Genomic DNA, 70454 nt, shown 5'->3' with positions numbered 1-70454 from the left:
TAATGTAAAAGTCGTAAAAAAGAATTAAATGAAATTACCCCAAGTATGAAGTTTGGCCTCCTCCGTCGTCCCAGTGTTGGGTATTAGCTCATCATAGTAAAAATGCTCTCAAAGTATTTAATTATGGCTCAATAAAGGTGTACAAATGATGAAATGGAGAAAATAATGAAAATCCGGTGTTTGCGACGTTTATAATTGTTGCAAACACCGTTACAAAGAACGATAAAACTGAAGTGATGTAGTCGCGTTTTAAGACCCACAGCCGTTGTAACTACGACTGTTCATAAACTACGGTTCTTGCTAGTCTGTTCTTCGTGTTCTTCATCTTCATCAGCAGCAGAAACAGAGTTTGATCAACTCTTGATTTCTGCTTCTGTGGCTCTCCTCTCTTCTCCCAACTCTCGACACTCATTCTAGTAGACCCAAAGATCATATTTATACTCAAAGACACGCTGAAATCCCTCGCCATAACTCCAAATAATTCGTCTTTACTCGGCAGTGAATAACATTATTTTTGAATATTTTCTTACCAGATTTGGAATTTCACACGTAAACTTCCTCCCAGCACGCTCCAAATCGATTTATCACGACCCAAAGTGTTGCTCGAGCCATCAAACATGAGCAGAACACTTCCAGAACTCTCCATAATGCGTGATTATCTTATCCCTGTGTGTATGTGTCTGTTTTGAGCTCGTGAATTGTCTAGAAAATTGTAGCCAATTCTGGGATAAACGAACACTCACACTAGCTTACTTATGTCATATCACAACTTCCCACCAAATTTCAGCGATTGAATCGCACTAGAACACCTTCGTTTTCTCGATCACAAATCTGCCAGTTTTGAATATATTTTTCCCGCCAAAAAGATGCTTTTGAATTTAAAGAGAAGACGGATGCCCCTTAACTAGAGCTTGGGTGCGAATAGCAATTCGGGTGGAAATAGTAATTTTTGGGTGGAAATAGTAATTTTTATGGGTTCCTCCGGGACATTTCTGGGACGCTTCTGGTGCATTTCTGGTGTGCCATTAGTAATTTTCTCCTGGGTGTAAAACGCTACTTTTCGAGCCCATTTCGCCGCAAGGGATTATTTCTCTAAAAATTCCTACAAAGACATAAAATAACGAAATTAGTACAAAATCGAGTGCCAACAATATATAGTATTGAGATCAAATTAGACACAAAAATGTGTCTATCACTACCCAACACCATCGTGATCTTGAAGTCTACGAAACTTGGGTTAAGAAAGATCGTAGTGCACGCCACACTATGTTGAGTAGCATGCACAATGATCTTATTGGAGAATATGAGGATTTCCTACTTCCAAGCAAATGTGGGACCAGCTAAAATTTGACTTTTGTGGTACGTCCACCACTAGACTTTGCAGCTTAGTGTTGAAATTTGAGGTCTACCGAAAGGATTCCAAGCATTCAATGACAGAACATCTAAGAAGGATGTCGTCAATCATTCGTGAGTTGAAATCTGCTGGGAATGTTCTAAGTGATGAACACCAAGTTTTAGCTGTGATAAGGTCATTACATGATTCTTGGGTACATATGAAGCAAATTCTGACTCATAATGAAAGCATCAAGAATTTCTCTAACATCTCTCGACACGTTGAGCTTGAAGCTGAGCGCCAAGAGGCGACACGTGTGGCTACCTTTTATGCTCAAGGTGAGTGCAAACCACAAGGGAAGCGCAAGAAAAATAGCCAAAGGGATGATGAAAAGGCAGAAAAACCAGCTAAGCGTCGTTGTGGCAAGCGTGCTGGAAAAAGAGACAAATCTAAGACGAAATGCTATAACTGTGGAAACAAAGGAAACTTTGGCCGTGAGTGCACTGAGCCGAAAAAGGTACTTTGTTCATTTAACTCTGTTTACACATCTGTGTGTTCACATGTAATGGTTGCTCATTCTCTCCCTGAATGGATTGAAGATACGAGAGCAACAAAACATGTGGCTCGAGATCGAGCGGGGTTCGTAGATTATCGACGTATTTCACGTGGTACATATAGAGTTTATATGGGCAGTGGCACATGTGAGGATGCTATGAGAATTGGCACATATCAGCTCTCTATGCGCTCTGGACGCATTTTAACACTTCACGATGTGTTATACGTACCAGGAATTCATCATAATATACTTTCAGTTATTTCTGTTCTTAGTTTAGGGTACTCTTTTAAAATAGAAGACGGTAGGTTGGACATATTCTTTTATGGTACTTTGTTTGGACATGGTTATCTATGTAATAATTTCTTTAAATTAGACTTGTTTAATTCTGATTTTAGTGTCTGACGCTAGTAGTAGTAGTGTTATTGACTGTGTAACTTGGCATGCTAGACTAGGACATATCGGGGAAGATAGGATGACTCGGTTAGCTCGAGAAGGCCATCTTGGCTCACTCGCTAAAGTTTCCTTACCCGTATGTGAACCTTGTCTAGAAGGAAAAGCTTGTACAAAACCTTTTGAGATGGTACATTCTGATATTTGTGGACCTATGAATGTTAAAGCTAGACATGGTTATTCTTATTTTCTCACATTTATTGATGATTATACGCGATTTGGTTATGTATATTTGATTGCTCACCCCTACGAAGCCTTGGATTGTTTCAAGCGCTTTTTTGCACAAGTTGAGAATCAAACTGGGAAGAGTTTGAAGACTCTTCGTACTGACCGTGGACGCGAATATTTATCCTATATGTTCAGGTAATTTTGTGAGAGTAAGGGAATAACTAGACAGCTTACTATTCCAAATACTCCGCAACAAAATGGTGTTGCACAGAGAAGGAATATGACATTATTAGATATGGTTAGATCAATGATAACGCAATCCAACCTCCCAATATCTTTCAGGGTGGGATGCTATTATTACTGCGGCCTACATTTTGAACTGTGTCCCAACTCAATCGGTTCCTTCTACGCCATATGAACTTTGGAAAAGCGGAAAACCTAATTTAGGTAATTTGTACCCATGGGGTTCAGCTGGTTATATGTTCACAATGCTTCTCATGTGTATGGAAAGATACGTCCTAGAGCAAGAAAGCTTGTCTTTATAAGATATTTTGATTGCTCAAAACGATATTTGATGTATGGTGAACATCCAAGTGGAGGGATGACTGAGATAGATTCAAGAGATATTTTTTTCATTGAAAATGATTTTCCTTGAATCAGTGACATTAACAAAAACTTGGAACTCTTTGAAATAGAAGAGAGTGAAGATATCTTACCATCTTCGAGCGAAGGTATATAATTAGTTTCTCAACCTATAATCGCTGAAGATAGTGGGAGTGGTCTACATCCTAGTGGGAGTGAATCGCTAGAGACACGAGTTTTTGTTACCGGTCCAGGAGTCATCGTAACCATCCATTTTGTTCTTTTGTTAATAAGCTTTTGTTACCGATCCATGAGGTCCTTGATATTTTAATCTGTCATAATATCTCAAAATTTGTCTTGTTACGTATACATGGTATTGGGATCCCAGCGGCACCTTCGTCCTTTGGTCTTTGTTGTTTGAGGAACTTCAGGAAAAAGGTTGTTGCACTTGCAAGTTACTTATGGATGACCACTACGGCTGCATGATTGAGGAATTCTTTGATCCAAGTGCAATGTTGTGCGATAGAGATGATGATGTTGTACTTGGTGAGTTTATCAAGTGGCCCAAGACCTATATGACTACTGTAGGAGAGCGATTAAGTTAGAGTTTTAGTGACAACAGATTGATTACTTTTCTAATTTTCAGGATGTAACTTGGAGTTGGAGTTGTTAGGATATGTCCTCCGATTTATGTTTGAATATTTTATTTTGTTTTAGAAAATAATTATAAATTTAATTAATAAAGTCAATTTGTTTAAGTCAATTTTCTTTTTTAATTTGGGTGAGTTTCTGATACACCGAATATAATTGAACGTATTTCATGTTTCCTATTGAATTTCGGGTTCCCAAAATCTAAATGCAAAAATCCGAAAAAAATGACGGAACTGGCTCGTTAGAATTGGCAATTTTTATAAATGAAAATACCTCGAACTATAATGGGTACGAACCATTATTTTATCTAACATATAACAACCGTAATTTTTAATGGCATGCATTAACCGTTATTATTTTTCAAAAATAATTTGTGATTCAAAAATAATAACCGTAAATCTGTGATTCAAAAATAATAACCATGATTCTTTTATGACAAAAATCAACTGTTATTTTATGTTACATACAATAACCGTGATACTTAATAACAACTTTTGGACGTGATTTTAAATCACAAATTTTATACTTCATACTTAATAACGTTACTTGTTTGTCATTTATAAAGAGTCACACCAAATAAATAACGGTTCGAATAACAGATGAAAACCGTGATAAACCATGTTTTATAACATACTTCATTAGTCATTTATAGCCCCTTCTGGACTAGTGAAAAGTTGTAAATTGTTAGTACTTTCTGATACAAATTCAGGTTTAAATGTGCTATCAATTTAATTTTTTGATTAATATACGGTTTTAAAGCAAATATTAATTTATATGTGATTCAGCTTTTATTTTTTCTAGATTCAGCTGAATCAGCTTTCGATTCGGCTAAATTAATTTCGTATTTTTTTTATATAATATGTTCAACATAAAGGTCTGCTTTTATCAGTAATAGTGAATAGACTATCTGAGGAAGACGTTTCTGAAAAGATTCAATGGCTCCCAGCCGCAGTCGTTTCCAGAAAAAAGTCTACAGATTTGGGGCTCCCAGAAGCAGTCCTTTTTAGTGATTATAAGGCTTTTTCTGGCAGACTTTTTATTTTGATTTTCCACTAGTGTTTGTTGATTATGGATGAATTCAATGTTCTACGCGTGAAGCTTTATTCATAATACAAATCTATTGAGAGTTTTTATCATCATCGTTTGTCTTTACCATATCTAGGGTTTAGGAGTAATTATTAGATTGATTTGGGATGCATACTAGATTAGTCTATTGATTGTTCTATCGCTAGTAGAAGTTATGTGATAAGTAATCGTCGATTAACTCTCTACACAAGTAGAAATCGCGAGACCTTCCAGATGGATTCTGTGGAGAAATCGTGTGTGAAGACAACACCAGCAAGTAAACCTTGATCTAAGAGTTTAACTACTGGGATCAACCTAAATTCACAAAGCTTAAGGTATTCGATTGGATTACACATTGAGTGATCTACTACTTGGTGGTTCGTCAGATAGAATCTGGTAGCCGAGAACTTCCGTATCCAGTGATTGAAGGAGTTTTGCGGATAACACTAATTTAGATGTTGTTCTACGGTTGGTGATGCATGATTCTAGCGAAAGATAGATAAGTATTATAATCCTATTAACGCTTGGTAACGGCAAAGGATTCCTTATTCATCCCTTTCTTCTTTATTGCCTTTTTATCTATCTCACAACCAAACCCCTTTTGTTATTTACTTTATTTTGATATTTCAAATAACCTATCAATTACACAGCTCTCTGTGGGAACGATCTCTTACTACCGCTATATTACCAGTTAATTAGTGGGAAATATCTTTATTAATTTGTTGTGCCTACGACATCCCATCATTATGTCGATGTCTTATATACGAAGTTCAAAAGATAGGCGTTATACTTCATATTGTATTTCTTAATACTATGTCTAACTAGAGTATAATCATTCACAGCTTCGCAATTATGTTTTCAATATGCACGACTTGAAAGATACGTTAGGGAATGAAACTGTTCAAGTCAAATATTACTAACCTCAAGAGGAAGGATGATGTCGTCGTTGTAGCTCCTTACTTCTTCGCTTCTTCAATTCTTCACGTAATACTTGTATTGTCTCATATCCTAATACTTTCAAGCTAACCTATACGAAGTTGACTCTAGTACATAGTCAAGCGACCCTTTAAATGAGTTTTGATTCACTAAAATATGACAACCAAACTTGAAATAACAATGATGGTGATTTTCACAGTGGTTGTAGAAGTGGTGTGCATCCATGACCCGTCAAGAAGAGCTAACAACATATGGGATCTGGGTATACAGTTCCAACAGGTTGCAAACATACTACTTTCTAGCATACATGGATCATATGCTAGGACCTACTAGAAATGTTAATATTAGTAAGGGTAATAATGTAATTCCACCACTTCGGTTACGAATATGTTATCTTGGTTGGGTCAACGTTTGACTTGACCGGTTAATGTACACCCTTGATATTTCATAACCGACTATCACTGAGTATATATCTATATCTTACAAAAAAAAATGTTTAGATACATCGTGTTTTTAATACATGAGACTCATTTTATCATTAAATTAATATTAACACACAACTTAAATACATTAGAATATTACGAATATGTTAACATTTAATTACTGGATCACCTTATAGTTCAAGATATCCAAACAAACGTTAAAATGAAATCGCAATATTATATATGCATTAACTGGACTTGGAGGTGGCAAGGTAAATCTTATGAGAAGTGAGATTTTTTTTTGTGTGTGGAGCATAACTGAGATATATATATACAGTTATACACGCATGATACTACTTAAATGATTGGGCGTTGGCTTTTGGATGATGTATATAGCTAAATTTTACAATGTATGCATGAACATTATTTTGGCTTGAAACAAAACAGAATACGATTTCCCATTGAACAAGATTGAAAAGTAGAAAAAAGATTTACATCAATCATATATCAATTAAAATAGTGTCGTTATGGAACGATTTATTTATAGTACACTATCATGAAATAATCATGGTAAAATCTGCGTTAATCTGTGGGTTATTTCTAATACACTATTATAAAATAATCATGGCAATTCATATTGTTATTATTTTTTTATTAAAAGAAAACCCAGGGAGGGGTATTCATTGATCAAATAAAAAATAGAATACACAAAGAGGGACATAAGACCTTCAATCCAAAAGAAAGAATAAAAGAAAAGAAAAATGAACAAAATAGAAAAAGTTACATACATTGATAGGTAAGAAGCTCATCCATGTCTCTTCTTTAAGTTATTTCTTTGTATATTCAGCTGGAAAGAAATCGACCAGGCATAGAAAATTTCTCTGTTACGATTTCTATATGATTACAAATAATCGAACCTTGAACGAAGTAAGCGATTTCTAATATTTTCATTTAGGAAAACATCCAAACCCCATATTTTTTCTTCTACATCTTGACTGATCCACAAATGAGCCTCTTATAACTTGTTGATGTTTTTTTCATAATTATAATATTCTTTATAAGATCATCATGAAGAAATAATAGTGGATGGTAAAGCAGCCATTTAATCCACCGGTATGTACGGGACATGAATTCAAACTCGCACAATTGAATGAGAAGAAAGATCACCTGGATAACTATTATGAAGAATGCATCCCTGGTGATAAGGCTTGGTTTTGGGAACGTGAATACAATATCCACGTAGAAGGTTATAACTCTATGGCTTGGTTTTGGGAACGTGAATACAATATCCACGTAGAAGGTTATAACTCTATGTTGAACGTTATTAGCATGTATAACCCTTCAATATTAATCGTGAATCAAGCATCCATGTACTCGACCTTATATGCGATCGTATGTAAACGTTTTGTAACGATGTGCATATATGACCAAGCAAGAGGAGATTAAAACTCTCGGAGTTTTCTCTTCAGTTTAAACGGATTGCCAAACCAGTTCCAGTGGATATGTATCTTATGCGTAGACCTGGAGGAAGATGCCCAATTGGTTCTGGAATATTTCTTCCCCTTGGATAGGATTCTGTTTAAAATATGGTTTCATGTATGATACCGAGTTTAATATTTTTTTAATCACTTTTTATTGATCACTATATTCTTCAAATAAGTTATTCAGTGGTTTTGATGAAGTTCATTTTCTTTTTGAAAGCATGTTGTTAACGCTGTAAGACATGATGTGGCAGCACTGCGTCGCACTTAGCCTCCAACATGGTTCAGTTTTCTACCGCCTACACATAACATAACTTTCTCCAGAAAAATGTTGTTTTTGTTATATTTGGCCATTACATGACATCTTTAACATCCTTGATTCCTGAACTGATCGGCGCAATTGAAATTACATTACAGTACATGATGGGAGATCAGGATTAAGATAAGCTTCAAAAAGTCACTAGTACTACAAATCCAATTAGAAAGACCGTAATCGTGAACGTACGTTTTAAAGTGTCCCATTTCAACCAGTAGCTGACAGAATGTTCCAACATCACATGACAGCGATCCACATTTCGTTGCACCTCTTTAAACAGAAGTATTGCGACTTCCATGAATTTTTACAGTAAAATGGAAGAACTTCGTATTTCTCTCCGCATTTTCATTCTGTTGAATGCAAGATTTATCTTTCTAAAATAAATCATTTACGTCAATAAGTTTTTCACTTTTTAGCATAAGATTTTTCCAAAGAGATGACTTGTGAAGTAGTACCTTTACATAATGTTTTTGTTTGATCAGAATTCGAAGATTGACACTTGTTTCGGAAATAATAGAAACGCTTCTATTCTGTTTTCCAAACACCGGATCACTCTTAAAAAATTAATCTTAGGTATACGTGGTAACCAATGCAATGGAAAATTTGTAAGGGACCATATATTAATTTTTTAACTCCGTAATTACGAGCTCGTCGATGACTTTACTAAAATTAAACTACTTTGAAATACAATCGAAGATCCTTGGCGAATATTTATTTTGGAGTTTAGAAAGGGGAAGTCTTTCGATCAAAGATCCTTGTGTGATCTCCAGTCCAACCTCACTTACAGGGTGTTTGAGTTCACCATGAGAGGTTAATTTTCAACTTAAATAATTGGAAAAGTCATACGTTAGTTAGGTGACGCAGTTTCAGGAGTGACTTCTAACAACAAAAGAGTTAGAAACTTTTGAGATTTTGATATTTTTCTAGATATGGGTCCTGGAACTAATATGAGAACGATGATGCATATTTTGAATTATGAAATAATTGTTTCAAGTTGAGGTTGGATCACAATGTAAATTTAACCGACAATGTAAATTTGGGATGCAAAGACTAATTTTGGATCCCTAACACACGTGACAATTTATTATCTGCAAGGTAGATTTTTGGTCATACAACATATTTGAGTGACATAATGTAAATCATCCGTTGAAGATTTTTGGCTTGTATTGCAGATTTTTTTTTTTTGATAAAAAAATCCTAGGATTAACTCAGTTAAAATTCCTAGGATTATCTTGTTTTAAAGTCCATATAATGTTTGGTATTACCCGCAGAATCTTAAATTTACATATGTATGCGATTTAAAGTTAAAAAAAAAGTGGATCCATAAATCCCTTGATAAGTTTCCCAACAAATCTTAGGGAGGAGTGGTCGGATTCCATATGAAGGATTTGCTAGAAAACTGGTTTTTGTGGGAAATGTGATTCCAGGGATTTGAGCAATTAAACATAGCGAAAGAAATGTAATTCAACCAAATTCCACAAACCCATAAATTTCATCCTTAAAATTATACATCCAAACACACCATTAAGTAATTGGAAAAATAATATGTTAGTTTGGCGACACGGTGGTTCCAGGAGTGACTTCTAACAAAAAGAGTTAAAAACTTTTGTGAGCTATTTACATTTTCTAAATGTGGAAGCTAATAGCAATGATGTAGATTCTGGATCACGAAATAACGATTTCTGGTTGATTGGTTAATTTTGGATCACGACGTAGATTTTAACCCACAATGTAAATTACGGGCTGCAAAGACTAATTTTGGATCACTAGCACACGTGACAATTTATTACCAGCAATGTGAAAAATAAATAAAAATAACTCTTTCCTCTCTAATAACCGTATTTTCCCAAAAATTATCCAGAAACGTCCTTCTTCACCATCGCCATCTTTCTAATCTAGATTTGCTCGGTTCAACCGGGTTGATCTAGGGAATCTTAGTAAGTATATATTTTAATAGTATGTAATTACTATCAATAAAACCAATCCCTGTTTAGGTGATTATTATGTTTCTTTTATGTCTTATTTAATTTTATATCTGATTGTCTGTACTAGACAATTGGATTTCGTATTATATATTGCAATTTCATGCAGCCTTCTAGGCGTTTCCAATAATTCTTATAATCGTTTCAAACACATATTTGAGGGCGATCTACATCGACTTGACGAAAATCTACATGTGGATCCTTGGCGACAAGATTTGATCACGATTTTGATCAATTGTGCTGATTACTCCCCTTTAGGAGCATCTTGTCTTATTGAAGACAATAATTTCTCAATTAAGAAGAATATTAAAGAAATTTTCAAATGGTGGATTATGAATTCTCAGACCATCTCTCAATCGAATTCTTCAATGAAATACATGAATATAATGCTTTTGTATTTTAGTATTTGTTTCATGTATTTCAATTTGTATGTTGTGTATCTCTTTGATGTTAATTGAATGTATTCATGGCTTCCATTTGGTCATAGTAACCCTTCTAACCTCATTAAATGAGGCATTTAAAATAAAAGTTCGGGGCAGTAACCCCCGATTCTTTCAAAAGAAAGAAAAAAAGATTACCAGCAAGGTGGATTTTTGGTCGTATAACATATTTAAGTGACATAATGTCAATTATCCGCTGAAGATTTTTGGGTTGTATTGCAGATTTTTCTGACTGTAGGACGCATCCCTTCGACCAAAAAAGGTCCTGGTAAAATTTTGGCCTCGTCTTTACTCCAAAATCTTTCCATTTTTCTCTCTACTTTTTCAGTCTCAGTATCAGCCTCGCCACCACTAGTACTCTGTCCTCTCCTCACTCTCTCTCTCTACGAACCCCAATTCTCTCGTTGTCGTCTAGAGAGAGATAGAGGCGGAGATTACAAAGTCTAGGGTTCTTCAAATCTCAAGTTTGTCAAGGTAAAATCTGTGCTTTCATGAAAATTTCTATCAATTTTTTTCCTTTTTCTACATTGTTTCTTCTTGTTTTGCATTTAGGGTTTTTAACGATTTCAAGACCTAGAAATGGGTTTTCTCATTTGATAAAACTCTGGGTTTTTTCTGCAGTTTCACTAAAATTCATCCCATGCACCCTTGAACTGTTTGTAAAAAGACCTCAGAGAGGTGCCTTTGGACTTGATTTCATGGGTTTTAGTTTAGTTTGCAAAAGCTTATTTTTTTAAAAGTTACACTGAAATCCGGGGTTTGGTTAGATGTGTATGCATGGCTTTGATTGTGTGAAACTTTTCTTCAATTCTAAGTTTTTGAATGCAATGGAGTGGTGCAGAAATTTCAACTGAGCAAATCTTTTAGTTGTAGAAGAGGGTTGCAGTGTGATGAATGTAGTATCGGATATGGGTGAACAAGGCTCTATTGAAGAGGGTTTGATAGAAGTGTAGTAGTACTGAATATGGGATTAGATAGATGTATGGCTCTATACAATGTCGATCGCCTAGTGTATGTCTGTATATTAAGTTGAAAGTAAATAGAAGGACCAAATTTTATAATGTCAATTGCTTGTTTATGCAGTTACACTAATATTCGGATTCTTTTTGTTCTATGCAACAGGTACATTGTATCGACAAGGAGGGGAATTAGTGAATTACATTCGCCTTTAAAATGGTGGGTGAAATTTGGTGTTTGGGTGTTTCTCTTTTTTCTCTATTCTTTCATTGTTATGTTGATTGTTACATCCTCATTGTATTTTTGTTTGTTTAGGATAATGGAAACTCGAGTGATAGCTGGAGTTTTGAGGATGAAGATGACGAACCTCAGTCATCGACCTACGCCTGTTCAAATGGTACTCTTCCTCACGGTGGAGCTAGTTCTTCAAACCCAGGACGGTCCAAGACAATATCTTACTTTACTTCAATGGGTTTCGCAGAAGAATTAGTGCTGAAAGTAATTGCTGAAAATGGTTTGTACATACCCTCCTCATACAATGATTCTAATAGTTTCTGGATTAAGTGGCTAATTTTATAAAATTTCTCTCAAGAACTTCATCTTTGTACATGCAGGAGAAGGGAACGAAGGAAGGATACTGGAAACTCTCCTTTCATATAAAGTGAGTCGGATATTTGGTTAAACCAGTATGTTGAAGCTGAAATTTCTTTGATATTCAATTTGTTTGATACATTTAGTTGAACCTTTTATGGTAGTATTCGAGGAATTAAACTTGATTATAGAATGAGTCCCTTTCTGCAGTAATTTTGTATTGAATGAGTCCCTTTATGCAGTAATTTTATATTAAACTTGATTATACATTTCCTGTATTCAATGAGTCCCTTTCTGCAGTAATTTTGTAGTTACTTTCTTAAATCAACCTATCTTGCGCCCATTACTTTTGCAGGAGATTGAAGAGTCTTCGCCACATCTTTCCGAAAAGGATAGGAAGATGTTGGAGTTAGTGGAGATGGGCTTCCACATTGACGAAGTCTCGTCAGCTATTAATGCATGTGGTACATATTCCAGCCATTAAGTTTTCGGTGGTGTTATGATCTTTAACTTGTACTCAAGAATCCTGTGATGAGTCATCCTTTGTAGCTTCCTTGTGTCATTTCTGCATCTCCATGATTCATACCTCACTAAGATTAATCCAAGTATTCTTAATAGCTAACTGGGCTGTTCTATAAGGGACTCGCAACCATGCATTGTCTTCTAGTTCTGATCAGCAAGAGTAGGTTGAGCTACGTTACGCCAACTTAGATTTGACTCTTGTATTCACAGATGTCAAGAAACTACAGAGTAGGTTGAGCTGCAATGACACTCTGTGTGTGCTGCTCAACACTTTGCTGAACCCATTTCAGACCCAGATGGAGGATTTTCTGTGATAGTCCAGTGACTGATCATTCCTAATTGTCAATCTGGCGAGACTGAATCTAGCCAAGTTTTGTCTGGTTTTGTTCACCAGTCCCTTTAGAGTGAATTAGGGACTACAGACTTTCTCTAAGGCCACTACAATCCCTTTTCCTCGTATCCGCCTCTTCAGACCACACAAAGATCTTGATTGCTATCGCAAATTACTTTATGACACTCACACGCCACCTGTAAACTGACATATTTGTGAATTTGTTGCCATTGCAGATCCAGACACTTCAACCCATGAGCTTGTGGATCACATTTCTGCTGCCCAGATTGCAAAGGCCACTTCTCTTGAGATTCCAACGGTCGACAGTCCTCTGAATAGCAGGAAGAAGAAGTTGTTTGAACAGGAAGGTCAATGGGAAAGAGGCATTGGTTCTTGTAGAAGTAGTGGAAGGCCAGAAACGGAAAAGAGGATAAAACTATCCCGGGAAGCTGAAGATCCTCTGAAGCCAGCATTAAGTATGAGGCTTCCGGTTGCAGCTACTGGTGCTCCATACTTTTTTTTCGAAACTGGTGCGTCTTCCTACTTACACAACTTCAAACCTGAGTTTGTGGACTCGAAATCCTTCAGTGCAGTTTCAAACAGAAGAGCGTATGTTCATAACTTACCAACAGAAAACAGATTTCGCTTACTTCCTACTCCTCCACTTACAATTTTTAAAGCTTTACCACATACTGCTGATTGGTGGCCATGGTGGGATACAAGAGTTCAGTTTGGTTCTCTGGATACATGTAATGGTAGTTGTAAACCTACAGAGGTAATTAGAAGATCAATTGCAAACTGCAATGGGGCGCCAACTCCAAATGTTCAAAAGAGTATTGTTAATGAGTGTCAAAGATTCAACTTAGTATGGACTGGGAGAAACACGGTGTCGCCGCTTGAGCCGGAAGAATTAGAAAGGCTGTTGGGATATCCGGAGCACCATACTAGAGGTGGCGGAACCAGAACTGATAGGTATAAAGCTTTAGGCAATGCGCTTCAGGTTAGTAATCTTCCAATATTTATCTATTTGCTACTTTGTTTATCTTTCTTTTCTTTTCAATTTTGCTAAAAGAAACAGATAATGGATAAAAAATTCAGTGGTAACCACATAACAGCTGGTACAGATCTTCTTCTAGAACGATATGCGAACCTGAATTTGTCTTCCCTCATAGATTCATATAGAAGAAGCTGTCCAGAAGTTTAAATTTCTTAAGAACCTAGTACATAGAAGTCTTTAGCTGTGAATAGTATCTACATTGTCTACCAAAGCCCTGTAGAATGGTTTATCCTAAGTTATTTAACCTTGCTGTTGTGGATTAGTCAAGCCTTCAATAAAGAGGACTTGGCGATGAAAGTTTCAGTGCACTTTTAACTTCTGAGGCCGGAAAAACAGGTCAGATCCTTACATGTTCTCATTGGCAGTAAAAATAATTTTGTCTTTGCCCATGATTACCTAGTAGTTGATGAAGATCTTTGCTGGGGTTAAAGAATATGTGCAAGAGCCTGATTCAGTTAACCATATCTCAGATTTTGCCATCTAAACCTATAACTTCCTTGCATTGCATGTGATTGTGACCCAATTTGTGAATCAAGTGTTCAGGGCCTTTAAGTTTCTTATCGAAATTTTGAAGCTAGTTTTTTTCATCCATGATTTTGCTTGTCTTTAAGTTCAGAGTGTTCATGGTGCATTTGAAAATTCATGCCTGTCTTCTTACTTCTGTTATAACAAGGTAGCATGTTGAGTTAGATAAAGATTATCAGGAATCTGACCGTGATAATACTACTGCTCTCATGGATGTCACTATCTGATCCTTTTACTACTATAACCACTGCAACCTTCATACAAATTGGAAATACCTACTTGCTTTGTGTTTAAGGAACGAGACAACAGTGCTTCGTATAGATTTGCTATGCTATGTAACTTTCGTTTTTAGGCAAGGTTATTTGAATGTCTAACAACATTGTGGACTGAAGCTAGTCATTTTCAAAGTTTTCTTATTATTTTTGAATAACGAATTCTCGCTACTTTTGCAGGTAGACACAATAGCATACCATCTGTCCACACTGAAAGAAATTTTTCCAAATGGAATTTCTGTGCTTTCAATCTTACCTGGTATTGGAGGTGCTGAAATTGCCCTTACTCGTCTCGGCATTCAGTTGAACCTGGTTGTTACTGTTGAAAACTCCAAAGTGAATAGAGAAATATTTCGAAGTTGGTGGGAAAGCAATGACCAGAAAGGTAAACTTGTTGATTCCATTACAGATCTCCATACACTTACATCTCAGAAGCTAAAAGAATTAGTCAGTTCCTATGGGGGATTCGATCTAATTGTTGGAGGAACTAGGTGCAATGACAAGACAGGAAGCAGCCAGAGGGCCAGAGACTATCTAGAAGGGAACAACTCATGTGTTCTCGACGAGTATACCCGTATATTAGAAGAAGTTAAGCGTCTTATGGAGGCAAACTGACAGATTTTTCTTTATTGGGAGAAGTCGAATTTTTTGGAAGGCTTCTTAATCAATTGGCATTGAAATACAAATTTTCATTTGACAGAGTAGAATTTTGACTACAGAAAAGGGTACTAAACTTACTGTACAGGGTCAGAAAGAAATTTTAAGCAGCACAGGTACAATTTTATGGATAGAAGAGAAAACCTCGGTGTACAAACCTCGTTAAGCACATTCTTCCTTGATTATAACTTCTGTCCGGGTTTTGCAGATAAATCGTAGAATCTGCAAAACTCTCTTAATTTTTTTGTTTAATACTATTCGCACTTTCTTGTTCTTGACGATCTATTATGTTCTCCAAAAGTTTAAGTTTTAATGTTCAAAGGAGTGTCTCTGGCTCTGTAATTTACTGGATGTCTTGATCAGATTGAAACAGGGAACCTATTCTTGATTACTTTGGATAAAGGGAAAGTGATGCATCTTCTGTTTGTAGCTTCAGATAGTTGCTGAAGATGTTCAACAACAGCAACCTGGAGCAGGAGGAGATGCAATGTGTAGGAGTTTATCGCTATAGACTCTAGGACTGGCCATGTTCAAGAACAATGCTCCTCAGTTCAATTTTGTTTGCTGAAAGAGTGCAGTTCTGAGCATTACAACAACTAAAATTACCCTCCACTTCAAAATTATCAGAATGTAATTGAAAATAAAATAAAAATAAAAAAGTTAAAACAGAAATATTTTTACTGTCATGTCAGGCAGGTATAACAAAAGTAAAAGAAAAATACACAAGTAAAAAGAGAATTGGCCAGGGCCCAGGATAATGTTTTTTTTCCTGGCTTGCAGACAAGTCAAATTCAATCTTTTCCCGGCCAAGATTGACCTACATCAGGCGTCCTCGACATGTTTTGGCAGCACAGCGGCATTTCATCTTCTTTATAACGCCATTTACCTCAACACTGTCTATCTTGTAATTGTAATCATATGTGAGCTCCTGCATTAAACTCAAGGCACGATTTATTTAGTAAATGATAAAATGAGATGACAAATATGAAAAGAAAAAGAATATTTACCTCCATTGGAAGTATATCCCTATTTGTATCGGCGAATAACACTATTCTTGCTAAACTGACGTCACGGTGATCGCTCAAAACACTTTGGACGAATAAATTTGGTTTGCAGCTGTGATTGATGAAGCGAACATAGTTTCCAACCTTTTCCCCGTCTATGCAATACTTGGCCTTCTGCAAGGGAGAAAAAATAACATCAGTCAGTTATAAACTGAATACAGTAATTGTGAATATTGGGTTATCAGGAATAGGCCAGTAATAGTACCTTTGTTGTCTTGTTTTTCTCTGACGGAGGATATCAAAGAGGTACACATTCTCCAGTTCTTCATCTGCATCCTCATCCCTCCTGATCACCCCTACATATTCTCCAAGGTACGAGCCTTTAGGAATTAGATCCCTTGTTCTCACACCCCAAGCTTTATGTGGAGTATGGAAAACCTGTCAAAGAACATAGACACATACGTCGTAAATTAGGATTCTAGAAAAGTACGGACAAATCATTGTAAACGAAACAAAATATATGAGAAGCACAAACCTCAAGCTTGTATTTTAATCCACACTGTGTTACTTTGTTTCGACAACTAGAACCACAACCACAATGCTCTCCGCGTTCATATATTATTCGCTTCGTACTATTTCGCAATCTGAAACCAATGAATAAACTAGCATGTTAGACATGGACTGTTAATGCTGCCATGCACAAAGTTGAGTTACTGTGGAATTTATTTAAGGAATTCAAGCAGAAATATCAGGTTCACCTGCCATCCTGTACAGAACGATACGGATACTTCCCATTAGGCTGTGCACAAGGACAAGTCTTTGGATCAGAACAATCTCCTTGACATTTGCAGCCGAGGGTGGTTTTTGGTCTCTTGACATTTTTCGCGAATACAAGAGATTTGCTATACGTAAAATCTGTACATAAATAATTGATTTGGAAATCACAAATTAAGCAACGAAGATAAAGTATCCAAGCAAGCAATTCATGAAAGCATGAAACTTACTCGTGGGTTCAAATGGGCAATCACCACCATTATTGGTTGCTATGATCGGGATTTTTTCTGGATCCGCACTGGTAATATCATCGCAGCAAAGCCTTGTGTCGTATAAAACGAAAATCAAAATTAGCTCATGCTTTGAATAAACTAATTAAAAGAAAAGATTTTTTTCGGGAAATTGCTTGTCCATACCCTTCTATAGCATTGAGATCTCCAAAAGGATGGTTAAAAAGAAATCGATTCTGTAGTGTGATATTATCATCAAACAACCATTAAGAAAAAAAATTAAAATTCGTAAAATGAAATGAGGATAGGAATATAAACCTTGAGAGCAAGAATTCTATCCTCAAATTCCTGGCTACTTTGGCTGGTATAATACAGTTCTTCTTCAAACAACGTAGATAACACAACAATTGACGTTGCTATGGGAAAAGTATAATCTGCGTATTCTTCGTGCGGCAACTGATAATTAAACAAGTTATTGCAATATTATTAATCTTTATCAGTTCTTACTTCAAACCTGTCAAATGTATAAGAACAAATATATCAAAAGTCATCTTGGAAACCATAGTCCACTTCTTTAAAGCCGTGACTGTGAAATCCAACTGCTGCCATTTCTCCCCGTGACAAAAACTGATGGCCGATTCCAATCCCTGTATATGAAAACAAATGAAAGAAATTAACATGACTTGGATTTGTCAATTAACATACTTATCAACACCAAAAGATAGATCAGGGAGAATGCATGGAAGCAGACGTGGAAGGTCCCGAAGGCGTTTAGTTGGAAACAATATAGTGTTTTCCTCTCGCATCTAGCAAATTAAATGAAGTTTTGTGAATAACAAAATACAAAACTTAGCGTAAATACCAGTAAAGCGACGAAAAATTACCTCAGTGACTAGGACGATTATCGCCCTCCTGTAAAACGAAATTATTTATCAAAGTAAAAAGCAAAAACACAAAACATTAGTGAATTACCACGAAAAGCTGATTCAATTTATCAAAATACAAATTTCTTGTATTCTTGACAGGAATATATTCAATACTTCCTGTTTCTGATGCCGGCAGTGTTGATAATGATGATGATGAATTTTGTTCATTCATAATTACTTTTCCGGCCATTTTTGGGTTTGTAATCGGATGATTTGAGAAATGACTATACTGTCTTCTATTCTTAGGGTTTGTAATAGGATGATTTGAGAAGTGAAAATGGAAGATTATCTTCTTTTTTTTTTACTGAATGCGGGCCGGGAAAATCTCCAGTACAAAGGAAATGGTATATTTTTGTACCGTTATAGGACGTGTGAGAATTTATCGATTTGCCATGCACAACGTGGTTAACCATTGTAACTTCCTATTCAGCAACAAAATATTTAAAAAACCTTCCTTAGAAAACGAGATATTTAAAAAAGGAATTGGTGGACACGCAAAGTTTGCGACTCGACACAATGTCCAAGATTGGTGGACATCTTCTCAACCCCCTTCTGTATTCTTCCTCTGCTAGCTCCTAGCAATTCTTAATTGTCTTTTCTTGTTTTTCTTTTTCCTGCTTGCATGCAGACTACCAAAAAAAAACGGAATTGGTATATATTTTTATCGTTATACGACGTGGCCATGCACAATAGTTTCTTCTTTGGTCAATCATAAACGTGGCCATGCATAAACGTGGTTTACCGTTTATGGAATCCATGCCTTCCTTAAACAACCAAAACAAAATCTTGGGATTTTTTTTTTCAAAATTTTAATCTCAATTAGAATTTTGGCGTTCACCACCTTGAGGGAACTCAGTGAAGACATTGTTTGCTTTTTCAAGCGTTTGAAGAACTGTTTAGTTAGTCATGATGCTGGTAGTGATCTAGGTAGTTTTATTTTCCATAAATTGGATGTTGTTATTCAAAAATGGGTTGGCGCCCAACTTGTTGCTCGGATGTCAATTAAGAACGTTGTTACAATCTAAGATAATATAATATCTTTTTATTTTTTTTTAGATTATTTTTTTTTTAAATAGTTTTTTCACCACTCATATCACTCATCACCACTGCTATAACTTTGTTAAAAATAATCATAAAAGAGAGTCTGACAATCCTTAGATAATCGTCTTTTATTTTTCTGATGGCAAAAAAATCAATTAGTGGTTGCAACAAGAGCAATGTTATATTTATGGTATGGCGGCCTAAAGTGGCCGCATCATGGGAAAAGAGATATTACGAAGAAGAGGAGGGATCGATTTCTTGGGAACAGATTGTGAAGGCTCAATTGTCAATAAAATCTTTGATCTGGGATGATAAGATTAAGAGATGTTTGGATTGGGATGCTTCTTCCGGTGATGAACCGTTAGGAAAGGCGAAAGCTCGGTTCTGGTGTAAACTGAATCGTCCGTTCGAATCTCTGACATTAATGTCGATGAAAATATCGACTGGAACCCGGAAATAAATCACGAAATATCATTGGCTTTCGACAACAGGCATGACCACATTGTTAATGAAGATGGGTCATCAGATGATAAACCGAAATGGTTAACCAAGGATTATTTGTTCCACAAGGATTTACCGGTGATACCTGTATCTCAAGGATGGGGACCTGGATTTGTCGACTAGGAGGAGGAAGACGAATAGAATCGAGAATGAATATATGACCTTTTACTTTTGATTGAATTCAATTTTGAATATAAGAATGAATAAATTTTATTTTGAAAACTATATTTTATGTAAAATTCAATTTTCATCGGAAGAGTTTGTTTCTCTTCGTAGAATCCTTTAGATTTTTCTGACACATATTTTGATATAATCCAACCATACAAGAAGTACAAATGGACATTTAGAAGCAACCCCCTGTAGACCCATCCGGAGCTTGATAAACAAAGCAATAATGTAGCAGCTAAAATCTGGTTCACTAAACCGAGAGTAGATAAAAGAGCAAGATAACTGTTTCATCAAAATTATAAGATGGAAGAGAGGAAGCACCCATACCTCAAGCAATCCAGATCATAAACTTAGGTTTTTCCCCTTATACACTGCTCTTAAAAATCTCATCGTTTATTTAGCATACAGATTTATTTCCTCTGAAGGCAGGTTCGAATACATTTTTGCATTTTCATCTTCTTCATTTTCTTTCATTATCAGTTTCCTCAGCGATTTTCCTCGGCGATTTACATTTAAGCACTTCATGAAGAATTTCGTATGCCTAATATTGATTGTGCCCAATTCTTACAGCTACTGACTAAACTTCTCGATATCACAGTAACTGCGAAACATGACCATGTAAACAAAATCTATGAACCTCTGATTGATTGATTGTGCGATTTATTGAGAACGAGCTCCTAAGTCAAGAAATCGGAGAATAGCAATCCTGCTTTTCGACAAAACACTAGTTTGGACTGCATTTTTGGTATCTGAGCAAGACATGATTATGGATTATCTCCTCCGGTAAACTGCTTATTCAATCTTCGTTCTTAGAAGGTGGTGCCTTTCGAGTTTCTTCCATTGTTTCTCCCATAAAAATAACTGTGAAAAAGATTTCATAATTGTGTCCCAGTACAAAAATATTATACTGCTAGTGGTATGTGTAGTTGATGGACTTGATCTCTAAATTTATAGTTCGAGAATCTGATTATGGACTAAAAAGGAGTTTAAACACCTAATCCCTCCAACCATATGCCACAAGCATGATAAAAACTGACAAGCATGCATTCTGCAACAGCCAAAACAAAGTTGAAAAGTTTGCAACAGAAAACCCATTTTGTAACGTTCATACATGGCTAGATTTAAAACAGAAGCATTTAATGTCAGGACTCAAACAGTTCCTAGAAAGAAGACCTCATCACTCACATTTTAAATATCTTAAAGACCTACTACATCAGGCGCTTTCGACATCTTTTGGCCAAACAACGGCATTCCATCTTCTTAATCTGGCCATTTACTTTCACACCGTCTATCTTGTAGCCGTAATCGTAGGTAAGCTCCTGCAATGGACATATGACATCTTATATTTAGTAAATGCTAGAAATGAGTTGACAAATCTTAAGAATCTCTTGACGTGTTAGGGAGAAAGATATAGAAGACTATTTACCTCCATCGGAGCTATATTCCTTCCAGCAAACAACACTATCCGTGCGTAGTTAATGTCGTAGTGATCACTCAATATACTCTGGACGAATAGATTGGGGTCACAACTGTGATTGATAAAGCGCACAAAGTTCCCAACTTTCTCCCCATCTATGCAAAACTTAGCATCCTGAAAAGGGAAAATAAAAAAATTCAGTTATAATCAAAGACCGGCCAGTAGAACTAAATTTTCAAAGAAGAGAATGCACATCACGATACTAATAATGGGGAAAGTATTACCCTTGTTGATCTCTTCTTCACCTGTGGATCGATATCAAAGAGGTATGTATCAGGTTTTTTATCTGCATCCTTATCCGTCCGGATCTTCCCCACATATTCGCCCAGGTACGTGCCATCAGGAATGTGATCCCGTGTTCTCACACCCCAACCTTTTTGTTCAGTGCGGAAGACCTGCCAAAGAACACAGACAGATAGGACATTCATAAATTAAGATTCTACACAAGTTAGAACGAATCATTTAAGCCGAAAATGTGAATGAGAACAAACCTCCAGCCGGTATTGTAATCCACCCTGGGTTTTTTTTATTCGACAACTAGGACCGCAAGCACAGTGCTTTCCACATTCATATATTATTGGGATTTTATTCGGTAATCTAATATCATCACACAATTAAAAGAGGTTAGACCATATTTTCATGATCCATCAAGGATGCTACCAGGCTGAATAACTTAGGAATTTATTTAATGAATTCAAGCATGAATATCATATTTACCTGCCATCTGACGAGTATGGACGCGTGACGTTAAGTCGTGCACAAGAGCAAGTCATGGCATCTGAACAGTTTCCTTGACAATCGCAGCCAATGGAATCTTTTGGCCTCTCCACATTTTTGGAGAATACCATAGATTTGCTATATCTAAAATCTGTACACCACGGTGCATCGTCAACCTCATTGGTTGCTATGATAGGTATTCTCTCCGGGTCCTCAGCACTAATATCTTCGCATAATATCCTTTCATGACATAAAACGAAAAATAAAGTTAGTTCATGTTTTAACATAAACGAAATAATAAGAAAATTAGATTTTCTTGGAATTCATACCCAGCTATATCATTGATATCTCTTCCGAAAGGACGGCCTATAAGAAATCGATCCTGGTTGAGGGTTAACATTTGTGCCTCACGACGGTTGAGACAATACGTAACCCTGTGGGAAACACCCTCTTCGGCACAACTTTTAACTACCTGTAATTGGAGCATTAGGTAAATTTGTTGTTTTATATTCTATCCCAAAACAGTACACAAAGGACCAAAAACACAATTGACTAAATACATACATCCGAATACATGATCAGGAGGTATCCAAAAACACATCATAGTACTTACATCATATAATCCGTCATACGTATAAACCATTCCAACAGATTTGTCCTCATGCTTATGTTTTCGAATTAATCGTATAGGAATTCGTTGCTCCTCGTTGTTCTACAAGGTGAAACCAATGAAAAGTATCACACCTGATAGCAAGAATGACTGATAATAAGAAACTAAAATAGACATGGTGTATTAACATTTATTCATGTCACTACAAGAAGGACTAATATGATACTGAAATGAGGATAGGAATATAACAAACCTTGAGAGCACGAAATTTATCGTCAAAATCCAGGCTGCTTTGGTTGATATAGTACTCCACTACTTCTTCATAACACCTTTTGGACGACACAACTATTGAAGTAGCTATGGGGTAAGTATAATTTCTGTATTCTTCCTGCTCCGGCTGAAAAATAAACAAACAATGTACTTAGTTATTGCAGCAAACTACAAAATTTTCTATAAGAATCAACTAATTCATCAAATGAGTCACTTACGAAATCATCTCAAAACCATAGTCGATTTCATTATCGTGACTATGAAATCCAACTGCATCCAGTTCGCCCCAAGCGAAAAATTGTTGGCCAATACCAACCCCTGTACATGTATGACAATAGAAGATTACAAATAAGCATGCCTTGATGGACAGATAGATATAGATTAAATAGCGTGGACTGAAACATACCTGGAAGATTGCCGACTTGTTTCTTTGGAAACAAAATGGCACCCTCGTTTTGCATCTAGCAAAATGGAAGTTAAAAAAAAAGTACAAAACCCTTAACAAATCTGATGGATCGTTAGATTTTTTTAAATCTTCTTTCTTCATTCTTGTTAAGGCTTCAAATAGTCATTTTTAGATTTAAGAGAGGAATCCAAATTTGCATTTTTCATCCATACTAAATGAAACGGCATTATTTTGATATATATATATTTTTTTAATGAACAAAGCTTATGTATAAATTTATCTATCATATATCTTATCTTGGATAAATCGGGTTTAAGGGCTTAGAAATTTTATTTAGAGTATTTTATCAAACGTTTTGTTAGCGGATCCCGTCCCCTAACTTTTTAGGTCAAAAAAAACAAACAAAACAAAACAAAAAGAAAGAAAGAACTTTATGAAGCTGCGGAACTTACCTTGGCGACTGCATTCTGATCGGGAAGATCATCACCATCCTTCATAATTAATAAGTTAAGGAAAATGAGTTGGTAGATACGATTTGATATAAATACATAAAAATTACCAGTGAACAACTGCATAATATAAGACGACTTACCCTGCAAAGTTGATTATGAAACTCATAAAACTGGTTTATTGTTGCTTGTACGGCGGCATAATGAAGATCTCCAATTTCTTCTTCTGCTGGTATTCCGGCCATTTTCTTCTGATGTGATAGAGCTGAGAAATGAATATACTTATTACTATTAGGGTTTTGAAGGAAAGGATGAGTGGGTTAGTGGTGGGACGATGAGTGGGTTTCCAAGGAGAGGGATGAGTGGGTTAGTGGTGGGACGATAAGTAGTTAAGGATGATTTATTGAAATAAATAATCCTACATTTATTGGGTTATGCGGATAATCTAAAAAAATCGCAACTAACCAAATATACTTGTTGTATTTTGTGATCTTTAATTTAGGAAATCAGTAATCTGTGATCTATGATTTAGGAAATCAATTTTCGAAAATCAAAATTTAAAATTTTATTTGGACGGTCACTCAAGTCTTGGCTTGTAATCGTTGGACTTGGGAGTATATCGAAGATTATATAGTCGTTCAGACCATAATTCCATAATCAAATACTCAAGTTGATTATGAATCTCATACAATCCCATAATTCCATAATCTCAAAATCAAAAAACAAAGTAATCATAAGTGATGTTCTTGAAACCACACAATGGCAATCACTTCACCATCATGTACAATGACCAAAGATTTGGCCGTGAAAAAAGTCAGTATAGTATCACCAGTTTTTTTTTGTTTTGTTTTTGTTTATCAATGATTTGATTTGTTCTGTGCATAGGAGGATTAAGTATTTGATTGCATAGATTTGTTGTATCTGATTGCAAGCTCGGTTATCGGGTTCCATCTTCAATGGAGAAACACTCCATGGTTGTTTATTTTCTCCATCACTTGTCAGATTTAAATACGGTGTTTGTTCGGTTGATTAGTAATTTCAAATGTAGACTAGTTTCAATTAATAAGGCATCTAATATAGGTTTGCTTGTTGTGTGTGTATAATAATAATCCACAAAATTGTCCGGCATTAAATCCAAGCGGGTGATGCTATCCTTGTTAATGTTTTAGCCGTTGTATGCGATAAATGCACTAAGACTATGTCAGTATTTAATAGCAGCTGTTGTTTTCATGTCACTTGAATCCATCGAATTTGTGCTTTTGATTTTTGAGAATGATCAGTTGTGTTGTTGCTTGAGTTTACGGTATATATTTTAATCCGATTAATGTAATTATTGTGCAGGTAAACATTGTCAGTCGTAAGATCAAGAAGAAGAGTGCAAAGTAAGTCTGTATATCATTGTGTCCGTCTTTGATATCATTATTTCAAGTCAAAAATAATTACTGATTATGTTATTTACCCGAAATTACAGAAAACCAAAATCAATGACTGAACCTGAGAAGCTCGTATCTCCAGTCCAAGCGAAAGCTGAAGAAAAGCGCTCCATCTTACAATTAGATCTTTCGAAAAGCTTTGTCAAGCTAATGAAACCATCAATTGTTGGCGGAGGCTATTGGCTGGTAAATATATATCACAAACATTTGAAATACCTTCTAATATTGGTGTTAAAGAGACATATGCTAATCATCTGCTTATTGGTTTTTTGTATCAGGGACTTCCCTCGAAGTTTTGTTCTTCGATGCTACCAGAAAAAGACACTGATTTCACTTTGGAGGATGAAGACCATGTAGAGTACGGGCACGTAAAATACCTTCCCCGTAAGACAGCACTTAGTGGGGGTTGGAGAAAGTTTTCTGACGATCACAATCTAAAACGAGAAGATGCTTTGATCTTCCACTTAACCAAGGATACAGAATTCAAGGTATTATTATCTGGTTTTGTCATTATCAAGTTGTGTTTTTTTTTTTATATCTAGGTAAAACATTTCAATTTCTTTACAGGTTTTACATAGTGAGAGGAGAAGCTGAAAGTGAGAGGGAAGTTGATGAAGAGGAATCCCAAGAGGTTCTTGCCAGGAAGAGAAATGCCCGGTTGAAGATAATGATCCAGGAACAGGAACTCTTCAAGCTACGAAATGACTCCGTTAGACGAGACAGAGAAATGATGATGAAAAAACTTGAGTCAATGTCTTCTCAGGATGATCAGGTCAAATCAGATTTAGCAGCTAGTAGAGTTTAGAGTAATCATAGTCCTCCTCCTGGATATTTGCATGTTGCAGTCCCCGTTTTCTGTAACTTCGGTGCACGTTCAATATTGTTTTATAGCACATTGTTCTTTCTCGTATTTGATTAACAAGTAATCATGTTCTTAATTTGTGGGTTGCGCGCTTTTTTTTTTCCATGCATGCTGCAAATGTACGTTTTCCTACACACGTTGGATGGACTAAGCATCAGGTGAATGCCTAGCACTAACAAAGACGTCATGGCTTGCGCACACTGGGTGAAAAGCACGATACGCAGAACTTTTAGTTCATATGAAACCGACACTTACAAATGTAGACTCTAATCTACATACCTACCCACAAAATTTGTTTTCTTCTCAAAGAACTAGAAGACATGCATGCCACATGGATGATCTCAATTCTCAACTGCTGCGGTGTGACACTTGAGGTGCTCACACGCATGATAAAAACTGACAAGCATGCATTCTGCAACAGCCAAAACAAAGTTGAAAAAGTTTGCAACAGAAAACCCATTTTGTAACGTTCATACATGGCTAGATTACATGAATACTTTTATATCTTTGATTCTTCTTTCCCATCTTCACCATCTATAAATTGGGCACAACCCTCATTCCAATTCCTTCATCAACAAAAAAGCAGTTCATAAAACTCAAGAATTTCCCATCCTTCCATAAATTTCGAATTTCTAGCCGGGAAGATGTTGATGATGAAGAAGAATACTTCTTACTTGGTAACATTCGCAGCAGTGGCTTTGTTTGCGATGATGATGATGGGCAACATGTCTGTATCCAGGGCTGCTTGTGTAGCTACGGAACTACAGCCTTGCTTAGGCGCGATTACATCACCAACTCCTCCAACTGCACTGTGTTGTACCAAGCTGAAACAACAACAATCCTGCCTTTGCCAGTATGTCAAGGACCCTAACCTTGGCAAATATGTTAACAGTCCAAACGCTAAGAAGATGGCACAGAAATGTGGTGTTCCAATTCCAAAATGCTAGACTCTGTTACACTTAACAGGAGTCGTGTTGGTTATTAGGGTTCTTATCTTAAGAAGTAGGATGGACGGAATAAATACTTGGGGTTTGCAGTGTACTTGTAAAACCTGTTGTCGTCCAAATAAGATGTTATTAATGATGCATTAATAGACAATAATTTAGACAAAAATTTCATCTTCTGTTTTCTTGAATTTACTTGGCTGATCTGTTCATCTAATCACTCTGTTGATCTGATCATTTACGCCATCTGTTTTTACCCTGTTCTTCGTAACCACCTGCTAACTCTTGCATATCTGCACGTTAATGATGCTCAATTCCATGGGTTATACAAGCTAGTGCTTAAACATATCAGACCAACAACCGTTCATTTTGATGGCTTATGGCTTACCATATAAAAAACAATAAAATTTTCAATCTGATCAAAGGCACACAGAAAGGCAACCAATTACTATAAAGAACGAGAAGAGTAATTCATACAACACACATACCCTGCAGACTGCTACGTGTTAAAAAAACAAACAAGCAAACAAACTAGCTCGACTCAACGGAGAAAAAAGACCAAAAAGGGTAAAAGTATTATTATGATTTTGCCAGGACTGAGGCTATATTCTCGAGTTTTCAACCATGTAGCACACTTCGGACAATCCCATGAAGGTAGCCAGCAGTCATCACCAGGGAAACAACGGACACAACACCTGCTGGAAAGACCTTTCCCGAATTCTTGAAGCGAGAACCCATCACTCCTAGAAGAGCAGCTGATAAACCTGAAAAGTATAAACACGGTATGTATGTACAATCAGAATCTGTGATTAGGCAGTCACAAGTAGAACAGGTCATTTATATGAGTGCAGCCTGTTCTTCAATTACGGGGGTTTCTTAGTCAGGCGCATTATTGTCGTTCCAGTGATCCTTGGGACTAACCTAGGCCTCTTTGCATCTTCTAAGGAAGTGGCAAATATGTGAGTCATGCCTAGGGCACCTAGGCGAGCAGCTTGCACGCATTTATACTACATGGGCGCAGCCTGTTCACAGAATTACAGGGTTTTCTTAATACGGCGCACTATTGATGCCACAGTGATCCTCGGGACGCATATGCACTCACCTAGGCCTCCTCACATCTCCCTGAGGAAGTGCCCAATATGTGAATTGTCATGGCTAGAGAACCTAGGAGAGCAACTTGCACGCATTTGATTACAAAGATTTATAATTACAATAAGAGTTTGTATCCTACAGCACACAACTGGGAAAGTATTTGAATCCTTACATATGTTAGTATTAGTAGGCTATGTTGTAAAAGGCGCACTAAGCGTAGGACCAGCACCTAGCAAAAAAAGGCGCCAAGGTGAGGTGACATGACCATTTATTTTTTTTCTTTCTGGGCGCCCAGGGAGCGCTAGGCGAGGCGAGGCGATGGGCTTGGCGCCTCGCCTCGCCCAGCGCCTTTTACAACATAGTTAGTAGGTTCAATCCAATTTTCTTAATGCTCATATAAGAAAAAGATGAAGAACAAACAAATTGCTAGATAAGTATAAGGCCAAACATATTCTGTCAAGTGCAGTGAGAAAGATCGACTCAATTCATCTTATGGGTACAGCCTGTTCCCAGAATTACGGGGGTTTCTTGGTACGGCACATTATTCACACCCCAGTGATCCTCAGGACGCCCTGTGCACTCACTTAGGGCTCCCCGCATCTCCCCAAGCAAGTGGCCAATATGTTAATTTTCCATGCCTAGGGCACCTAGGTGAGCAACTTGTACGCATTTGATTATTCCTAATTACAACAAGTATTCGTATTTGAATCCATACATTCCTAATGCTCATATTAGAAAAAGATGAAGAAAAATCAGATTGCTAGATAAGTATAAGGCTAATTGTATTCTGCCTAGTTCTGTGGGAAATCTTTGCCCCATTCATCTTACGGTGCATGTACTGGTCCTTCTAGAATCTGATAGAGCCCATATATGAGAACTTAACCCATGCACTACACTATAAATTTTCGACACAAGAAACAATAAAGAACAAGAATAAGAACTAGGACAGCAAAAAGTAACTCACCCATTCCCAAGGCCGAAGCAAAGACCGGGTTTGTAGGAAGCTGTGTATAGACGTAAAACAGTAGCAAGGCCGATAATCCTCCTGCTGTTAATGACTTCTGGCTTCCACTCTTCAAGTAGCCCATTAATCCACCAACTGTTACATAAAACAATCAGAACTCAGAACTACAAATCAGTATATCACATAAGCCCCAAACGAAATGACCGAAACTATAAGCTAAGATTATCTCAGTCAGGCAAAAAGCAGATTACTAAGCTAAACAAGAACGGTGGTGGTTGGCGTTTATTTGTGGTGGTGGTGGCCGGGGATAGTTGGGCTTGTGCGGACCACCACTACCAAGAATGCTGGTGGTTGGTTCTTGAATTTCGCGGTGGTGATGGTTGGGGATTGTTGGGCCTTGGTGGATCCCCATCACTAACACTAAATAACATTAGCAACCTAAACAAGGGGTGGTGGTGGTGGTATTTGGGCTTGTCTGACCAACCACCACTAACATCCACCACAGCCAGCAACACCCACCACAAATTAATAAATGAAATCAGGTTAAAATCCATCAAAACCCATCCCAATTTCACATAATCATACTTAATTACTAACCCCCATTAACAAATTACAGATCAAATCATCAAAAGCTATGACCTTTTCATCATATCAGTGTCCAAAATCAAGCAAAATCCAGATTCCAAATTCAATAAAGCAAAAAATGAAAAACCAAAATGAATTACCTCCAACAAGAGCAGCATAACCCAGGGTCAATTTCTGAGACATGGACATACCAGCCATCTTCTTCTTCTTATCTCCTTCAAATTCTTCTTCTTCACCTCCGTCACCACCACCTCCACCACCACCACTACTTCCTCCACTACCGATACTACCACCACCGTCACCACCAGTGTTATCAAGTTCTGGTTGTTTTGGTATTTGGTATGTCTTCTCTTCAGTTGTAGCTTTAATAACTTTGAAATCCCCTCTGATTCTCAGAGAAATTCTATTGTTTCTGAACGGGGAGAAAGAAGGGTTTAATCTGAGATGGGTTTTTGAATGAAGACATGAAGACTGTGATGAAGATGAAGATGAAACCCTAGTTGTAGTTATAATTGTAGGACTCGTTGAAGTCAATGACGCCATTTTTAGGTTGCTGTGATTTTTCTTCTTCTTCTAGTTGTTCCGTTTTGAATCTCGAATTGAGTTTGACTATGACTAAGCAGAGGAATGTTTTGCTGACTCCATCTAATTCGACTCATCTGATTCGAGTCTGATTCAACTCAACCAAAGGTCCTAATGCGGGTTCCTATGGCAAATGGCTAAACCCTTCATTTGCCATGCCAGCTAGCCTGGCAAACTGGCCGAGCCACTATGGGAAATAAAGTAAGCGGTCGAGTCTCCACCGAGCGGTCGAGAAAAGACCGACCAGTCTTAATAAGGCGGCTAGCGGTGGAGACTGGGTCGTTAGCGGTCGAGTCTGCACCGCTAGCGGTCTTAGAACCGTCGATTATTAAACAGTGAAATAACGGCTATCCCCACCCCCACCCCCACGTTTCCTATAAATTCACCTGATTCAATTCAATTTAATCACACCTAATTTTCTCATTATCTCTATCTTACTCACTCTTTTGTACCTTAATCATCTGTTTAATTTTTTTTGCTTCAACTCAATGGATATGAATTCTTCTGATGAAGAAGTGCGCATTCATATGGATCGATTTGAAGAATAATAACGAATATTCGTTCAGGTGTTGAATCAAATTGATGATGAGTCAGATGAAGATAAAGAACTAACCAACAACTTGATGCAGCTATATTCATCGGGGCAAATACCTAGAGATCCAGAGCCAAGAGAAGTCTTCACAAGAAGATATACATACCGGGGTCGGGATGAATGGCACGAGAAGCTGATGCACGATTATTTTCTTCCTTACTGTAAAGAACACATAGTTTCTGCAAATGCTTTCATCTTCGGCTACGGTAAATTTTGGACCCCTAATCTTCTTCTTTTATTGTTTAGATTGAGTATTAGAGTGAGACATATTAAAAAAAATTATACAATCCAAGTGAATGAAATAGTTAGATGATGAAAATTTTTTTAGATTAACAAATGTGAAAAGTAGAGAAGAGAAGGTGTGAGTTAAAATGGTAGAGGAATGTGGTATTTATTGGGGGGAAAATTATGGTCGTTGGATCAGATTATACTCAGCGGTGCAAACTAAACCGTTCTGTCTTACAAAAACCGGTAGCGGTGTAGCAAACACCGAACGGTCTAAACTACACCGAGCGGTCGAGACAGAAACTTGACCTGGCCTGGCTAAGTGGCAAATTTGCCACTTAGCCAAGACAATTTACCAGTTTGCCCCCTCCATAGTGGGTGCTTAAATGGCAAACATTCATGTTTGCCACACCCATAGGAAGGGGGCTAACTCCAAAGATTTTATACAAGCTGAATCTGATTCGAGTCTGATTTAACTCAACCATAGATGTTATACAAGTTGTGTTTGTATAGAATGATTTTTGTCATGATGGGCTTAGGCCGGTTCCTATGTGAGCTGGTATAAAGATTGTTTTGCCATGCCACATGGCATGGCAAACTAGTTTTCCCGCGGTAAAACTATCAAATTTTATTAAAGTAGTACTATATTATATTGTGTTTTGTGGGACCCTTGTTAATAAAAAATCTAATACTTTGTATTTGGTGGGGTCCTTGATAGATTTTAGGTATTATAAAATATTTTGTGGGGTCCTTTTATAATAAAAATCTGTTATATTAACTAAAAAGTACGAGAAGAAAAAAATAAAAATTAAAAAATTACCTAGTGGTGGAGACTACACCGGGAGGTCTACACTACACCGAACGGTCGAGACTCGACCGCTCGGTGGAAACTTGACCTGGCCTGGCTAAGTGGAAGTTTGCTTGTTTTCCAGCTCCATAGTGGGTGCAAAACTGGTAAACTAGCCAGTTTCCTATGCCATAGGAACTGGCCTTAAGTCTGCCCTACACTTATAAGTGGGGTCCTAAGACCGGTTCCTATGGGCATGGAAAACTCTCAAGTTTGCCATTTTGCACCCACTATGGAGCTGGCTAACTGGCAAAAAGGCCTGGCTAAGTGGTAAATTTTCCACTTAACCAGGTGAGGTCAAGTCCCTACCGAGCGGTGGATTCTGGACCGGGCGATCTAGTTTAGACCGCTGGCAGTTGAGACTTCACCGTTAAGTAGTTTTATACTCCCTCCGTCCCACTCCTAAGTGACCTATTTGAAATTTGCACAATTTTTAAGGCAAGCAAGGAAAATAGTATTTTTAATCATTTTTTACAATTATACCCTTATGAATAATAACTAGTGAAATTTAAAAATGGTTTATCTCTCAAAATACTCCACGGATGTTCGCAAATTTCATACAATTGAAAAGCATTTTAAAACACCTACGTAACGAATATAAACATGCCTATCAAATTATACATATTTCATATATTATTTATAATTAACTAAAAGGATAATTCCGGAATATCTCATTGTTTAGTGATATAGGTCACTTATCATTGGGACAAAATCTAAAATCAAATAGGTCACTTAGGAGTGGGACGGAGGGAGTAATATTTTAAAACATTATCTCTCCTACTTTTTCTTATTTTAATAATTACTTTTACTCCATACATGTCCCACTAAATATATTAAAATCTTATAAATACCCCACCTACACACACAAATAATATTTCTTAGGGTCCCACTTATCATAACAAATATATTATTTTATCTGAGATTTGCCAGTTTTTCCATAATGGAGAAACATATTTGCCATGCCATGTGACATGGCAAAACTACTTTTATGCCTTACCCCATAGGAACCTGCCTAAGAAAAAACCAAACCAAAAAGCGCCCCATATTTTCTAGATATTTGTAAATATGGATGGAAAATCCAATTTCTATAGAACTTGCTCTAACGAAAATGTGGTTCATTTGGAAAAGGAAATGTACAATAATGTATGGAAATAATGGATGGTTAATGAGGAGATTGATGGAAGATCAAAGAAGTGTGACTTGTTTTTGGTTTTTGGTTTTTATTTTCATATGTGACTTGTTTTTGGTTTTTGGTTTTTATTTTCATATATTTCTTGTGGATGTTGTAAGTTTTGTTATGCGAACTAACCTCTATGATTGTTTTGTAGGAATTATGAATAGTTAATGAAATCTCAAGAGTATGGACTTTATAGTCTTGTCGAGCTTATATAAAGGTATACTTCTTCGTCACTTTGAGTAGGTTTCTATGTCGGGCTCTTTTGTTTTGCGCATTAGCAGTGGTTTCGTTAAATTTTTAGGCAGGTTCATGTAAGAAGAGTAAGCTTTTTTATGATTGCATTACCTAACTCCAGAGATATTGTGCATTTTTGTCGTGTTTTTATTTTAAAATGCATCAATGACAACTTGAAAGGTCTAGTATTGTGGGGCGTTTTAGACTTTAGTTGTAATATATATATATATATATATATATATGTATGTATCTTCTTGGACTGTTATGCAACATGTAGTTTAGTGAAAAAGGGGTTACATCTTCCGGTCAAGGATTGAAAGCAATATAGTATAACTGGAAATGGATCTTGTTGAAGGCTTGTTATCGACGGTTTTTTTTTTCTGTTACAGCATTTATTTGCGGTTTATAATGTGCATGATATATTTTTTTCTGTATCGGGAAAGTATCAGTTTACTTAAGTGGCGAGTTAAGTGGTAGAATACTACTTATTGGGACAAACATGAGGATGATTATAAACATGACATCGATTATAAACATGCCAACGGTTCTAGCGAATGATGTTACTGTTATTGTATCTATCCTGCCGTATATATGCTAGAATAACTATCTTTCGATCACAGAAAATAGACTGATATAGCTAATATGAGAAGCATGTATTGTATTTTATATTATCGCTTTCAGATATTATTATGTGCCTAGTGCAATAGTGAAGTGGGTGTGTAAGAGGATTAACGTAAGGGGTGAAGCATTATTATGAGTTTGCAATTAGGATATCTGAAATTACACTGAAAAGGTATTCTGCCGGATTTTTGTTGAGTTTGTGATAATAAGTAATTAGTTTACTTGATATTGTAAACCGTGGCAATTTAGCCTTTATTTTTGCTTCTGATTTATAGTTGTTCTTTTTTTTTTTTGATGTTTTAGATGGACGGGAGATGTCCCTAACTGGGATGTTCATTGAGTTGCATGTCCTCGTTGGTTACATCAAGCAAATCAAGGGAGCTTTTTTTTTTATACATGATTAGACCTTATAATTGATCTCAAATTTTCAAGAATTAGGATTTGGGAAAATATTGGAATGACTTTGAAAAGTTGAATCTGCAAAAATATGCAACCCTGCTTTCTTCCCTTTTTTGTTACAATATATATATATATAGTGATCTTGTGATGTTATACTATTATAATTTACTTTTTTCATCATAAAATATGAACCCTCAAGCAAAAGTTAATAAATGATTAATCTCCCCATCCAAGTGAATGCTTCTGAATCCTCAAACAAAGTTATAGTTTGGTATCTCTTCATTGCATGTTGAATATATAAGTAGTTTACAATAGCCCATAGGTTCTGACCTATCCATTTATGCTTGATAGCAAAACGATGACAAAAGTAGAAATCGTAGTTGCAGGGAAGATGTAATATCTTGCAACTCTCAAAATCCAAACCATACTCTTAACCTCAAAAAAAAAAAAAAAAAAAAAAAAAAAAAGAATAATAAAAATCAAGAGTTACGTGATGTCTTCTTAAAGAGTATTGGAAGTCTAACATAACACAGATTATACTTATCTAAGCATTCCCGTTCATTTACTTTATGAAGATATAGCAAATGAATTAGAGAAAGTGTCTTACACCTTGTTGTTTGGATCTCACTCGAGTTGAGTCAAACATAAGATCAATCGTTTTTTCTTTTATTATTTTTTTTTTGATGTATGACTCAAGGTCTGACTTGGATCATACATCTGATTCAGAGCTATTTGAGTTAGGTATCATATTGTACTCGTTGGGCGTATATATCTGACTGGAATCAAAAAAACTATATGACTCTATTACGAACATAAGGAGACAGAAAATTATAAAAGAAGTAGAAAAGGAAGAAGAAAGAAAATTCTTATCCAACGTAGGTTTAAGCCTATATTTATTTGGAAAGAAGACTTGGTACCAAGTATGTGCATGAAACCCTAATATTAGGAACAAGCATGTTATGAAAATAATGAGACAGAAAAGTATAAAAAAAGAAGGAGCACAATTTTATTCAATATGTGTGATTATATAGGTTTAAGACTATGTTTATTGGGATAAAAATCCTAGATACAAGGGCATATTATTAGATAAATATTGGTTCTTAACACTCCCTTTGATGACCATTGTAGCAAAGTAATTATGAAGATTCCAGGAAAACTCAAAAGAGAAAAACCTGAAAAATACACGATCATGTAAACTTTAAAACAGTGTTAAACAGACATATGATCGTTAAAAACTTGACAAGGAAAACCCAGCAGTATAAAACCTTGATGACGTAAATAGAGTACCACACAATAAGTATAATAGATCCACATTTCATGATGGTGCTCCCATGATAGGTACTTCAATCGAATTTTAAATTGTAAATCTTTGAGACGAGACTTTCTAATTTTGATGAACGATTTCTTGAATGCAGAGGATTACAATGTTTAGGTAATTGGTATGTCTTCTCTTCAGTTGTATATATATTTAACAACTTTGAAATCCCCTCTTATTCTCAATGAAATTGAAAATGCGGGGGGTCTAACAACCACGCCCAACAATTTGTTTGGCAATCTGAGAGGACTTACTCCAATACACTTTATAGAGAATCAACAAGACAGTCGGACTCAATCTATAATAAAGTATATCAAAGAGTTTAATATCTCTAACTCTTAATTCAATCCGCAATCAGCAAATAGAAATCTGCGAGCCCGATTGAATAGAGGAGTAACTTGAACGGTACCAAAGACCAATGTTCAAGTGTCAATCAATGTAAATCAACAACCCAAGGTTGGATATTCTAATTGATTGATCTTAACGCACAACCTATGATATTTCAATTTTATAACAAAATATAATGCGGAAAAGAAATAACACAGACACCAGAATTTTGTTAATGAGGTAACCGAAAATGCCGAAAAACCCCGGTACCTAGTCCAGATTGAACACCATACTGTATTAAGCCGATACAAACACTAGCCTACTACTAATTAACTTCGGACTAGACTAATCAATCTCACACTGATTCAAGGTACATTTACGCTCTTTACGTCCCTGATCCCAGTAGGATACTACGCACTTGAGTCCCTTAGTTGATCTCACCCACAACCAAGAGTTGCTACGACCCAAAGTCGAAGACTTGATAGACAAATCTGTCTCACACAGAAAAGTATATAGGATTGAATAAATCTGTCTCCCACAGAAATACCCAAGAGTTTTTGTTCCGTCTTTTGATAAATCAAGGTGAACAAGAACCAATTGATAACACGGACTTATATTCCTGAAGAACAGCGTAGAATTATCAATCACCTCACAATAAACTTAATCGACTATCGAAACAAGTTATTGTGGAATCACAAACGATGAGACGAAGTGTTTGTGATTAATTTTCTATCTTGCCTATCGGAGATATAAAATCTCGAGCTAATTATTTCAATTGTGCTCAACACGATAGAAACAGCTAGACCAGATCACACAAATACAAAGATAATAGTTGGGTCTGGCTTCACAATCCCAATGAAGTTTTCAAGTCGTTAACTTACAGGGTCTCGAGAAGAAACCTAAGGTTAAAGGGGAATCGACTCTATTTATGCAACTAGTAGCACACATGAGGTGTGGGGATTAGGTTTCCCAGTTGCTAGAGTTTTTCTTTATATAGTTTTCAAATCAGGATTTGCAATCCAAGTTACCTTGGTAAAAAAACATTCAATATTTACTGTTAGATGAAAATCCTGATTCAGCCAAGCTAATATCTTTCGATCGTTAAATCGAACTTAGCTTGTTACACACAAATGAAATGTGCCCTCATTTAGGTTTATAACCGTACCTAAACGTGTACACCATGTTGTTTCACAAACAGTTAACCAAGGTTAGCCATATGATTACTCTCATATCAACCTTATTCATCTCAACCATAACTAGTTCAAATAACTCAAATGAAACTAGTTAAAGAATTGTTCAATTGCTATAGAAAACACAATTGAAACCATATCATTTTGATTCACTTGAATCAATCATGAACATATAGCCACGGTTTGCAAAGATTGCATTCCTTATGATTTAAATGTTTAAGTCCATAAACTGACCGATTTGACAAAGTAACCAGCTTAAGTAGGCATACGGGTATGCGTACTTAAGCAACCGAATTTGGGTTTGTTTAGTTTCCAAACTCAGTAGAAATTTTCGGTTCGAAAACTTTCGCCAGTACACGTACGGGTACACATACTTAAGGTGACTAGTTAAGAGTTTGTCAAAACCAAACTCAACAGAATTTTTCGGTTTGAAAGCTTCCGCTAGTATGCGTATGGGTACGCATACTTAACCTATCTCCTTCACCAATTTCGTATACACACATATGCATACACTTGGCTCCCCGTTTATGGATTTATACACTAATGTGCGAACACACTGTATATGCTTATATCCAAACATGGTTACTTTCTCAACTCTTTATTTCAATCATTGTTCTTATATAATGACAATAGTCGTTTTCACACACTATTAGCATTAAAGCAACTTTCAAGATATTGAAATAATCATTATCGAAACATTCCAAGCCCACATCAAATGATTGTATCACACAAACCATGTAAGATGTTACTCGGGAATTTTCTGATGATATAAGATGAACTTGGTCGAAGTGAAAGCTTACCAATACATATTTCGAGAAATATGTAAGCGAGATATATATTCAGCTCGAAATCTCAAATGTGTATAGAGAAAACTATATCTTAACACAGCTTATGTCTCAATATAGGAGATAGTAGAAATAGACTTTCCAAGTGATAGATGAGTTCAAGTCTCTACATACCTTTTGTTGAAGAACTTCCACAAGCTCCCCTTAGTAGTTCTTCGTCTTCAAATGATGAACTCTGTGAAATCTAAGCTCAACTACACTTTCCATGTCCTAGTCCGAGACATCTATAAATAGGCTAGAAATCAAGACTTATAGTTTTGATCACTAAAATTGACAAACATGCTTGAGATAGCAACGCATGCGAGTTCGACCGAGCAGTGCTCTAACAATCTCCCCCTTTGTCAATTTTAGTGACAAAACTATCAATACATATGGATTACAAAATAGATAGAAATTGTAGCTTCTCATCCAAATGCTTGATCTCCTTGGCATCTTCAACGCGACTCGAAATCTTCATCACTTAAAAGTACTACATGATCCTAAAGGTTGTAAGTTCAGCATCACAGTTGTTGAAGATCAGTAGCGATAACAATGACAAAACAAAAATGCTCTTAATCATTGTTATACGGTGTCATAGTATTACTACACAGCATCAAATTCCAATTGTATCACAACTTTGACAACAATACTATGGTGATATGTATCACTCCCCCTTAGTCAATACTCCATCTCAACATGAAAACCACTCTGTTAGAGCATTGCTCGGTCGAACTCGCATGCGTTGCTATCTCAAGCATGTTTGTCAATATTAGTGATGAAAACTATAAGTCTTGATTTCTAGCCTACATAGCTAAAGGTATCGGATTAGGATAGAAAGCGTAGTTGAGCTCAAGACTCTATGGCAATCATCATACAAGACGAAGGACTACTCAAGGAACTGGTGGATCTTCATCGACTAAAAGGTATGTGAAGACTTGAACTTATCTGTCACTCAAAAGTCTATTTACTTTATCTCCTACTCTTGAGACAAAAGTCGTTTTGATATATAGACTTTCATTATACACATTTGCTATTTTGCCTATCTATCTCTCGAAATATGTGTTGGTAAGCTTTCACTTTAGCCGAATTCATCTTTACCAAGTGATGAAAGTCATGTTATGTTTCAATCACTTTGAAAATTGCTCTGAAGAAAAATGGTCTTTGAATAACGGCTATATAACATTCTCTGAGAATGATTCAATGATTGAAATGAGAGTTTAGATTACATAACCATTGGTGGATATAAGCATTGTTGTGGAAACACATATATGCATAAGTCCTATTCCTTGAACCAATGTTTGCTAAAACTTTGTTGATCAAGAGAAGTTGGAAGTGGCGTGAGCCAAGTCCGCGAACTCAGTTCGCTAACTTGCGGAACTTCTCGGCCCGAGATTTTCTGCTGGAGTTTGTGTACTCCTTCCATGAGCTTAAGTCCGCGAACCCAGTCCGCGAACTTGAGCAGGTTATATCTAAAGTCGGTTGTTTTTGAACTAATGTTTAAATAAACTAAGGAATTCTTTTGCAAACCGTGTCTATAAAGTTCATGAACCGATTCGAGTGAATCAAACCGATTTTTCTTCAATTGTGTCTTGTGTAGTTACATAAGATTTCCTTGAAATTGAACAACTCTCTAACTAGTTCATTTGAGTCATTTGAACTAGTTATGCTGAAGAAGAATAAGGTTGATATGAGAGTAATCATATGGCTAACCATTTGGTTGACTTGTTGAACTAACAAATGTTAATATTTGGGTACGGTTCATAAACCCAAAATTGGACATTTCATTTGTGTGTGACAAGCTAAGTTTTTGATCTAACGATTGAGGAATATTAGCTTGAATCTAATCAAGTTTTCATCTAACGGTGAATATTGAATGCTTTGTTACTAAGCTAACACTGATTGCAAACCCTAATTTCAAAGTGTATATAAGGGAGAACTCTAGCAACTTGGAAACCTAATCCCCACACATTCTATGTGATACTAGTTGTGCTAAGCTAGAGTAGATTCTCCTTTAACCTTTGGTTTCTTCTTGTAAACCGGGTTAACGACTTAAAGACTTCATTGGGATTGTGAAGCCAGCCCGATACTACTTTTCTTGTAGTTGTGTGATCTGATCTTGCATCTTCTATCGTACGAGTACAATTGAAATAATTGGCTTGAGATTTTATATCTTCGATAGGCAAGATAGAAAAGTAATCACAAACAAACTTTGTCTCATCGTTTGTGATTCCGCAATATCTTTTTTCGCTGTGTCGATTAAGATTATTGTGAGATGATTGATAATACTAAGTTGTTCTTCGGGAATATAAGTCTGGTATTATTGATTGGTTCTTGTTCACCTTGATTTATCAAAAGACGGAACAAAACTCGTAGGTATATTCGTGGGAGACGGATTTATCTATTATCGTAGACTTTTCTGTGTGATACAGATTTGTTTATTAAAGTCTTCGACTTTGGGACGTAGCAACTCTTAGTTGTGGGTGAGATCAGCTAAGGGAATCAAGTGTGTAGTATCCTGCTGGGATCAGAGGCGTAGGAGCATAACTGTACCTTGGATCAGTGTGAGATTGATTGGGGTTCAATTACAGTCCAGAACGAAGTTAATTTGGAGTAGGCTAGTGTTTGTAGTGGCTTAATACAGTGTGTGCTCAATCTGGACTAGGTCCCTGGGTTTTTCTGCATTTTCAGTTTCCGCGTTAACAAAATTCTGGTGTCTGTGTTATTTCTTTTCCGCATTATATTTATTTATATAATTGAAATATCACAGGTTCTGCGTTGTTCAATCAATTAGAATATCTGATCTTTTTGGTTGTTGATTTAAATTGATTGACACTTGGATATTGGTCTTTGGTACCATCCAAGTTATCTCTCTTTGATAAAGACTCACATATTTCTATTTGCTTGAGTAAAGATCAAATCGAGAGATTGGGATATAAACTCTTTGATATACTTTTCATTGATTGAGTCTAACTGTCTAGTTGATTCTCATAAAAGTATATTGGAGTTTGTCCATACAGATTGCTAAGCAAAATATTGGGTGTGGTTGTTAGACCCACGCTTTTTCACACTCCCCCTTACATAATTAATGATCTGTAAACCATATGTATTTGTAGTATCACACTACATATTAATTCTCCCCCTTTTTGTTAATATAAATTGGCAAAGGTACGAAAACTAGTGGGATCCTCATGAAATTTTCACAGAGATACTTCATGACCAAAAGAGAATACCATATCAACTTATTTAGATGCCATCATAAAGTCGAAGCTAAATGCATTCATCAAGGAGTTTACAAAGATACAAGATAACCCCTAATATTCCACAGTCGCACTCCCCACAAAGATTTGGCAATTAAAATGTCATTCCGGAAAGAACAAGAAAGGCGACCTTGCTTTTACAAGAAAAGAAGGATTTCTAACAAACACTAGGATACTTGACATAAACACATCTACTAGAAACAAATGCAAACAAGACTTAACACTATTCTAGAATTCCAAACTCAATTTCCCAAAAGATCGAGATAAAAGCAGGGGCAAGAGCTATGAGGAGCTAATGAACTTGAACAACACTAATAGACTGCCGCAACTGCTGAAACGTGGCAGTGTCTAATGGTTTGGTGAGAATATCAGCCAATTGTTGTTCGGAAGTCACAAATTCCATAGTGATAATACCATGTTCATAAAGATCTCGAATGAAATGGTACCTGATGTCTATGTGCTTAGTTCTTGAGTGCTTAACATGATTCTCAGTGATGTGAATCGCACTTGAGTTATCACAAAAGATCTTCATTATTCCATAATGAATTCCATAATCATCAAGCATTTGTTTCATCCATAGAAGTTGAGTACAACATGACCCAGCAACAACGTATTCTGCTTCACATGTTGAAAGAGATTGTGAATTTTGTTTCTTGCTATGCCAAGCTACAATATTCATCCCTGCATAGTAGAATCCCCCTGATGTATACTCTTTCTGTCTTCCACACACCCTGCCCAATCGACATCTGAATAGGCAGTAAGATCAATGTTAGTATCAAAATTGTACGAAAGACCGTACCCGACAGTGTGACTGATGTAACGTATGATCCCCTTCGTGGCGGCAAGATGCGATTCCTTTGGATTTGCCTGAAACCTAGCACAACAACCAACACTAAAAGCAATATCAGGTCTCGTGTCCGTGAGATACAAAAAACTTCCAATGATAGATCGAGGTATACGAGTGAGTTTTGGAGTTGACTTATCAAGACCAACTCTTGAAACACAATTTTTTACATATTTTTCTTGAGATAAGTAAATTCCATCCTTGTGTTGTTGAATTTGTAAACCCAAAAATAATTTTAATTCACCAACATTTCTCATCTCAAACTCCTTACCAACAAAATCTTTTACAAGTTTGTCCGATGTCCTTTTTATAGTCCTTCCTAATAAAACACCTCCCGTTTATTTTCTGTCTAAAATTTTCACTCCCTCTCTCTCTCTCTCGAAGCTCAGAGGAGTCTGAGTTGTTCTTCAGCTAATCTCAGTCTCAATAAGGCAGGTAAACAGCACATTGAAATCGTTGCTTACATCGTATTGTTCATTTGCGGTTTAGGGTTTTAATATCTGAAAATTTGAGCAACAACTGATTCTAGCTTTACAAAAAAAGGGAAAATTAAAATTTTGGGTTTAGGGTTTTGATATCTTTCTCTTTCGCCTTACTATCTGGTTGATTGTGATGTATACAATTTTTTTATTTGATTTTTAAATCTGGGTTTATTGAAAAAACCTAATTCTATCATCTAATCCTTTTTTGTAATTGTTGATGTATTATTGTTAGGGTTTGAGAAGAGACAACATTATTCAGTGACAATGTCGGTCATGATTACCACCAGTTTGGGGGATATTGTTATTGATTTACACACGGATCGATGCCCACTCACCACCAAGAATTTTCTCAAGCTTTGCAAGTAAGATTCTGTAACTTTTGCTTTGATTTCTCCTTTTTTAGAACTTGCGAAATTGGATGTTGTTTGCAAAATTTGGGGATTGGATGATTTGTGTTGGTTGGGTGCAGGATTAAGTACTTCAATGGATGTCTATTTCATACGATACAAAAGGATTTTACTGCTCAGACTGGGGATCCTACAGGAAAGGGAGATGGCGGTGATTCTATCTACAAGTGAGTTGATTGATTAGTGTATACATAATATTAGTAACCTACATTAGCATTCTGATCCAGCTTCTTAAATTTTTGTAACTTTACTTAGGTGAATTTGGTGTTAGTATAGTTCATGTTTGGGCTCCGACACACAAGGGCTTAGTTTAGAATCCCATTCTCTTGATTACCCAGTGTAGGTGCAAATCATATTTGTTTTCCAGTTGGACTTGGTTGGACGAAGTTATTAGAGAATGTCAGCTTGTCCTGGTTTTTTGGTTTCATTATGGTACTAGCAACTTCACCAACACAGGTTGATTTCCTTCACTTATCTGTTTCGTTAGCATATAGATAATAACCTACATTAGTATTCGAATGTCACATCTTGAACTATTGAAAACTTACCTAGTCTAAAGGTGATGTTTGTGAAGTGCTCGTTCTACTAGCCCCAGCACCTCTGGGCAAACGAGGGCCTTGATTAGACTATCATTTCCCCCGACTTCACATTTTTAGAGCAATATGCCTATGGATATCACTGTTGGTATGTAGTTGTGTTGCGACGAGGTTTTAAAGTTATCTAGTCCTGCTTTCTTGGTTTTGATTCGCTGATAGCAACTTACTGCAAGAACTAAATTGCAGTAACACATGTACACAAGGATTGATGATATTTTGTATCGCATATCTAATTCACATATATTATGTTTTTTCAGGTTACTTTTTGGTGACCAGGCCCGTTTTTTCGGAGATGAGATCCACCAAGATTTAAAGCATTCTAAAACTGGAACTGTTGCGATGGCAAGTGGTGGAGAGGGTCTTAATGCTTCCCAGGTATGAAGTTAGTCTGATATTATACTAAATGCTAGTCTTTTCTGCAAAAAGACAATTTAGCTTGAAGCACTTTCTCGTTGCATATTAAAAGCTCATAGGCGGCTGCAAATGATTGTTCAGGGTTGCAACGATTGTAAATATTTGTTAAAAGCACTTTCTCTTATAAAGAATGTAGTCTTTTATGCTTGAGAAAAATGCGTCTTTCTACATACTTGTTAACCTTCACTGGGTCTCTTTTCTTGAATGCAGTTCTACTTCACGCTGCGTGACGATCTGGATTATCTTGACGGGAAACATACGGTTAGTCTCGAGTTCTCAGATTTGTTTTATTGATCATGTTTCAACTTTTAGGTATTAAGTAGATAACAAAAATCACATTCTTTTCTTTTCTGCAGGTTTTCGGGGAGGTTGCTGAAGGTTTGGAGACATTAACGAGAATAAATGAAGCATATCTGGACGAGAAGGGAAGACCATACAAGAATATCAGGTTTATTTTTTTGTCTTCTCTAAATATTTACTTAGTAAAACTAATCAGGCATCATCCCTATGTTGTCTTTGTTTTCTCTTAAATAATATTTCTATATTTTTATATCTTTTCCCATGCTCTTGTTATGCAACAGGATCAAGCATACTTATATTCTGGATGATCCCTTTGATGATCCTCCCCAGCTTGCCAGTTTGATTCCTGACGCCTCTCCAGAAGGAAAACCACTAGCTGAGGTTCTCTATAAATTGTTTGATTCTTCTTTTTTTTTTTTTGACTTTAAACCAAAGCCCACAGTAGAGGAAGCTTGCAGCATATGCATCATTCGTATCAAGCTTGTAACTGATAATAACTAGAATGAAGATGATAATAATTATATGACTGGAACTCGCCTATACTTAGACATTAATAAATCAGATATGAAAGGAGATTAGGAAACAAGCCAAGGAAGCTGAGGAAAGGTTCTAGAACCTAGTAGCTCAAATAGATAGCAAAACTTCTGAATACTGTGCGTGGTATGGTTATTGCTCATGAGCAATACATTGCTAAGTTGATGGGATATCAATTCAAATAAGAAAAGAATTTGAGATTTACATTTCTATCATTATTCTGAGAATTTGAATACCAGCTACAGATGGGTTTTGACTTTATTTAGTAATCGGATTCCATCTTATTAATGTCTTTTTTTTCCTTTCTTTGCTGCGGTATTCAGATTGATGACGAGGTGCGACTCGAAGATGATTGGGTGCCTATGGATGAAAAACTGGGGGCAGGAGAGCTTGAGGAGGTTATTCGGCAAAAGGAGGCACATTCCAGTGCTGTGGTTCTTGAGAGTGTATGATCCAGATTTATTTCTCTTATTCAGTTATTTGTGTTGTTTGATCCAATTCTGTGAAATAGTTGTTTACATGTGCCATGTTTTACAGATTGGTGACATTCCTGATGCTGATATGAAACCTCCAGAAAACGTTTTATTCGTTTGCAAGCTTAATCCAGTTACTGAAGTGAGTCCTCGTTATGAATTGGCTGAAATTTGTCTTCCTTGTTTATTGCTTGAAATTGTATTTTCAGAGTTGCAACTTCATAACTAATTCCTCGATATTCTCTTTTCGTGTTAATGCAGGATGAGGATTTGAATACAATCTTTTCACGCTTTGGAACTGTAGTTTCGTGAGTACTCAGAGGCTTATGTTTTTATTTGAACAATTTTCATCACGTTAAGTAAGGTTTCCTTGATGTTATACTAATAGTACTTTAACTTTGCAGTGCTGAGGTGATCCGTGATTTTAAAACTGGAGACAGCTTAAACTATGCTTTTATCGGTGAGTAGTCTTAATCAACTCGCATATACTTTCACTTTATGAATGACCTCAGCATCCACTTGGATAAATCACCAGGGACATTCCATCATCTCCTATTTAATATTATATTGCACACCTGCTATGAGGTTTAACCAACTTCTTCTGGCTGATGGTTCAGAATTCGAAACAAATGAGGCCTGCGAGCAAGCCTATTTTAAGGTATGTTGATTCCTGTAATCCTGTTACTTTACACTATGTTTAGCCCATCTTTTGGCTTTTTGATAATGGTGATTTTTTTTTGGCCGTGTTTCATATCTCATGTGTTAAAAAACTTTAATGCAGATGGATAATGCTTTGATTGATGATCGGAGGATACATGTGGACTTTAGTCAGAGTGTTTCTAAGCTGTGGGGTCAATACAGGCGTAAAGAGCATCAAACTGGTAAAGGTATGATACAGATGTTTATACAGATGCAAGACGTGGATATGTTAGTCTTTTTACGTTTAGATTCCCACCATCATGATTTGCAGTTTAAATTGTTTCATATGTTGCTGTTGGTATCTTTAACTTATTGCTTCCCTCATGTGCCCCCGGATTTTAACTCTCACTCAATATTGCGTATTCCTGTATAAAATTCACATTTTTTTCTTCTTCTTCTGCATGAGAGATGTAATTGCATCATTTAATGTGTTATGGTACAGGGAGAGGTTGTTTCAAATGTGGTTCCCTTGATCACATGGCCAAGGATTGCACTGGAGACCCTTCTGTGAAAGCAGAAAATCCAAAGTATGTTCTAAAAGATGGGAACACCCAGCGCGGTGGAAATGAGAAGTAAGTGTGTGTGATCTTTCTTTATTAGCTAATCCAATATAACTTTGGTGAGTATTTCCCTTCATTACTTAAACAGACTAACATTATTTCGTTGCAGTTATGAGATGGTCTTCGAGGGAGACACCGCTGATGGCTCTGCACGAGAAAAGAGGAGGGGAGAACGTGACCCGGAGAAAGATTCTAAGAAACGAAGGGTGGACCGAGAAAGTGAGAAGGACCCTAGACATAAAGGGCAGGAAAGTAGGGACTCTAGAAGTGATAGAAGTAGGCATGATGATAGAAGTAGAGGAAGATATAGAGAGGATGAGAGGAGTAGGCATGGTGTAAGCAGAAGACTCGAGGAAGAGAAGTATGAGAAAGAACGGTTACCTAGAGACAGTGGCCATGGGGACAAGAAAAATGAACACCACCAGGAGCGTAAGGCCTCTAGGAATGATGGGGTACGGATAGGTGACCGAGACTTCAGGGATACTGACAAAGCAGACAGGAGAAGAGAGAGTGATAATAGAAACAGAGAAAGTGGCCGTGATTCTAGGAGACCTGACAAAGAAGGAGTCGGCAGAGGTGAGAGTGATCGTCGAGATAAGGAGAGCAGCCGTGATTACAGGAGAACTGACAAAGAAGTGGATAGGAGAAGTGAGAGTGATCGTAGAAACAAAGAGAGTGAACGCGACTATAGGAGATCTGACAAGGAAGGAGATGGGAGAATTGAGAGTGATCGGGTACACAAAGAAAGTGAAGGAAGCAGGAGGAGGGATAGAGATGACAGAAAACATGACAGTGGCGAGGGAGGCAGGAGGAGGGACAGGGATAGTAGATGATTGAAACAGTCCACGCAACGGGGAAATGTCAGAGGTAATGAATTTTGTATCTAAACATATGGTCTAGTGATGTATGCTTGTATTTGCCAGAGGAGAGACATCCTTTTGTATTTTACCTCATCGATGTAATTTGTGCATTCTCCAGAATCTTTCTTTATCTGGTTAGCTGGGTAATATCTGGGACCAACTTGTTTCTTTTTTTTGAGGCCTTTTATGTGCTGAATGGGAAGTAATCTAAGCACAGGGAACACAAAAATGAAGCAGCTGTCCAAGTTTATGAAGGATGATATTTCATTTTAGTTTCCATTTGGAATTTATGAAACTGTTAATTTTATTTTCTTAGCAACAAATGTTGCAAGTGAATTGATACACAGATCACAGAATGAGTGATCGGATATCGTTTACAATGAGCTGTGGAGGCAGAGTGCCATCAACCACCGTGATGTCTTTCTCTTGTTCATTATCAATCTGAAGCAAGTCTAATTGCGACTGCAACAGCGAAGCAGGCATGAAATGTTTTCCTTGTGCTGCTCTCTTGTTAACTCTGTTCAACAACACCTCAAACGGCGTCTCCAAGTAAATAAACTTAACCCTGCCAGGAACATAACTCCCTGGCTTGTAATTAGGATCAGCAGTTCTCAGAATCTCTCTGTACTTCTTCTGCAGAGCGGAACAACAGAGGACTGCTTTCCTTTTCTTGTCGTCATCAGCGTCGTCGTAAGTACCATTACTGCTCGAAACAATCTGGTTGATCTTCGTTCGGAGCGTGTCTCGTAGAGTTTCCAGCCATGGTATCCTGTCTTCTTCGTTGAGTGGAATCCCTCGACTCATTTTCTCTATGTTTGCTAGTGGATGGAAATCATCGGCGTCGAGAAAACCAAAGTCCATCGTCTTTGCTAACAACTCGCCGATGGTACTGCAACCAAAAAGAAAGCTAATTAGTACTAGACCCATCCATCATCATCAACAACCAAATTTCATCTACTGACTATAGGCAAGGGCAGAGAAGCAATGAAGATTCATAGGTCAGGAGGGGCAATTGCCCCCACATATGTTGGGCCATACTTTTACTACTAGGTCGACAGGGCCCGTAACACTTTTGAATGAAAATGACAAAATATCACCACCAGCTTGATCTTCTGATCAATCTTGGTGGGTGGAATCAGTGAATTCTTGATTTGATTAATTAAATCAAGACTCTGATCAATTATAATCTTGATTTTGATTAAGTGTGTAAATTTCAGAGATAGAAGGAAGAAGGGGATGAATACGTACGTTTTGCCAGAGCCGCTAACACCCATGATGACAAAAACCATTGGAGCCGTCGTCTCTAATGATCCTAATTATCAAGAACAAGAACCAAATTATAATCAATTCAAGAAATCACACAAAGCTTTGATAATTAATCCAAAAAGAATAATTAGAGGAAGGAATTGTACCTTTATTATGATTCATCGTAGTTGTGATGATTTGTTGTTGTTGGTTTAGAATGTTGTTTAGGTGATGAAGATCATGATCAGGTTGGTGGTGGTGCTGAAGAAGATAATAATCAGAATTATCCATAATTAATATATAATTATTGAGAATGAATGATTGTAGAAAGAATATCTAGTATTTTCCGGCAATACCAAACGCTTAGAAAGAAAGATGGATAGAGAGAAAGAGAATGAATGAGAGAGATTGAGGGAGAGGGAAACACGTAACTTATATATATATATATATATAGAAGAAGATTAGTGGCAGATCAGATAGGAGGAATTTAATTCTTGATGATTAATTGGATAACATTTTAGAGTCACTTCCACCTAAATATGACATACGCATACATAGCCGGCAGGCAGGTGGTGAGTAAGTGCTGATAAAGCAGATAGAGGTGCGCAAATACGCGACAACTCGGTATCGACTATCGACATTATGGGACATGTTAAAGACTCATTTATTTATTTATTTATTTATTTTGGATGGATTGGGGATTCAATGGAGATCCGGTTTTACGCGACAACTCGACTGGTTTTTTGTTTGTTTGAATCGGTGGTATCTTCTTCTTATCTTAATATTCCTTCCGTTACTTTTTAATAGGCTGGTTTCTATAAATAAATGTTTCAAAAAAAAAGAAGGTTAGTTTTCTAATTGAGGAAAGTTAAATGTTATTTTAATTTTATGGGACCATTTTTTTCTTAACTTGTTTTGATGACAAGTGTCATGGGGACCATTTCACTTCACTTTTTTTATTGATAAATGTCATGAGGACTGCTTTCATTGATAGTTCTTTTAATTTCCTTAATTTTTTCTAAAAACAAAGACCAGCCTATTAAAAAAAAACGGAGGGAGTAATAAAATTCAAAGGTGGGGTGTCTTCATCGTCAATTACGTTGTGGAGGAAACCATGACCATCTCTCCAACGGATTGGATGAATCTGTTGGTGCCCACAGACTGATTATGTTGAATACTAGTAGCTTAGTACTACTTTATGGAGATTGGTTGCCATGATGATCCAATAGTTGCTTCTTTTTATTTTTTCTAACAAAAGGGAAACTTAGACGGTAGTTTGTTTGCATCTGATTTATCTCAGTTATCCGGACAAAACCGTAATCACCTGAGTCATCTATGTCTGACTCGATATGTTAGTTTTTTGAGTCAGGTCTGACTCATTGGACTCAGAATATGTAAATCAGTAGTTCGATCTCATGTTTACATGCCTGACTGACTTAAACGGATCCAAATCAAATCTGACACCAAAAAAAATATAATCCACACTGCAAACCAACATGTCCACCAAACTAAAAATTCATTGCCTTATTTCACAACACACACCATAAAAAGTGGAGCACTTGCCAACACAGAATGAAATCTTTTAAATGAATTGCATCATCTAAGATTAGTTGAATGAATATTGGACGATGGAGAGATGCAGCAGCAGCAACTGTTTAGAAAGTGGATCCAACTCATCCAAGATTTGTATAAGAGGTATGTACAGTTCACATTGATATATGCGGTCACATCACATATCCAACGTACAAGTCCAAGACTGATATAGTCCAAGTCCGTTGCACCTATCAAACCTGATGACCAGAAGAAGAAGTCTGTACATATTCAAGTCCTCCGAATAATAAGAAGATATTTGTTGTAACAAGTTATTTTGAATCTCCAGCAATGTCGTACAATTTGTTTACTTAGGTTTATAATTCTTCTCTTGTAAATCATATATATACTGAATGAAAACTAATCTGCTCATTATTGTGAGACAGAAAATTATGCAAAATTAGATTTTTGATGGTATCATCTTGATCCATCCTAGGACCTAAATTTATCTCTTCCGCATCTATCAAACTCTGATGTATATATATATATTTTTCTCATTCTTTCTCACAATGGTGGAATCTGCTGATCAAACACCTTCTCAAAGTCCTATCAATCATGAAACTCAAATCAATACTGAAACCCAAACCAATTCTTCAGGGAACATTCGAATCCTAGACCCTTACGTGATACACCCAAGTGATAATCCTGCTACAGTTTTATCTTCTCCTCTTTTGCAAGGTGATAATTACGGTTCCTGGGTTAGGGGAATAACCAAATCTCTTAATGATAAGGGTAAGCTTGGCTTCGTGGATGGTTCGTTGCCTCCACCTAAGGATGAACTGCAGTATCAATGTTGGAAAAGGTGCGACGATCTCGTTGGAAGTTGGTTACTGAATTCCTGTCAACCTGATATTCGAGCAAGTTGTCTTTATGCTCCGTCATCTCATGCAATCTGGAAGGATCTCCAGGTGAGGTTCTGTATATCTAGTGCACCTATTCTTTTTCGTCTTAAGTCTGCTATAGCTGCTATTAGATAAGAATCGATGTCCGTCTATATGTATTACACAAAGATAAAAACTTTGTGGGATCAATACGATTCCCTGGTAGCTGTCACCGAAGTTTGTATCTGTGGAAAGGGCAAATCCCTTTTGTAAAGATTTGAACGTGAACGAGCCATGGAGTTTCTCCAGGGCTTATATGACCGCTTCTCCAACCTCAGGAGTCAGATCCTCATGATGGATCATTTTCCTACTGCTCTGCGCATATTCAATATGGTGCAGCAGGAAGAAGAACAACAACACATTCAAGCGAGTCCTCTCCCTCCCATCGAATCTGCTGCACTCAATACAAACCGGTATGTTCATCACTCTGCCTCATCTCAGTCTGCTGCTCGTTTGCCTGCCAGTCAGAATAAACGCCCAAGGCCTCACTGCAATTTTTGCAATCGTCATGGCCAGGTACGTGATCGCTGCTATAAGCTTCATGGTTTCCCACCTTCGTCAGCATCGAACCCTGTTGCTGCCAATGTTTCTGCTGCTCCGGAACACCAACCTGCACAACATCCTGTCATGCCTTCTTTTTCAGCTGAACAATACTCGCGCCTGTTAGATCTCATCAACACTCCAGCTGAAGACACTCCTATGGAGCCGAGAGTCAATTTTGCTGGTAAGCTTCTCACTGTTTTTTCTGAACCATGGTTTGTTGATAGTGGTGCTACGCACCATATATGCAACTCCTTTTCTTATTTCAGTTCGTACTCACCTGTTAAAACGTTAATTCAAATGCAACTCCCAGATGGTATTTATTCCACTGTTAAACATATTGGTGAAGTCGTATTCTCACCCACTCTTAAGTTATCCAATGTTCATCATATTCCGAACTTCAAATTTAATTTATTGTCTGTCAGTCAGTTGACTCGAGCTCTCCATTGTGTGGTTCTTCTTACACACAATTTTTTTCTTTTTCAGGACATGTCAACGAACAGAGTGATTGGTCGGGGTGATCTTCATGTAGGTTTATATCAGCTCCGGGTTTCTTCATCATCACCTAAAGTTTTGTATAATAATAAAACGCCATTCAACGTTTGGAATTGTCGACTTGGCCATCCCAGTTTATATCATTTTCGATATTTATGTAATTCGCATAATTATATGCACTCTACTTTTTCTACTGCTTGTGATGTATTCCCATTGGCTAAAAAATCTCGATTGTCTTTTAATAAACATAGTATTTCTTCTAAACGCTGTTTTGAACTTGTTCATTGTGATATATGGGGACCTTTTTCTACCCCATCTCTCACAGGTGCATAATATTTCCTTACCATTGTAGATGATTTTTCCCGTTGCACATGGGTTTATTTAATGCAATCCAAAGGTGAAACTTGCAAATTCATAAAGTTTTTTGCCAAGTATGTTGTTACTCAATACTCAACACAACTTACCAATATATCTACTGGTGCCTCTTTACCTTTTTTGCCTATCTTGCAACGCATCCAATCTGATAATGGTCAAGAATTTCTTTCTCATGAATTCCAGGCCTGGGTGCATGAGCATGGTATTCATCACTGATAGACGCATTTATGTGTCTAATATATCTCAATTGTATATAGTGTTAGCACCCATTTTTGTACTTATTTGGTTATTTTATATATTTGTAGGTGTTTTCAAAAGAATAAGGATTTGCGGCGAAATTGGCTGAAAATGCGGCGTTTGAACCTCCATTGATAGAGTGCCGGAAGCGCCCCAGAAGTGTACCGGAAGTACCCCAGAAATACCCCGGAGGAACCCCGAAAAAAGTGCGGAAAATGCCCCAGAGGAAACTTGCTATATGGACCCTTGATTTTGGATAAGGGGTAACCTAATTACTAAGGGGTGACCCATTTCCAAGCAGCTGCTAAAGGGACACCAGGTCTGGTTAAGGGGACACCACATTCAAAGTTCAAATAATGGAATTTGGCGGGAAAACTAAGTTCACGTCTGATAATTCTCTGTTGGATTTCTGGGCAGTTTTGAGGGAGATTAAATCCCTGAAATCAATTGGGCTAGGCCTGTTAAGAATAAACAGATCGTATGCAAGTGATTTTATCGATCAACTTGGGCTGGAATGGCTGGGAGAAGCGATCAAAGTCCAAACAGAATACGTGTTCTCTGTGAAGTTTTCAAATATATTTTTAGAGATTCTGGGAGAGTTTTACGTTGAAGTAAAGTGTATCTAGACTTGTTTAAGGATTAGGAGAAGTTTGGAGCGTAAGAAATTGCCAGAAGACGCGTACAAAGCAACAGAAAAGAGATTTCTCTCTCAACTGCACGTGAAGAAAAAAGGGAGATAAACTCGGATTTAATCGAGTTATTTGGACCCTATTGGTATATAAAGGCTGGTGGGAAGTGAGAGAAAGTTTTATCAAGAAGTTTGGGGAAGTTTAGAGACCACAGAGACACAGCAGAGAGGCTGGAAGACGAAGAACAGGAAGCTGCAGGAAAGCTTCCTGCTGCTGCTCGAGGAGGAAGAAGAAGACGAAGAACGGACCCTCCAGGACCGTCGTTCTTCAACAGTGCTAGCAGCACTACACCTGCGTCGTTTTTCAACAGCAGAATACCAGCGTCGCTTATCAACAGCATCACTAAGGTATCGTTCTTTTATGGACGCTTAAAGAGGGTCGTAGTTTCACTGTATTATATTTTTCGCTCTTTTAATCATATTTTGAGCATCAAGTATGTATTTTGAGAACATGATTATCATGAGTAGCTAAACCCCAATACTGGGATGATGGAGGAAGTTGTTTTTCAGCCATGTGGTTATTTAAATAATTCTTAATTCACTTTTTGCACCGATTTTAATTGATTTATGATTTCAATTAATTACTTGTGATTTTGTTTGATGGAACATGCTTAGTCCTAGGGATTCTTGATGTGCCATGCTTATAATATACAAGTAATATTTTATGGAATCTAATTTGGCAAAGATAGAGTTAATACTTGTTTTATTTTGAGCTATAATCGCCTAGGATTAATTTCTGAGCCACTTGAATATGAAACACATTGGAATCCTGAGTCCTGGTTCCTCTTGATCTTGTGACAATTTTGTACATATTTTTGTTTTTAAATCTATTCAAGTCCGAGCAACGAATCCGTATTTACCGCAAATCGAATTACTACAACAAAATGGCGCCGCCGACGCGGACTTGTATATAGATTTGGTTTTAGGTTTAATTTTTTATTTATTTATTATTATTTGTTCCTTTTTACGTTTCTTTTTGTGTCTTTGATTTACAGGTTCGAAGTGGAATACTAAGGACTTGGGAACAAAAAGCTTAAAGTTAAAAGCTAAAAGCTAAAAGAGAAGAAAAAAAAAGACATAATTTTTTTTTTAGGATTTAATTTAATTTTATTTTTATTTATTATTTTTTTTTTGTATATAGCTTTTATATATATTTTTTTTAGAATTTGTAAATAGGCTTTATTTTTCATAATTTTTGTAATTTTTGGACTTTTTATTTGGACTTTATTCTGGACTTTGGACATTATTTTTAAAAACCCTACGGAAGGGTTATAAATTAAAAAAAAATTAAATACAAACTGTTTGCAGGGAAGGACGACGATTACTATATCGTCTCGGCCCCTCGGGTTCGCACACGGCATAGGAGTCGTGGCCCGAGTCGACAACAACGGTTCATCGCCCGTCTGGTACGGGAGGTAAGTCCAACCGAAACTCCCGCGAATCTCCTGCAAGCGGGTTACTGTCTGCCTTAAGGTGATAATTGTTTGAGGACGAACCGGACTGTTTTTAATTTCCTAGTAAAGGGCAAGGCCTGGCCAAATCAAGATAAGGACTCGGATTTTATCACCGTTTCCTTCTTGCCCGCCTTAGGAAAACGAAACCAAACGCGAACCTAAGCCTAAAATTTTGAATAGAACGAGACCAATAGGGTAACGAGCTTAATAGGAAACTCGTTCGAAAAATATTGGTTGCTCTTTAAGCACATTTCAAAGTTCATGATGGTTTCTGTGAGTTGAATGCGTGACTGCGCCGCCTTGTGATAGCGGTGAGGCCTTGGGTATCAAAGCTCCACTGAGCTTCCCTCGCCTCGATTCAACTTACATTAGCTCGGATTGATTCCAGAGGGGTGTGCTCAAATTGTAACGAATTCCTTTTCGAAGGAATAGAAGCTGGTCTAGAAAACAATCTAAGTGGAGCCATCATGCTTTTTGTTTGCTAGAAATATTTAGGTTTGTTTTGGTGGAGTCGAGTCGGCCTTGTTTGTGATTGTGTAGAATTCCCCTGCAATTAAGAATGTCGAACTGGTATGATAGAAGCCAATACAATGAATATCGACCTGAATTTGAATATGGACATCATCAGTATTATGACCATAGTGAGAATAGTGGTTGGGGACGCCAACCTTTTCAAGGTTATGGTTCATACCATGGTGATCCCAATTACTATCCGCACGCGCATCAGTCATACGAGCAAGAAGATTATAGTACTAGTTCTTCGTCTCTAGAGGATACAATCAAACTATTGAAAAGTAGTCCTTATTATGATCCTTCAGTTCCTATTCCTTCTCTAGAAGAGACTCTTAGGAATTTAGCTGAGTCATCACGTCAGTTAGCTGAATCGACGTATAAATTAGATGAGGTGAATAACGTAGATATGGACGAAAGAACTGCAACAACAACTGAATCTGTAGAAGATATCCTCAATAGATTAACTCAAAACTTAGATCCTACACTAAGGGAACTTTCTTTGGAAGAGACCCTTGAGAGGATAGCTGAGTCGACACGTAGACTTGAGTTAGAGACGAACGAAAGTATTGCTCGAAATAACTTGAATTGCCAATATAGTGTATCCAATAATACCCTTGAGAATGAAGATACTTTTTCACATAATCAAGATAACGAGGTTATAATTGGTAACACTACTTATTTAGATAAGGTTCAATCATCTTCGTACTATTATGATGATGAGGATAGTAGTGATGAAGAATCTGAAATATGTAGGCATAGTAATCAGGAATCTAGTAATCCAATTGAGCTTTATAATGATTATATTATTTCTAGTTCAAATCCAAATAATATTATGATTATTCACCTATTCAAAAGGACGAGGATTTGATTAGGGATTCCACCGTTTTAGACGATGTAGTATGTCCTGTTTACGAATCCGATAAAGGTTTAGAGGAACCGGTTTATCTTGAGACTACTGTTTTCGAGTCGAACGATTTAGAAACTGTAATCGATGATGGTTTCGAGGAACGGTTTTACCCTGAGAATACTGTTTCAGAGTCGTACGATTTAGAAACAATAGTCTTAGATGAACTCGTAGAGATTAATGAGGATACACTGCAATATTACAACTTAGAAGAATCAATTGCCCATTTTCAGGAATCTGATGACCTAGAAATTAGGGAGATTGTGGCTAGTCTAACTAGAGACACTGAAAACTCTAAGTTTGGGGGTGATTATCACTTTCCTAGTGCTTTACCTTTAACTCTCAGAAAGTCCCCTCACATAGGACGTGATATCCATGCCTCAACCATCTTACAAGATTATCTTCATACTAGGTTTCCCGAACCTAATGATGTCATGAAAAAAGTTCAGTCGTTAGAAACCCATCCTCTGGTTGATGTGGTTTGCCCAGGCTATGATACCCAGATTGACTTTGTTTTCCCACCAAATAGTTTTCTTCCAATTGTGGGAACGTATAGATTTCAAATGTGTTACTTATTAAGTTCTGAGACTAAGCCTAAGTACTTTAGGAAATTAGAATCGACACATTTGTTTCAGAATGACCACTACTCTGACTGTGGTCAACTATGTAAGTCATACCTAATTGACTTAGAGGATCCTAAATTATTTAGGTTATTTTGTGATTCCAGGTTCTTATCTGAGTTTTTCCAGACTCTAGGACCTAATAATTTGAATCCTACCTATGAGGAAATGCATCCGAGGAAAATAGTCTATTTAGACCCCTTCATAGAACCTGAACCTGAACCGCAATTAGCGATAGTTATCCAGAAACTAGGTAAGGGCATGCTAGTCTTGTACATTTTCTTGGTTCACTGCAGTTTCCTTTTGTCAGCTCTTTTTGGTTTTAAAGACCCACAGTTATTCCGGCTATTGTTATACGGTTCGAGTTGACTAAACCTTTTCTATGTCTGGCTGAAGACTTTAAACTTAGCACTTCTTGGGAGGTAACCCAAACTCATGCAACCAGGTAATATCTTTCCTTAACTCTTTTTCTTCGAATGGTAATAGTTTCTCCTTGTTCATGTTTTTAATTTTATCTTTAGAACATTGAGGACAATGTTAGGTTTAAGTTTGGGGGTATGGGAGAAACTTTTTAGTTGCAATAAATAAACTCCAGAGCCTAGAAATTTATGCCTATTGAGGATTGCACTAACTAATCTAAGTGGATGGAAGCATTTTGATTGTAGGAGTTTGAGGAACCAATCTGATTAGATGGAAACATCTAAAGAGTCTATTCATAAAAGCACAGAGCTCAGGTGTTAGAAATAACATGATAGTTTCACCATATCTCGTTGAGTCCTTTTCACTTCTATTTTTATTTTATTTTGTTTTTAAACTATGTTTCTCTAAGTAATAGGTGGGGCCCACGATTCAAGTTGTTACCAATGCTAGGGTGAATTAGAGTGATTGAGATACCTTCAGCAAAAAAAAAAAAAAAAAATAAAAAAATAAAAAAAAAAGTTGAAAAAGAAAAAGAAAGATGAAAAAAAAAATGGTAGTTACCAAAAAGAAAAAAAGAAAAAAAAAATGAAAGAAGAAAGAAATTGAGACCAGACCATTTGACCAAAAGGAATAAATTCAATAAAGTCGACCACTGGTACCCTTGTATATGCCAGTTGTGTTGACCTAGAGTTAGGTTATCGACCACTGGTACCCTTGTATATGCCAATGTGTTGATATTAGTCAGACTAGTATCTCAATCCATTAGGATAGGTTCATTTTGGCGGAGGCCTTCAGACAGATATGGGAAACGTCGTTCACTTAGTAAACATCAAAACCATCTATGTTTTTCTATATCCATCTTCTTGATCTAACCATGTGATTAGTTTTGACTCCGAATATGATGTCCATAGTGCAACTATCTGAGTAGAGCTCTGTCACTTTATATGAATTTTAGTATGCTTGAGTGCAAACTCGTGTACAGCAATTGGAATTTCGCATCAGGGTACTTCTTCCTGTAGTCAATAAGTATGCCAACCAAGGAGATTCTTTAGTGCCTTCCAAGGTTCTGCGTAGATAGCTAAGGTCTGGAGTACAGGTTTTGTGGGTATATCTCTGGTAAGCCCTCCCGAGACTATAACTCGGCCACTAGGGCCACCTAGGGGTTTAAAGGCTTATTGCATACGCTAAATGCAATCGACGATGCCTGCGACAGTGAGTTAGGATTTTATTTTGTAGTTTTGATTTGCTCGGGACTAGCAAATAATAAGTTTGGGGGTATTTGATAGACGCATTTATGTGTCTAATATATCTCAATTGTATATAGTGTTAGCACCCATTTTTGTACTTATTTGGTTATTTTATATATTTGTAGGTGTTTTCAGAAGAATAAGGATTTGCGGCGAAATTGGCTGAAAATGCGGCGTTTGAACCTCCATTGATAGAGTGCCGGAAGCGCCCCAGAAGTGTACCGGAAGTACCCCAGAAATACCCCGGAGGAACCCCGAAAAAAGTGCGGAAAATGCCCCAGAGGAAACTTGCTATATGGACCCTTGATTTTGGATAAGGGGTAACCTAATTACTAAGGGGTGACCCATTTCCAAGCAGCTGCTAAAGGGACACCAGGTCTGGTTAAGGGGACACCACATTCAAAGTTCAAATAATGGAATTTGGCGGGAAAACTAAGTTCACGTCTGATAATTCTCTGTTGGATTTCTGGGCAGTTTTGAGGGAGATTAAATCCCTGAAATCAATTGGGCTAGGCCTGTTAAGAATAAACAGATCGTATGCAAGTGATTTTATCGATCAACTTGGGCTGGAATGGCTGGGAGAAGCGATCAAAGTCCAAACAGAATACGTGTTCTCTGTGAAGTTTTCAAATAATTTTTAGAGATTCTGGGAGAGTTTTACGTTGAAGTAAAGTGTATCTAGTCTTGTTTAAGGATTAGGAGAAGTTTGGAGCGTAAGAAATTGCCAGAAGACGCGTACAAAGCAACAGAAAAGAGATTTCTCTCTCAACTGCACGTGAAGAAAAAAGGGAGATAAACTCGGATTTAATCGAGTTATTTGGACCCTATTGGTATATAAAGGCTGGTGGGAAGTGAGAGAAAGTTTTATCAAGAAGTTTGGGGAAGTTTAGAGACCACAGAGACACAGCAGAGAGGCTGGAAGACGAAGAACAGGAAGCTGCAGGAAAGCTTCCTGCTGCTGCTCGAGGAGGAAGAAGAAGACGAAGAACGGACCCTCCAGGACCGTCGTTCTTCAACAGTGCTAGCAGCAGTACCTGCGTCGTTTTCAACAGCAGAATACCAGCGTCGCTTATCAACAGCATCACTAAGGTATCGTTCTTTTATGGACGCTTAAAGAGGGTCGTAGTTTCACTGTATTATATTTTTCGCTCTTTTAATCATATTTTGAGCATCAAGTATGTATTTTGAGAACATGATTATCATGAGTAGCTAAACCCCAATACTGGGATGATGGAGGAAGTTGTTTTTCAGCCATGTGGTTATTTAAATAATTCTTAATTCACTTTTTGCACCGATTTTAATTGATTTATGATTTCAATTAATTACTTGTGATTTTGTTTGATGGAACATGCTTAGTCCTAGGGATTCTTGATGTGCCATGCTTATAATATACAAGTAATATTTTATGGAATCTAATTTGGCAAAGATAGAGTTAATACTTGTTTTATTTTGAGCTATAATCGCCTAGGATTAATTTCTGAGCCACTTGAATATGAAACACATTGGAATCCTGAGTCCTGGTTCCTCTTGATCTTGTGACAATTTTGTACATATTTTTGTTTTTAAATCTATTCAAGTCCGAGCAACGAATCCGTATTTACCGCAAATCGAATTACTACAACAATCACCAACGTAGCTGCTTTACACTCCCCAGCAAAATGGAGTAGTGGAACGAAAGCATCGGCACTTGTTGACTGTTGCTCGTGCTCTTCGTTTTCAAGAAAACTTACCTATTACCTATTGGGGAGAATGCATTCTTACTGCTACTTATGTAATCAATAAGATGACTACTCCGGTACTCTCTAAACGATCTCCTTATTAAGTCTTGTTGGGTAAGCAACCTGATTATCGTAACCTCCGTGTTTTTGGTTGCCTATGTTACGCTCGCAATACCAAAATTATCAATAAATTTGATCCTCGTGCTACTCCTGGTGTTTTTCTGGGATTTTCCATACAACCATAAAGGTTATATAGTATTGGATTTGTCTACCAAGTCTACATTCATGAATGTATCTTCCCCTTCAAAGATGCACAAATACGTACATCTGATTCCTTTCAATCAGTTCCTCAAGAAGAATTTTTTTATGAGGCTAATTCTTTTTCCCAATCATGTTTGCCTCCAGCGACCATTATGTCCCAATCCACTTCACAGTCCCATGCGTCTACTGCCAGGGAATCTGGTGATTTTTTGTCTAATGTCTCTTCAGAGTCTGATGACTCTTCGGCACGCACTGACGGTGACTCCCCTGCCAGGGCGATCACAGATTCTCCTATGTTATCCTTTTCTAACTCAGCTCATGCTATTGGCAGCAATGTTTTACCTTCTTCAGATTCCTTGCAGACCCATGAATTACGTCGTTCAACCAGGGAGCATCACCGACCTGCCCACTTGAAAGACTATATATGTTCTGTTAATCAATACACTTCACAGTCTAATTATCCTCTGACTAATTATATTTCTTTTGATCAATTCATTGCACAACACCGTGCATTTCTCTCCTCCGTCATTGCCAATGATGAACCGCGCAGTTTTACAGAGGCCATCAAAATTCCGGAATGGCGTGATGCAATTGTTAAGAAGCATACAACCCTTCAAGACAATGATACTTTCACCCTCACTCCTCTTTCACCGGGAAACACTGCCATTGGATGTAAATGGGTTTTTAAAATAAAATATCGACCGAATGGTGACATTGAACGTCGCAAAGCTCGTTTTGTTGCTAAAGGTTATACACAACAAGAGGGCATTGATTTTAATGATACTTTTGCACCGGTTGCAAAATTAGTTACTCTGCGTGTTTTATTGTCTCTTGTTGCCATTCATAACTGGACTTTGCATCAACTCGATGTTAACAATGCTTTTTTGCAAGGTGATCTACTTGAGGATATTTACATGAAAATTCCTCCAGGTTTTCAGAAAAAGGGTGAAACACGTGTTTATAAACTCAACAAATCTCTCTATGGACTCAAGCAAGCATCTCGCCAATGGTTTGCTAAGTTCTCTGCTGCCTTAATTAATGCTGGTTTTAGCCAGTCGCGTGCATATTTTAATCTCTTTTTACTTTCTTTTCTGGTAATGTTTCTTTATATGTTTTACTTTACGTCGATGACATTATTATTACAGGAAAAAATGAATCTGCCATTCAAAAGCTAAAAGATACACTTGAGTCGCAATTTTCTTTTCAGAATCTTGGTCGCTTACAATACTTTCTTGGTATTGAGGTTTCTTGGTATCCAAAAGGTATTTTTCTTTGTCAACGTAAATACATTCTTGACATTGTTAATGATTCTGGTCTTTTAGGTGCTAAGATTGCTTCTTCTCCCATGGAACAAAATCTTAAGCTTCTACCTATTTCGGGTACTCCACTAACTGATCCAAGTATCTATCGTCGTCTCATCGGTAGACTACTCTATCTTCAGGTCACCCGTCCTGATATCACTTATTCGGTTAATTACTTGAGTCAATTCATGCAACAGTCTTTTTCTGGTCATTTAGAGGATGCTCATCGTGTTGTTCGTTATCTTAAGGGTACTGTTAGCACTGGCATCTTTCTTTCTGCTACTAGTACTTTGTCTCTTGCCGGTTATACTGATTCTGACTTGGCAGAATGTCCCACAACTCGTCGATCGACGACAGGATATTTTACAATGCTAGGCGATAGTCCTATTTCTTGGAAATCCAAGAAACAACCAACCATATCACTCTCATCTGCTGAAGCGGAATATCGTGCCCTTGCTAGACTTACTTCTGAGATGCAATGGTTACATTATCTTTTCCAGGATCTTCGAATCAGTATTCCGTAGCCTATTCCGGTCTATTGCGACAATCAAGCCGCAATTCATATTTCTGAGAACCCAGTATTTCATGAACGAACTAAACATATCGAGATCGATTGTAATTTTGTTCGTGAAAAACTATTGTCTGGTCTCATCAAACCAACTCATATTCCGTCGGCTGATCAATTGGATGACCTTGTTACTAAACCTCTAGGCGTGGATCATTTTCGACGTTTGTCCACCAAGTTCGGCCTTCGTCCTGGCTCCCCTCCGACACCAACTTGAGGGGGTATAAGACGTATGTACAGGTCATATTGATATGTGCGGTCACAACACATATCCAACGTACAAGTCCAAGACTGATACATTCCAAGTCTGTTGCATCTATCAAGCCTGATGACTAGAAGAAGAAGTCTGTACATATTCAAGTTCTCCGACTAATAAGAAGATATTTGTTGCAACAAGTTATTTTGAATCTCCAGCAATGTCGTACAATTTGTTTACTTAGGTTTAGAATTCTTCTCTTGTAAATCATATATATACTGAATGAAAACTAATCTGCTCATTCTTGTGAGACAGAGAATTATCCAAACTTAGATTTTTGAATTTGTACGCGACAACTCGATGTCGATCCAAGTTTTTTCATTTTCTTCCACTTCTTTATTAGGTATGGTCAGTCGGGTGCGCTAGCAACATAGCTGTTGTAGGGTACCCAGCCTAATAGTTGTATCTCTCTAGTCCTAGTCCCAGAAGTTAGCTAGAAAGACAGACAGGCAATTAACAAAAGAATGCTAGATTGAACAAGAGTGAATCCCAGGAAAATCCAAGGCTTGGGAGATTAGTGGACTTGAAAGGTATTCAATCAATTCTTAATAATTGAAATTAATTAATTAGTGTATGGAAAACAACTCATAGTCACTTCCGCCAAAAAATGTACTATATCTAAAAATATTGGCGATAAAAGGATGGAACGGTAAAAATGCTCGTATCGGCCGATACAAACCGACATATCGGATTCACCTCTACACTGATAATATCGACAAGAGTAATTTGGTAGAATAATATTACAATTTATAAACAGAACCTTCCCTTATACTTATATTCTTCCTCTATACCCTTGAAAACGCAATCTGATTCAGTAATGATGTTGGAATATGATAGAATTTGTACAGCGAAGCTTTTAATCTTGAAAATTAACGCATCATATGACACCAAAAAAATTTAGATTGAAAAATTTATAAATATTTAAAATTCTAGGTCTTGATCATGTATCACCTGTAAAAACTGATATAATCTTTTGTATAAATGTATCGGACCGAGCCGATACGATACCGATACACGATATTAATTACTTTGGTTACGACAGTGAAATCACGAAAAGCAGCATGGAATGGAACCAAGAAGCAGAGAATTTTAAATTAGTTAAATGAGATGGACAATGGAGAGAAAACCAGCAGCAAGTGCTCAACTGCTGATAAAGTAAGTGGATCCTACCTAGATTTGTGTATGCGACAACTCGATCTCGATTTTTTCTTTGTTCTACTTTATCTGGTAGGGTCAAACAGGGTGTGCTAGCTAGCTGTTGTAGAATAGACCTATTCGCTTTACTTTACTACTAGGGTAGTTGTGCGTCGTTTGATTGGGGCCAAACATTTTAATTGAGGACCATGCATTAGAGGACAAAAAATATCATCCCACCCTAATTTGGGCCACCCCACCCTAATTTGGGCCACCCCTTATCAATTCTTTTTTTAAATGGCTAAAAATTCCATGCATAATTAGTGATAATCTTAAATAATTAGTGATAATCTTATTTAATTAGAGTTTAATTTTTTTTTTTCAAATCTCTTATTTATCCATGTGTATGAAAAATCTGATACTGTGTCCGCCAGTATCACATTGAAGGAGGTGTATTAGAGATAATGTGTATGTGTGTGTTAAATGTCTGAGTCAGCACATGTGCCACACGTCAACTAGTCAAGTATTAACATATCTGTAATAATTTCACCTGTCTGAATAGCCTTAAATAGGCTTTGTCAAACTCTTATAGAGTTCATCCGTTTTATCAATAATAATTACGAGTTCTCTTATCCATGTCGACCCAATTTATCTTTTCTTTATTCATTATCAACAAGGATAACACAAGTCCCTTCTGGGCGGCCGAAAACACCGTACAAGGAATAAAGACAATCCCACATGATCTTCCGCAGGAAAAAGTAAAGTACACTAATCGAAAATACAATTCAGCAGCAGACAAAATCGCCAAGGAAGCAAGGATAAAATGTCTTCAACATTTATCCATGAAGTTTCAGCAACAAGTCAAAATTACTAGCATTGTTACTAATGTTTTCGATAGAAACGAAATTATAAACCTTTTGTACTATATTTGCTAGTGATTATATATCGTCTTTTCATTAAAAAAATAAAACTAGTAGGGTCTGGGTGTGCTAGCTAGCTAGCTAGCTGTTGAAGGGTACCCCAACTCTGACTAGTCTATGCACTAACTAGTAACTACTAGGGTGGTTGTGCCACTCTATTCTAGGACCATATAAACTTAAAGCAATGCTACACTCACAAGGACGAAAGTGCTACACTTTCCCCACTCACTTCTCCTATTAGGTGTCATTGTTCTTAGCCCTTGATCACTGGATTGAGATTAACTGGGAATCCCATTATTATTGAATTTAACAATATATGCTTGACACATAGGTGAGGAAAGGAGTAGGGGAAGAGAGCGAGGGACGTATATCATTTTCGTCACAAGGATATACCACCGTGTTATATCTCGAGTGAAAGAGAAAAAAGGTGGGTCCGACGATTCGCAAGGGGTGTTTAAAGGGTGGGGTCTATTCTTTTTTTTTGGAAAAAATACGATTCAGTCCAAAAACGTATTAAAAAGTACATGTTAGTCCATCTCTAGTTAACTAGGTGCAGTTTAGTCCAAAAGTTATTTCAAATATGGAAAATACACATATAACCTTACTGATTTACAATTTAGCCCAAATATTTACAGTTTAGTCCATGATGATGTCAACAATTTTAAATAACATAAAAATAATTACAAACCAATTTATCTTTCGAACCGTTGGTCCAAAATTTGTAAATTTTATATATTTGGAAAGCTCTTTCCGAGATCTACAAAAAGAGTACCCATATGACTATATAATTTTTATTTTTTTAAAAATCTTAGTTTACACTACAAAAATCTAGAAAATCCAAAGACAAGATAAGGTGCACCAGTTTGTACACCACATGCAACTTGAATCGTCCACCTAAGCAAAATCCTAGCATCATCTACCGAAGCGAATCCACCCGTTGGTGTATCCCAATCAGGCTCATCATTGTGCATACAGTATCTGCTACCAGTGTCTCAAATGCACCTGATAATTTAGCATGTTCAACCTGCTACCGCCTTCACATGAATTACTCAGTCAAACTACAAAATAGATGCAATCAGATTCAAGTCTCGATCTCACTAAAACAAGGAGAAATTTAAAAAACAAAATTAAAACTAAAACTGGGAAATCATCAAATTCTTACTACTGAAAATCAATAACACAGTTCTACCAAGTTCAAGTTCACACAACAATATAAACTGGTGGTGCATAATACTATACTCAAGTTCAAATTCACACATCTTGGGGAACACCTACAACACGCCACATATATATAGTGCTCATGCAACATATTCCACGTTGGGAGTAATTCTAGTGGGAAAAAAAACAAATTTCTGCTTGAGAGTCATGCCGCTACATACATGCTAGCATGTGTAAAACTATGTATACACTAACATGATACAAGATATGCTTATCATTATTGATCCTTGATTATAATGTCACACACATATGCTCATGATACAACACGCCACACCTACACTACTGAGCCTTGGCAAGATATGCCGCTTCAATATTCTGGCATCGAGAGCAGAAGAATTAGTGAACAAAAACGCACAAGTGATACGAAACCAATCATATATGAGAAATTCTAAAATTATACAAGTACGGTTAACAGTTTTATAATCATGATGTTTGGTTGTATGCATTTTCACGTTTAAAATGTTATTCATCCTTATAAGCTAGGTTGTGCGTGTGAGAGAGAGAATACATTCTCAACAACTATTGGGTCTTTCACCACTACCTCTAGAATGCATGTCCCTCCCTGTAATTTACAACCCTCAAAATTTGTAACAAACACATTCTGTTCTTAGATTTACAGTACAAGAAATTATGAGTAACATTTTGTTCATTAAGGAGCACTATTATGTACACATGTAATTTTCGTCACATATGTACAACAATGTACACTTATATTATAGGTGTAACAATGTGTACACATGTAATTTATGTGACAATAAAAATAATCAGAACCTCTTCAATAGCAGTTGAGCACTAATCCAGGTATACATGATTTTCTAAACCAATTCAAATGGCCCTTTATTTTGCTGTTAACACATACAAAGCTTATGTACATGATTATAATGTCATGTGATATTCGTCACAATGGGCAATCATAATTTGAGTTCAACTCACCAAAGGCAGACCTTGAGCAGCTTCATCGAGGTTAGGATCAGATGACAACTTCTGGGGTGACCATTGTGGATATTCATCTCAATTCATTAGCTTGCTTACCCCTGGAAACCGATGTTAACTTGGAATTCCCAGCAAGCAACCTAGCATGTATGGAAAAAAAATCAGTCAGTTCAACAATCAGTGAACAACTCGAAAATTCTGAGCCAAATACATGCCCATCTGAAATTTATTAGGTTCAACTATAAAATTCATTTCAGTCCAGACTGGTTATATTGTTAAAGTTGAATTACAAAATTCATTTCAGGTGTATAACTATGTACATTTTAACAATAAACATGTGCATCATTACAAAATCCATTTGAGGGTTTAGAATCTCTTGATGCAAGAGTCGAGACTGTCGCTTCCCTATCTTCAGTGAGAGTGCAAGAAGTTGAATTATGGGGTGCTAGAAGTTGAACAAAAAATAACAACAACCAAAACAATGGGAGTGCTAGAAGTTGAATTATGCAGTTTAGAGTTTGAGACTAAAGCCTGGACGAAAACAAAATGTCTCATATATTGAAAGGATGACACCTGCTATCGTCCTTAACTACCTTACTCTTAGATAGAGCTTTATGCGATTACCAGCAACAATAAGGCATTTACTTAATTTACATATTTCAGATACAGGAAAAGTAGACTAATCCAATTGACCAAATCTATAAAAAAGCTGAATAGGAATTGGCACATGCAAAAACTACAAGAAAATATAAATATTAAGATGGAATGAACAACCTAACAACACCTGGAGTTGAGTTTATTATGATCCTTACATAAATCCACCAATATTAGCTTTCTGACCATCCCAATAGAATGGGCAAAAATCATGATACTAAGAGGCCAAGTATGATACTAAGCAAGTATTGCTAATAATCCTACAAAAATCTAAGTTAGATGTCATCATCCAACAGATCTTATCAATAAAATATTTAGTCTAAAAGGCAACATTTGCACTCAATAACAACTAACAGGTGTATAATTATGTGCACATTAACGATTACCCGATGTACAACTATGTGCACATTAACGATCAACAGGTGTACAAATGTGTACACATTAAAAATTAACATATATACACATTGAGGATCAACATGTGTATAACTATGTGCACATTAAAAATTTTAGCATCAACTATGACATTCATTTCAAAATTTAAAGTGCCTAAAAATGTAGGAACATTCCAAAAGAAATCTAAAACTTTGTAGAAGAATTGACGACTGCTAAAGATGGGTACCAATATTAGCTGGTAACAATATTGCTAAAGGAATCAACCCATGTCTTTAAATTCAATACCACTGACAAAATGATAAAACTAAGATGGCTTTCACATAACCAACTAAGAATTGCAGATTGGCTAGTTAAAACATGATAAAACTAGGTAGAAATACATCTTAGTAATCTAATACATGTCTGCACAGTAGCCTCCATATCAACTAAGAATTAGTTAATGAAAATTTTGTGTATACCATTTTTACTTGTTTAGTTTTAGAGTTGCAGATGTCACATGAGTGAACTGAGAAACGCAAGAACGGGACTCACGGATAGTGGTAAAACAACCTGTTCGCACTTCCTCACGACATCTTTATAAACATCGTAATACCGGACAAACAATGATAGAAACGACAGTTAATAAGATAGCATGCCTGCAGGAATATGCATTATATATGCAAAGAACAGTTTGACAAAAATCTAAAGATGCTTGCAATGTATTAGAGAGCTCTACCTCAAGTTGTTCCATCTAATTTTTGTGGGACAAAACATCATAAAATTTTCGACCTGATCAATTGATTCGTCAACCTATTTCTAGTTCAACATAATTTGATAGGTCAATCCATGCTAGAAATCTTCATGATGACATTCACATGTACTTTGCAATCATATAAAGATAAAATAGTGAATATTGTTAATGTATTAAAAATTAGGAAGTTGAACCAGATTTTTCCAACTTACTTCTGCATGACCTGGTAAAGACGCAATCAAATCTTTTAACGAGTCATCATTTGTGTCAACCCCGGGAAGCTGCAAGAGACATGATGTATCAACAAATGCACAAAAGGCGTACTCCAAACTAAATGTATATTTCCTACTCAACAGAAAAAACCATGTATACCGTAGAAACGATTAATAAACTATACTAGAAATTACCAAAACTACAGTGGAGGACAAAAATATGGAACAATTCAATCATCATTTGTCCCGTATTTTTTATAGTAACAACTAACAATGGTTAAACTAAAGATTGCATTGATAATTTCTAGCATAAGGGAAACAAATGGAAATACACATACATTTGCGAATAGTTACCAACATATAAGAAATGTAAACAACAAAAATACTTACTACCGCTAAAGCAAATGATTCACAGTATTGAAGCGGAATAAATTGAAAGTCATGTTTAGTTTACAGGGATGATCTCTAACAAATCTAGTGAAGTTTTTGGCGAAACTTTTATCTCAAACTAATTACCAAGATGAGATGCTTATAGATCTAAACTCTGATCCCGAATCGAATAAGAAATTAGAACTGAAAATTGGAGTACTTAGGTTTATGTAACCATAATACTATTTCTAAAATCGATTTCGAAATCAGTAAATTAACAGTTCCAATCAAATTAAACTATTAAAACAAATTAACTTATCTTTAAATGGTTTTCAATGATGAAATCTTCATATTAAACTGAATCTCGTTGACTATCCCCTCCGTTTCGAATTAATCTCCAAAAATATGTATTTATGATCACGATTTAGACTTTTTAAATTGAATTGACCTAAATAATTGTTTGTTCAATTATCAGATCTATAGTTGGGGATTGAATTTTCATTGAGGAGCGATTAGGTTTTAGAAGTTGTTTTCTGGGAGTGATATTTCTAGTTTCGGCGTAAAAAAAATGAAGAAGAAGAAACCAAATTATGAAAAAGGAATATTACATCTAATTGATGGGTGTTTTTATCTTGATAAAAAAGTGTTTTTGACTAAATCGTTCAAGAATTGACTAACTCGTTTCAAATTGTGTAAATTTGGACCTCCCAGTACTAGGCTTGAGAGGTGTGGACTAGAGCGTTCAGAGCCCGCTAAAAAAGAGATTACACGTAAATTTCTTCTTCTTTTTTACTCTCACTTGGTGTATATTGTAGGATTTTTATTCCCATATACCTAGAATTATGGCAAACTTACGTACAATACCGTACAAGAAGAATAGTCCTAGACTCCTAGTCATGGAAAGCAGAGACCTCTGAGAGGGGAAAAAAATGCAATTAAGAATGATTTTTTCTTTTTGAGGGAGAGGTGGTTCGTTTCTGAATGCCATTAGTGGTCTATTTTTGGTGTACTATTCTGGTCCAAACTTGGAATTTTGGAAATAAAATTGTAGGCCGACCATGGCATCATGCATGTT

The 70454-nt window shown here is 36.7% G+C and overlaps 7 protein-coding genes across 8 annotated transcripts; 3 read left to right on the top strand and 4 right to left on the bottom strand.

Annotated features, from left to right (window-relative positions):
* The first annotated feature begins 9841 nt into the window (after nt 1-9841).
* On the top strand, nt 9842-15630 carry LOC113322613 (DNA (cytosine-5)-methyltransferase DRM2-like). Its single transcript, XM_026570743.1, has 8 exons — nt 9842-10856; nt 11505-11558; nt 11655-11853; nt 11954-12000; nt 12286-12394; nt 13020-13783; nt 14818-15022; nt 15129-15630. The coding sequence occupies exons 2-8, from the start codon at nt 11556-11558 to the stop codon at nt 15173-15175; spliced, it is 1374 nt and encodes a 457-aa protein (XP_026426528.1). The 5' UTR covers nt 9842-10856; nt 11505-11555; the 3' UTR covers nt 15176-15630.
* Nucleotides 15631-16111: 481 nt separating this feature from the next.
* On the bottom strand, nt 16112-18418 carry LOC113275245 (histone-lysine N-methyltransferase, H3 lysine-9 specific SUVH4-like). The gene is made up of 11 exons (XM_026524720.1): nt 18306-18418; nt 18187-18214; nt 17863-17949; nt 17621-17758; nt 17489-17538; nt 17303-17394; nt 17057-17213; nt 16834-16942; nt 16518-16736; nt 16302-16472; nt 16112-16222 (listed from the first exon to the last, which is right to left on the bottom strand). The coding sequence occupies exons 1-11, from the start codon at nt 18416-18418 to the stop codon at nt 16112-16114; spliced, it is 1275 nt and encodes a 424-aa protein (XP_026380505.1).
* Nucleotides 18419-20932: 2514 nt separating this feature from the next.
* Nucleotides 20933-24129, bottom strand: LOC113275237 (histone-lysine N-methyltransferase, H3 lysine-9 specific SUVH4-like). Its single transcript, XM_026524709.1, has 14 exons — nt 24011-24129; nt 23871-23909; nt 23419-23473; nt 23271-23330; nt 23231-23238; nt 22996-23139; nt 22746-22844; nt 22462-22604; nt 22133-22372; nt 21907-22012; nt 21640-21810; nt 21365-21529; nt 21216-21257; nt 20933-20986 (listed from the first exon to the last, which is right to left on the bottom strand). The coding sequence occupies exons 1-14, from the start codon at nt 24110-24112 to the stop codon at nt 20933-20935; spliced, it is 1428 nt and encodes a 475-aa protein (XP_026380494.1). The 5' UTR covers nt 24113-24129.
* A 3393-nt stretch (nt 24130-27522) lies between these two features.
* LOC113322604 (protein FATTY ACID EXPORT 2, chloroplastic-like) lies at nt 27523-30345 on the bottom strand. The gene is made up of 3 exons (XM_026570735.1): nt 29888-30345; nt 29163-29297; nt 27523-27870 (listed from the first exon to the last, which is right to left on the bottom strand). Exons 1-3 carry the CDS (start codon nt 30288-30290, stop codon nt 27725-27727), a joined length of 684 nt encoding a protein of 227 aa, XP_026426520.1. The 5' UTR covers nt 30291-30345; the 3' UTR covers nt 27523-27724.
* A 12089-nt stretch (nt 30346-42434) lies between these two features.
* Nucleotides 42435-47783, top strand: LOC113322583 (peptidyl-prolyl cis-trans isomerase CYP59-like). Of its 2 annotated transcripts, none has more exons than XM_026570718.1 (15): nt 42435-42612; nt 42896-43025; nt 43133-43237; nt 43924-44041; nt 44291-44341; nt 44437-44528; nt 44662-44761; nt 45238-45360; nt 45452-45529; nt 45649-45695; nt 45792-45847; nt 46005-46045; nt 46169-46274; nt 46529-46658; nt 46756-47783. In XM_026570718.1, the coding sequence occupies exons 2-15, from the start codon at nt 42928-42930 to the stop codon at nt 47477-47479; spliced, it is 1869 nt and encodes a 622-aa protein (XP_026426503.1). In that variant the 5' UTR covers nt 42435-42612; nt 42896-42927; the 3' UTR covers nt 47480-47783. The 2 variants fall into 2 exon arrangements, with proteins under 2 accessions (XP_026426503.1, XP_026426494.1); XM_026570709.1 differs by having other exon boundaries at nt 42436-42616.
* A 9-nt stretch (nt 47784-47792) lies between these two features.
* On the bottom strand, nt 47793-49183 carry LOC113322598 (gluconokinase-like). Its single transcript, XM_026570728.1, has 3 exons — nt 48919-49183; nt 48755-48818; nt 47793-48395 (listed from the first exon to the last, which is right to left on the bottom strand). Exons 1-3 carry the CDS (start codon nt 49040-49042, stop codon nt 47855-47857), a joined length of 729 nt encoding a protein of 242 aa, XP_026426513.1. The 5' UTR covers nt 49043-49183; the 3' UTR covers nt 47793-47854.
* Nucleotides 49184-50850: 1667 nt separating this feature from the next.
* On the top strand, nt 50851-51318 carry LOC113275234. Its single transcript, XM_026524695.1, has one exon. The coding sequence runs from the start codon at nt 50851-50853 to the stop codon at nt 51316-51318; it is 468 nt and encodes a 155-aa protein (XP_026380480.1).
* Nucleotides 51319-70454: the final 19136 nt, after the last annotated feature.

The sequence above is a fragment of the Papaver somniferum genome, chromosome 1 (assembly GCF_003573695.1).
Source record: "Papaver somniferum cultivar HN1 chromosome 1, ASM357369v1, whole genome shotgun sequence".
NCBI classification, from domain to species: domain Eukaryota; kingdom Viridiplantae; phylum Streptophyta; class Magnoliopsida; order Ranunculales; family Papaveraceae; genus Papaver; species Papaver somniferum.
Note: the sequence above shows the minus strand (reverse complement) of the source record. Positions and strands in the feature narration are given on the sequence as shown.

What these genes read in the sequence shown, in the direction of transcription:
- LOC113275234 (XM_026524695.1), top strand. Translation starts at nt 50,851, where the DNA reads ATGGTGGAATCTGCTGATCAAACACCTTCTCAAAGTCCTATCAATCAT.
- LOC113275237 (XM_026524709.1), bottom strand. Translation starts at nt 24,112, where the DNA reads ATGGCCGGAATACCAGCAGAAGAAGAAATTGGAGATCTTCATTATGCC. An exon ending in CGTATGACGGATTATATGAT is followed by an intron (nt 22,605 to 22,745) that starts GTAAGTACTATG and finishes CTCCAATTACAG; the next exon opens with GTAGTTAAAAGTTGTGCCGA. An exon ending in GGAATATAGCTCCGATGGAG is followed by an intron (nt 21,258 to 21,364) that starts GTAAATAGTCTT and finishes TGTCCATTGCAG; the next exon opens with GAGCTTACCTACGATTACGG.
- LOC113322583 (XM_026570718.1), top strand. Translation starts at nt 42,928, where the DNA reads ATGTCGGTCATGATTACCACCAGTTTGGGGGATATTGTTATTGATTTA. An exon ending in ATCTTGACGGGAAACATACG is followed by an intron (nt 44,342 to 44,436) that starts GTTAGTCTCGAG and finishes TCTTTTCTGCAG; the next exon opens with GTTTTCGGGGAGGTTGCTGA. An exon ending in GCGAGCAAGCCTATTTTAAG is followed by an intron (nt 46,046 to 46,168) that starts GTATGTTGATTC and finishes ACTTTAATGCAG; the next exon opens with ATGGATAATGCTTTGATTGA.
- LOC113275245 (XM_026524720.1), bottom strand. Translation starts at nt 18,418, where the DNA reads ATGGCCGGAAAAGTAATTATGAATGAACAAAATTCATCATCATCATTA. An exon ending in GATCTCAATGCTATAGAAGG is followed by an intron (nt 17,395 to 17,488) that starts GTATGGACAAGC and finishes ATACGACACAAG; the next exon opens with GCTTTGCTGCGATGATATTA. An exon ending in GGGATATACTTCCAATGGAG is followed by an intron (nt 16,223 to 16,301) that starts GTAAATATTCTT and finishes AGTTTAATGCAG; the next exon opens with GAGCTCACATATGATTACAA.
- LOC113322613 (XM_026570743.1), top strand. An exon ending in AAACTCTCCTTTCATATAAA is followed by an intron (nt 12,001 to 12,285) that starts GTGAGTCGGATA and finishes TTACTTTTGCAG; the next exon opens with GAGATTGAAGAGTCTTCGCC. An exon ending in GGAAAGCAATGACCAGAAAG is followed by an intron (nt 15,023 to 15,128) that starts GTAAACTTGTTG and finishes TGGAGGAACTAG; the next exon opens with GTGCAATGACAAGACAGGAA.
- LOC113322604 (XM_026570735.1), bottom strand. Translation starts at nt 30,290, where the DNA reads ATGGCGTCATTGACTTCAACGAGTCCTACAATTATAACTACAACTAGG. An exon ending in TTATGCTGCTCTTGTTGGAG is followed by an intron (nt 29,298 to 29,887) that starts GTAATTCATTTT and finishes TTTATGTAACAG; the next exon opens with TTGGTGGATTAATGGGCTAC. An exon ending in TGCTTCGGCCTTGGGAATGG is followed by an intron (nt 27,871 to 29,162) that starts GTGAGTTACTTT and finishes TATACTTTTCAG; the next exon opens with GTTTATCAGCTGCTCTTCTA.
- LOC113322598 (XM_026570728.1), bottom strand. Translation starts at nt 49,042, where the DNA reads ATGGATAATTCTGATTATTATCTTCTTCAGCACCACCACCAACCTGAT. An exon ending in TACGATGAATCATAATAAAG is followed by an intron (nt 48,819 to 48,918) that starts GTACAATTCCTT and finishes CTTGATAATTAG; the next exon opens with GATCATTAGAGACGACGGCT. An exon ending in GTTAGCGGCTCTGGCAAAAC is followed by an intron (nt 48,396 to 48,754) that starts GTACGTATTCAT and finishes TTTTGGTTGCAG; the next exon opens with TACCATCGGCGAGTTGTTAG.